Here is a 72,089-nt window from a genome sequence, read left to right as displayed (position 1 = left end):
CACAAAAAATTGCTCGTTTGGATAAACACGAAAAAGCAGCCTATCTTATTGGGCTCTTTATAAATGGAAAGCTTGTCAGTTTGTGGGGAATTATTTTATTTTAAAACTTCAAGATATTGATAAACACCTTCCAAACTAGGTAAACCTCAAGCTTCAAGTTTGTTCCAGGTTATTAGGTAGAAAATAGTTAATACCATGATGTTTGCTTTGAACACTGTTCTCCACTTTGAACTCAGTAATTTCATACTTTCAGAGAATAGATGGCTGAAACTTCCTTAGCAAAATGGACAAAGATTTCTAACATGTGGTGGAAGATAATGGCAGAAAAGTCAGCTCTTTCTGGTTTTCCTACTTATATAAACATGAGAAATTAAATTTGTCAAAAAGGAATATTTTGTTTATATTCCAAATTTGCATGATATGTTTTTCAGTTGATGTCATGGCACCCTCAAAGAAGGTGGAAAAGAATGTGTTTCGCAACAAGGGCTGATCTAGTTTATTACATGTAAACCATTCATAAAACATGGAGCTAGAAGAAACTTTTAACATTGTTGATTGTAACCAAGTCACATCTTCCCTCAAACTGTGGGATTATGCTGTGATTATGGGTCATTAAACCATTCATCAGATCTTATTTATTCTGTGCTATGCCTTTTTATATAGATTATCACATTTTTCCCAGGCAAAATTGCTCCAATTTCTTTGGGGTTTCTTCCTTCCCCCCTATTTCTTATCTCTTTAACCATTTAGGTAATCTGTTGAGAATTTCTTTACCAACATATTTTTAAAATATCAAGATTTGATATTTGCTCAACAACAATGTTCCTAACATATTTTCTTTGTTTTCTCATCGATAAAGTGGGATTAATAATAGCATCTATTTTATGGCACTATTAGGAGGAATACATTGACTGATTAATCTCTTTTGAAAGAGCATGGCACAGAATAAGTACTATGTAAGTCCTTAAAAATTAAAGGAATTTATTTACATAATCTAATAAATAACACCAAAGATGTGTGTAATCAATTTACTATATCTCTATCTTGCAGACATTTGTCTAGCTCAATCTCAAAACTTTGAGAAAGGCCCTGTCTTGTTATTAGTATGATCTATAGTTGTGAAAGTGAGACATAAATATTTATGATCAAACTCTGCCAGTCTTTATAACTGTATATGTGTCTCTCCGATAGAGATAATTAAATTGAAAAAATTATCTGAAGCATGGTTCAAAGAACAATAAAAGAACATATCAATTATTGACTTTTTAAGAACACAAAAAGGTACACTAAAATTAATTCTAAATTGATTATCTAAACTACCCTACACAAAGACATTGAGGATTCTGTGTTTTATTAAAAATGAATTATTACAGTAAGTTTAAATTTGTAAAGTAACACATTTGTGAACATTAAACTATTTTTTATTAAATTTACAGAAAAAATCACAAAACACATAGTATTAAGATGTAAGAAGAAATTTTATAAATCAAATTATGAAAATGTTGGGTGAAATAACTGGAGTAATCTAGTTTCTTGCTTCTCAAGGACTGCCAGATTCTACTTCTGCTTTTCTCTTTCATTGTTTTTTGCTGTCTTGTTATACACAAATAGAAAATAGAAAAGTCAACACAAGACTTTATAATATTAAAACTTATTGTGTAAAAATTTTAGTTATCTCAAAATAAATGTAAGCATACTGCCTTTACATTTATGTTGAAAGCATACTGCATTTACATTTATACACATATGTGTTTGTATACATATATGCCCATATAAGGATTTAGAGAGCATCATTTTAAAATTCCAATTTCTGGGTCCACTTTAGACCTACTGAAGGTATCAGAATTATTGGGACCACTCCAGGTAATTCTGATGATCAGGCCAGGTCTGAATAGCTAAGTTTGAGAACAGCCGTTCTAGCTTATGTAGTACTAGCTATTCGTGCAATTAGTTTAAGTCATGACTACATTTATCATCATTATAAAAATCCTGTGAACTGTGCTGCTCTGTTTATTATTAAAAATTTGTTTGCTACATTAAACGGTACATACTCTAAAAGAACTTTCGGAACATATTTTGAGGAATGGCATATTGATTCAAGAAATTATATCATGCGTGCTATATGATGGCTTCTGTGGTAGAAACGCAAAGGAGAACAAAATACAAAAGACCCTATCTCATGAAAATAATCCTCTCATAAGCAACTAGTCAACTTTTCTCTTATGGGTAATTCCATAATACAGTAGTTCTTAAATTTGAGCAGGTATCAGATAACCTGCAGGACTTGTTAAATCAGAGAGGACGAGCCCCCACATCCAGAGTTTCTAATTTAGTAGGTCTGGAGTGGAGCCACAACATGTGCATTTCTGACAAGTTCCAAAGTGATGCTGATACTATGGGTTGGGAACCATACTTTGGAGAACCACTGCTAAAAGGATATTTGGTTTTTTTCTTCCACTGGCTGGCACAAGGGTGAGATCCAGCCTCGGGGTTTTCCTCTAGCAGGAATATAAGACTTTGTATGATCAGTACTAGTTTCATAACCTCTATCTTTTTATCCTGATACCTAAATCATATTTTATCTGAAATTGTATGTATTCATTTAAGCATCTAAAATACTTTTTTGGAAAGTTGTCTGCTTAGATGTGGAAAGAAAGGTAATGCGGCAGAGACAGAAACTGAAGCTTATTAAACACCTGGAACAGGGCACCTAAAGTGAGTTTAACAATACTTTGCTTCCTCTGGGAATTATGCCCACCATATCTAATTATCAGAGTGGCTGAGATCAAATGCGTTAATATTTATGAAAACTTTAAATGTAAAGAGCTATAAAATGTAGATTAATTAGAGAATTCTTCATCTCATCTCTGATTCCTAGAAGAAAAACATAGAACATGTCTTCCTTGGCCAACCCAAAGAAAACTGCTCCCCTTTGCATTGGAAACATTCAGTTTGACCTCTTGCCTTTCAAACTGGTGCATATGTCTGACCTAGGACATGCTGTGTGTCACTCATTAAATGCCACTGTGGTGAGTGTCCCCTTTTGAACACAGCTGTGAGCCTCCACACTGTGGAGAGAAGCCAGACACAGGCTTTACATGCACCTCGAGATTCCTGGAGAACATGTGCCATGTGTTTGTCATCTTTTCAGGAAAGCACTTCTGAAGAGCCCTTTAATGAGCTTCCTGGAGAAATTCTGAAGGAATCGTAATGCAACTAATCATTTCCTACCTTCCCACTGAACCTCTTATTAATTAACATGTTAATGCTCTGTTTGATTTCTTAAATTTAGTTTGAGAGACAGTAAAACAGCTATTTTCAAATTAAATTAAATTGAGTTGTGAGAAGATTTTCAACCGATATAGGGCTTTTTGTACTCTACTAATTCCGGTACTCATTAAGGTAAAAAAAAAAAAAAATCAATGAGCTTGGAAATGAAAGTGTTGATATTATTGTAGGGTAAATCTACTTCTGAATAACTTACTCCCTCCATGACAATGTTTTACCATGTATGTGACATTAGAAAATGCAAATTTCAGTGTTTAAAGAGAGGGAAAATCTTCCAGAGTTACCATAAATGTCGACCAGGTATCTGTTTGGGGAATTAACATAGTCATAAACTATAAAAGTTAAGGTTTTTTTCTAGTACAGTAGACATTCTTACCGTTAATAGGCTGCAATAATCCTTTGGTTTTCAATGGTATATTGCTCTCAGTTCATTCTGCAGATTTCAGGTATAATTAATTGTCTTTTATCTTCCTCTAAGGCTTTTCTTTCTAGCAAAAGGGATTTTCTTTGACTTCTGCTCTAATGGAATCTCTTGGGAAGTGTCATATAAAATAGACCTTATCACTGAGCTATTGCAATATTATAGACCAATTGGTTTTCACTTACTCTTCCTCAGTAAACAATTTTCAAATACCTTTATTTATATTGATTTGGCTTTTTAAAATTTTTCTTCATTATTTTATGTTGAAACTCAGGATATCTTCTATGGCCAGTATTTGCAATTAACCATTTTTAGATTAGCATGCAGTAACAGATTCTTGAGTTGATGCCAGATTTCCATACAGGAACATTTCCAACAGGAAAATTTTCCTATAGATGATGGAAATCTGGCGTCAACTCAAGAATGATGTAAGTCTGTCAGTACTTCTGAAACTTGGATGATGTAAGTTCATCAGTACTTCTCAAACTTTAATGGGCATCTGAATAATGTTTTTGCTGTGTCCCCACCCAAATCTCATCTTGAATTGTAGCTCCCATAATTCTCATCTGTTGTGGGAGGGGCCAGGTGGGAAGTAATTGAATCATGGGGGCAGGTCTTTCCTGTGCTGTTCTTGTGATAGTGAATAAATCTCATGAGATCTGATGGTTTTATAAAGGGGAGTTCCCCTGCACACGCTCTCTCCTGCCTGCCGTCACGTAAGACGTCCCTTGCTCTTTCTTCATCTTCCACCATGATTGTGAGACCTCCCCAGCCATGTGTAACTGTGAGTCCATTAAACCTCTGTCTTTTATAAATTACCCAGTCTTAGGTATGTCTTTACTGGCAGCCTGAGAGTGAACTAATACACTGGCAGATCATGGTAATCCACAGATTGTGATTTAGTGGATGTGAGGTGGGGTCTGAGATTCTACATTTTTAACAAGCTTCCTGGTGATGCTGATGCTACTTTGAGTAGCAAGGGTTTAGATGACATTGATAATCCAAGAGTAACATGATGTCTTTAATAATTGCAACTCTCACAGATTTTCTAGACACCAGAGTTTTCTACTCATAAATTGCACCTTCGGTTGGACCAATGTACCATAGTAAAAACAGAAATCTCTCTCTCTTTCTACATTTCTAAAGTACAGATTTCCTAAAGTACAGCTTTCCAAGCTGGAAAGATATTTTCAGGAGTTTTCACTGTCTCCTCTATTTATAATTGTAAATTGTAAGATACTTGTAATTTTTTTTTTTTTGTCTTAGTTTGCCATTTGACCAAAGCATTTTGGAGGCTCAGTTCAGGGCACTGTGGTGATTCATTCTGTTCCACTGTGACAGAAGTTCTACAAATATGTTTGTTCTTTAATCCACATTGAGACTTTTGTGAAAGTGAGCACACACAAACATACTACAGCTTGGAAAAAACCTGTTTCATCTTAAAGACAGCAGTCCCGATCAATTTTTCCTAAACACCATTCGTATTTCCTAGGATCCTACAAGAAGTAAATGGATCACCAGACACCAACGAATTGTTATGTCCCTTCTTAGAAAATCTAAATATCTAAATGTCTTGATATCAAACTCTTTGTGCCTGCTAAGTGTTCAGTAAGGAATTTCATTTATATCTATAATTTTTTTTTGTTACTGAGAAAGAAACTCTTTAAAAGAAACTTCTCCCTTTCCTGAAAACCTCCTTCTGTTTGAAAGTGTGCATTTTAGTTCAGGGCAGTGGTTATCAAACCTTTCTGTGCATTAGAATCACCAGGAGGGCCTGCTAAAACACATCTTGCTAGGTTCCACCACTAGAACTTCTGATTCAGTAGGTGTGATGTAAGATCCAAGAATACACATTCCTAACAATTTTCCAGGTGAGGATGATGTTGCTGGTCCAGGGCCCACAGTATGAGAACTACTAATTTAAGAAAATATGCTCCTCTTTTGTTCACTTCTCTAAGATGTTTTAACTAATTGTGAGAATTCTATATTAATAAGGAAAAATGTGAGACTCTCAAAACTTAAAACATCCAACAGATATCGAGGAGCATTGATTTCCCTATATCCCACCTAGGGAGACGGATCTTTCCAGTAGCAGCTTACAGATCACTTTGCCAGGGCAGCTTTCTTGGGCCCTTTTATCAGGACAGTCTCCCTTGCAAAGACATAGCACCTGATAATTGATCTTCATGATGACCATCACAATTGTAATTATACGATTATTTGTGAAAATATTTAATGACTGTATTTCCTATGGAAGCTTAATCTTTTTAGGTGCCATCATTGCCTTTGCTACTGTTATATTTGTTCAGCATCTAGTTTGGAGTTTGGCACACAGTCAATGTAGTATCTGCCAAAATAAATGTTTGGAAAAACATTAGGATTCTTCCATTTACATAGAAATGGTGGGTTCTGAGGGCCTTAAATCAGAGATAGTATTCTCCTGCATCCATTGCCACAATTTTTTTGATTATGACATTCTTGCATGCTGAACTCAGACTGGGCCCAGGAATGATCTTCAATACAGGCAGCTTCTACCAGTTGTCATATATGGCCTATGAGATAAAATCTAATTGCCATTCTTACAATAAATTCTATTCAGGATGGCCTTCGCTTTGTTCACTCAATATTCCCTGAGATTTTGCCCCTATCTTTGTTCGTGCTGTTTCATTTATCTGAAATAGCTACTTTCCTCCAAACACACTCCATTTGTTGAAAACCTATTAATTCCTTAAGTCCTATCTTGAGCACCATCTTTTCTGCGAAGCCTTTTGAAATCCCCTTAATTAGATGAAATCTCTGATGACTCTAACCTTGCTCTACCTTACAACATAGTAATTTGTATGCTTGCCTTTACCTTCTTACTAAAATGGTCCTTCTTAAAGACTGGAAAAACATATTCAATCCCTTACCATAACTTCAGTTATTAAACACATATATATTTGTCTCCTATCATGTGCCAGGCCCTGTGCTAAGTACTGGGGGTATAAAGCTATAGGAGACAAAGCCTCTGTCTTAAGTAGGTCATCGTTTTCCAGGGCATTAAACAAACACTTAAAAGACATGGTTGTAGAATAACACAGCAGATGTTATACTGGAGGCATTTACAAGTCACAGTGATGGGTTGAAGAAATAAATGATCATCTCTGTTTGGGCCGGGTGTGGTGAGTAAAGATATTAGAATGATTAGAAACAATTAAGTAAAATGTTTAAGAGATGGGTAGGAGATTTTACAGACATGGTAAATATTTAGTTCCTTCCATTTAACCAACTTATTTGAATTGATCTTAATGCAGCCTGTAAAATTGAAGCTGGTAAAACAAACTCTATTTTATTTTCTTACTTCTCTTTAGTTTTCTGAATGCTGCATAAAGTTTTCACAGATCCTCTATCCGGATTCTCCTACTGTTGACTGTGTTTCCACATTACAGTTTACCCAATTCATTCACGTAGGCCTTGCCACTGTTCTATAGACTCACCCTGGTTGCCCTGTGCTCTGTAGTAGTTGCATTATTTCCAATAGGAAGTGCCATAGTAAGCCACATTAAACAGGTATTTGGACTGTGCTGAAGTAGATCCTCCTCTACCAACTTACATAGTTGCATGAGTTGAGGAAACGTGCCAGGAACCCAAATCCAGTTTGCTGCTATAGGATGTAAGGGCTGCTGAAAACAATGTTCTCAGCCAGGACAGAGGCAGTACAGTTATCAGAATCACTAGGAGATACATCGTCAAGTGGCACAAGGTCAACCCAACTTCCCTGTTTTAAAAAAATACCACCCAATCACCATTGAAACCTACTCCTGCTAAAATATTACATGTTTCAGAAAGTCAATGAATGCAGCTTGATAAACTTAAAATTGCTAACTGAACTTCAAAATAATGCTCAGGAAAAGGAAGATGCCATCAATTGAATAATTTGGGAAAGTTTCTGAGAAATTAAAGATTGTTTTTCATCAACTGGAAAATATTTGGTATGTTAATCACACTAAAAATGATGATAATTTCCACGTAAACATGAAGGTGCTGCAAGCTCTCTTAGCAAAGTGTCTCAAACTTTAGGGTACTCCAGAATTACCCAGGGATCTTGCTACAAACATTAGGTCACTGAGCTCCACTCCTAGAGATGTGTTTTGGAAAGTCTGGGTATGACTCCAGGACTTTGCAGTTTGAACAGGCATCATGGGGGGTAATGTTGCAGGCAGCCCACAGACCGTACTTTATCCCAGGTAAATTATCCTTGATCTTATGGGGATAAAACAAAGCCAACTGTATAGCTGACCCTTGAACAACACAAATTTGAACTTCGTGGGTCCACCTGCACACAGGTTTTCTTCACCCGCTGCCACTCCTGAGACAGCAAGGCCAACCCCTCAAGACCAACCCTTCCTCTTCCTCCTCCTTTTCAGCCTACTCAACGTTGAAGATGAGGTTGAAGACCTTTATGATAATCCACTTCTACTTAGTGAATAGTAAATATATTTTCTATTCTGACTTTTAAAATAATACTGATTTTCTTAATACCACTATCCTTTCTCTTGCTTTCTCAGTAGGCTATTAATAGTTAAATTTTGGAGGAGTTAAAAGTTATGCATAGATTTTTCAACTGCACGGAGGTCGGCACCCCTAACCCCTGAATTATTCAAAGATCAACTCTATAACATTCCTCCCACCACAACTTCTATATGCTAATGTGGGAAACAATATGCAAAGAGATTAAAACTTCTACCTTTGACCAGTGGCCTGCCCCAAACTTCTCTGTTATCTTTGATTCATTCTTTTTTTTTTTTTTTTTTTTTTTTTTACCAAGAAAGGGGAGTAATTGTCTTCCCCATCTCCACATGTAATACAAAAACAATTTTAGAAATCTATTTCTCTTATTGATCACGTGTGTGTGTGTATCATGATTTACTTAGGCAAGAAAGAGCTAAAGTCAATCTCCCAACCAATTATTAATTGAAGTTTTAGTATCTACTGATTACTGGCAACTAGGTCCAAGGAGGGTTGCTTATCTCACTTCTCCCTCACAATAGCTTTAGGAAAAAGGTGCAGTTGTCCCCACTTTACAGATGAGTAAACAAGATGAATAGTTAGGGAACTTGCAAAGTTTTAAAAAAAAAAAAGTGAAATCCAAGCTTCAAACCTAGGTGTCTGATTTGACAAACCACTTTGTCTTCACCACATCTAACAGTTGTTATTTCACTTCATTTTTTGGGGGGCTGTAAACTTTGAGTGAATTATGAGTTTGTACCAGCTGCAATTTACCGTTTAATGGTACAAGTGAAACTATATCCTTCCCTCATACCCTTCGGTCTCATTCCCATCTAAGGGTGGGATCTGTAATCATGTTCTCCAACAGCCAGCTTCTAGCTTCTGTGGTTTTTCTCTGCCTTTGACAACCATTTATTCCTCTTCGTTTAAGATTCTGTCTCATCTATCTTTGATCTAGGCACCTTTTCTTTCTTCTCCAGAGTGTTTCTTCCCAGCAGTCCCCTAGTTTTATTATTCGAGATTTCAGACCTTCCTTTCTCTTTTAGCTTTAAGCTTTGGGCTTCTCTCTCTCTCTATCTGTGGTGGTCATATGGCATGCTGTTTCTTTCATTTAGTTTTCTTTTTCGTGTTCAACCATATATTCTTTTTTGTTCCCCATTATTCTAGATTGCATCATACCACCTTAATCCTTACTAACCTGCTGGAAAGATTTTCTGTCTCTAGTATTTCTGATACCAGCCTGTTAACCATGGGGAAGAAGGGAACAATTGACATCCTCATAATTAATTTTATTGATCACATAGATATTTTTCCAGAATTTTGCATACCTTTTCATTTACTCAAGTGTGTGAGTATTCTATCTGTGGCCTAAACTGAATTGGCAAGTTTTGATAAAATTGCCATTGAGGCTCAAACTTAGCAGTGAAGTGAATTTATAGCAAGAGATAGGATAATATACTCACACCTGAAACCACAAGGACCTCGTCAGCCATGAAAAGTAACATTTCATGAAAATAGAAAACAGGCTAGTTTCTAGACATTTCAAATCAGTGGATTTCTTTTGTTCTAAGGCATTTTCATAATAACTACTAAATTTAATTTAAAAAAAATCAAACTCTTCTCTCTCAGGTTTACAATCCAGTACAAGGGCAGATATAAATTCTGTCATTGGAATGATTTACCTGTCACTATTGTATAATTTATAAATAACATAGAGAACAATGTAATTTTTTAATACCATGAGTCATACGCTTTATGTTGCAATAATTTTAGTTTAGTCTCTCTTTGCTCTTTAGCAAAATAAAAGTAAAAGAATTTCCAAAACAGAGGAATTGTGACAGGGAGAACAAGAAATGCAATGCATCAAAGCAACACAAGATGTCACTTTTACACAGGCCTGCATTTGCAGGTGAGGCTACATCTGCATTGTGCATAAAAGAGTATGTGAGGGGAAAAGCATCAAGATTTACAAATGCTTCAGAAATATGAAAAGGAGCAAGCAACCTTGGTTTTGTTTTCAATATTTGTAATAATATCGTGAAATGCATCAGGAAACTGGAATTATTCTCCTATACCTATATAAGTTCACAGAATACGTTGCTTTAACAATACATTGCATCTGCCCCAATCCCCAACTTTCTGGATAGCACAGACTCAGAAAACAAGCTTATTCTCACTGCATAGCATATTCTTTCTCTCGGCTTCCTTACTTCTGCTGCATTAGTTGCCTTCCAACATCTTATTGGAGGTCTAATCTGTTAAAAAATAGGTCTCTGACTATTTTTCTTTTTCTGGTCCTGCCCAATTAACCCATTTTGCACACTGCTCCCAGGTGGACCCTCTTGGGGGCAATTCTGATCCCAATATTCATCTGTTCTCCAAGATCAGGTTTAGCAAGAAGTATTAGTTTCCTATTGCTGTTACGATAAATAACCACAAACTGAGTGGCTTAAAGAATACAAATGTATTTTCTGTAGCTCAAAAGCCTGACTTGGATCTCACTGAGCTAAGATCAAAATGTTGGTAGGGTTGGATTATCTTCAGGAGCTCTGGGAGGAACCCGTTACCTTGCCTTTTTCAGTTTTTAGTGGCCACCTGCTTGCCTTGGTTCGTAGCCCCTTCCTCTGTGTTCAAAGCCAACACTATCAGGCCAACTCCTGTCCTGTTGCTATCTCTCTGGTTTTTCATAGTCACATCTTTCTCTAACCCTTTTAAAGACCCTTGTGATTACGTTGAGCCCACTAAAGTAATCCAAAATCGTCTCCCTATCTTAATGTCCTCAGGTCAGCTGATTAGCAACTGTAATTCCATCTGCAACCCTAATTCCCTTTGCCTTGTAGTCTATCATACTTACATCTTTAGGGAAGTCATTATTCTGCCTACTACACAAGGTATCCAAAGGGCTTCAAGATCTGGCCTAGTTTTACTTTCCATCCTTGAGCCCCTTCCAGGGTCTATTCTCATTTCTTTTGTGTCAAGTGTTTCGGCCAAACTAAATTTCCCATGAAGTGGCCAGTGTTCATTCTTTAATCCCTAAATTTTGTTCATGCAGTTCTCACTTCCTATGTTATTTTCCAACTTCTTTGAAAACATATCTTCATTCTTCAAGTTTCCTCCCCTGTGAATCTTTTAAACACTCTCTTAGGCAGAACTGATTACTCCTTCATGTGTGCCTTCATTGACTATATCTTCTACAGAATTATTGTGTTAAGCCATTTGTAATTTTTTTCTTTCCTTTTTTCTTTTTTTTCCCTGAGGCCCCAGGATACACTTTTCCCTAACCCTTTCAGGTGCAAAATTGTGAAAGGTGGTAGATATATTTTGTTAGATGTTTGAAAAGTATGTTATAAAGTAAGAGAAGCTGCCATTACAGACTCCTTTCTCCAAATACCAGTGGTTTACCATAATAGAAGGTTATCTCTTGATCATTTATAATACAAGGCTGCTGTTTCTGGTCTACTGGTAACTCTCATCCATATTGATTCAAGGACCCTGGTGCCTACCACCTCCTGGCTCTGTTATACTACCAGGCCCTTCTAATTCAAATCCAGACAGTAGAAGGAAAAAGAGAATGTTCAAGATACTCATTTGATTTTTAAAAAGTAGCTTGGAGGCTACTTCATTTTTATTTACATTCCCTTGGAGAAAACTCTGTTACATAGTCCCCCCAGTGCCCCCAGAAAACTGCAAGGGAGCCTGGGAAACGTAGTCTAACCAGGTATCCAGCAAAATCCTATTACCACAGGGAAGAAGGTAACGGGTTTTAGTAGAAAACTGTGATACGTGCTACAGAGCGTAGAGTCTGGTTCCTCCATGACTCCCCTGAGGGAAGTCATGCTTCCCTCCTGCCAACTCTTATTTGAACACGTATCTCTTATGTAAACTATAATATTCCACCTTGTATCCTATTTCTTTGTAATATATGTCTGACTTATTCCAAAGTACATAAATCAGATCAATGTAGTAGAGGAATTGTAAAAGTATGTGTAAATCCTACATTTTACATAAACTTTCCTACATTTATTAAGTATCATTCTGCTAGATTGAATTGTTCCTTATGACAAATATGACCTGGATAAATAAGGAAGACATAATTCTTTTTTTTTTTGCTGGGGGGGGGGTGGTTGGTGGGGGGAACGGAGTCTCCCTCTATCGCCCAGGCTGGAGTGCAGTGGCCTGATCTCGGCTCACTGCAAGCTCTGCCTCCCGGGTTCACACCATTCTCCTGCCTCAGCCTCTGAGAAGCTGGGACTACAGATGCCCGCCACCACGCCCAGCTAATTTTTTGTATTTTTAGTAGAGACGGGGTTTCACAGTGTTAGCCAGAATGGTCTCCATCTCCCGACCTCGTGGCCCGCCCGCCTCGGCCTCCCGAAGTGCTGGGATTACAGGCATGAGCCACCACACCCGGCCCAGGAAGATATAATTCTAAAATCTTTAGAAATAATTTTAAATGTTGAGAGAAAAGGTAGGCATTGTTCTGTGGCAATCGTAAGAATGATGGAAAGCAAGATGATAAGAAAAGAATACAGGACTTGACAGAAGGTGAGACTTTTGTCAAGAATGTTAGTTAAGAGCATGGGGTTTAAAATTAAATGGATTAGTTCTACATTTTTATGGCTATGTCACTAGAGCAAATTAAAGTCTCTGAGCCTCAATTTCAGTATCTGTCAAATGGAGGTAACTGTTCACAATTTTTAGAAGGTTTATATCAGGTACGTTTGTAAGACAGTTAGAATTTCTAATTCATAAATACTCTAAAATGCTAGGTTTTATTTTTCTTAAACATTGTTGAATAAGGAAATCTATATTAACCTTAGATTTTTTAAAGCATGCATATAAAGAACAAAGACAAATAGAAGTTTTGAGTTACGAATAAATTCAGGAAAGCTGAAATTCAAAGACCTGATGTTTATAAGGACACAAGGACAAACAAAAGATCTTTCAAGGTTTTTACATTTACAAGAAGAAAACAAAAAAGTGCTTGAGGTTAACAAGCTACGTTTTTTTATCCCTTCAAAAGCATAGCATCTCAAGAGTGGAACAAACACTTGACAGAAGTGGTTGAGGCACCATGCAGGTAAAGTGGTTGGGGAGAAACATTCTGCCCTGAATAAATGGCTTTGTGGCCAGGCTTTGGTTGTCTAAGTTCCAAAGTGAGAAAACTTACCAATGAGATTGAAAACTTGATATTGAATTAATCAAAGAGAATAAAGGACCAATAGGAGAGGCACAAGAAAGTTGAGAAGAAAAAGGTAGCTCTCATTTTCAAAAGAAGAATCTTGATAACTATAGACTGGAACATAACCTTTAGCATTCAAAAGATTCACAACAGGTTACCCTAGCTCCTCAATGGGACATCAGTCTTAGAAATGCTGTTGCATTAAATATATACATCAATTTTTAGAAGCAATCTGGTTTCAGAAATAAGACAGTGTGTGCAAGCAAGAGAAGTGTCTTAGGCTAAACACACATGAGTTGACTAGAACAAGATTGGAAACTATGAATAAACATGATCATTATGCTGAAGTCCAGGTGTGTTCATTCAAGCCTTTAATTATATCCTTTTGGACTAGGTTTTAGAAACAGGGTGGGTGAAATGTGTTTTTGTAAATTTAGTGGGTTGTTATCTTACTTGAGCTAAGTGAGAAGTGTGTGTGTTACTCAAGAATTGTGTTCTTAAAGCATTAGAACTTTGACGCAAGTCTTACTATAAATTTTAGCAATGGATAGAATGATCAGAAGAGACTATTTTCAAATTACAGATAAATAAAATCATAATGATTAGGCATATGGATTTTGAAATTGTTAGACTTGGAAGAGAGTTCTGGCTTCGCCATTTATCAGATGTGTAGCTTTAGTCAAGTGATTTAAACTATTCTAAACCTCAATTTCCTCATCTATAAAACTATAATTTGGAAAAGGCCATCTACCCATTGTATGGATGATGTGGGATAACTGACATAAATGAACCTAGCATATAGTATATGCCCATCAGGATGGAGATAGTTACAATGCTGGTGTTCCAAATAAAATTGCCTCTCACAACCAGAGAGCATTTCAATAAAGTTAAATAGCTTACAGAAATGGGTAAATCAAATCAAACAAGATTAAAATGAATCGCAATATGCCATTTGAGCAAAAGTGTAAGAGAACAAGTAATATTTTTATACAGGAATAGAATTAAAAAGGCAGATAATTAGAGGCAGATATGTAAGTGTTTGAACCATTTAAGTAACTATGTTCAATATGAATCTATTAAAAAACATAAATCACTGAAAACATGTAACAAAATACCTAGCATTTTCTTTGACTACATCTGTGAAAATATGGAAAGTAATATAAAGAAGAGACCAGCTTCACTGTGCTCTGTACTGTCTAACAACGCTGAAAATCTTACATTATGAATGGAAGGCAGACAAATGGAAAAATATTCAAAGGAGAGTAATCAAAGCGTGGGGAAGCATGCCATCTGAATAATGGCTGGAAGAGAAGTGGTAGTTGTTTCCAGTTTGGGGCTATTATGATAAAACAGCTGCTGTGAATTTTTTATATAAATCATTTTCATAGACATATGTTTCCATTTATCTAAGGTAAATATCTAGAAGTAGAATTGTCCTATGGTAGGTGTACATTTAACTTCATTAGAAAATGCCAATTTTCCAGAGTGGTTGTACTATTTTACACTACTTTTTAATTGGTTATATATTTATTTCAATCTCATTCCTTGATGGAATTATGTCAACCTTTCCAGATTTCTGTCTTAGAAAAATATTGGAAGACTTAACCACTCTGCACTCATATGCAGTGACCAAAAATAAGCAGAATTGAATATCCATTACCCTTTTAGATGGTACAGGAACAGTGCAATTTCCCTCACACTTCACTCATCACTCCTGACTCACTCACTCATTTGGTACCAACTGATACGTATTAGCATGAGTTTGCATACCTTCATGTAATGGGAGACTGAAACAACCCCAGCCATTTAACTTGCTGACAGTAGGCCATTGTTGATGCTTGCATTTGAGTAAGAACATAAACTTCAAGGTGTGTATTTGTATTTATACTTTGTCATTGTTGTTGCTTTTTGTAAGTGCCATCTTGGAGATATTTGTGTTTTTCCTTTTGACTGCCTCCTCCTTCAGTTGCACCCAGAGGGTCGGAACAGAAGCAGCAGCAGGAATGTTGCTAGGCAAAAAGGTTCCGATGACAATGATGGAGATTGCAAATTATGATTAGTGCAAACCCAGGATGTGTCATCAGCTTAGGATTCTGTTATTTACTTAATTTGAGCCTAATGATATGAAACATCGTTGTAATGTTGAAGTTTTCTTATCCTTTTCAAGGTGCTTCAATTCCCTGAGGAAAGAGGCAAGCAGATGGAATATTTCAGGCTGCAGACATAGAAGAACGAGATAGAAATATGCTCTCTGTCCTTGATGTGAAGATTCTGTCACTTTTAATTCTCCAGCTTATTTACTTTTCTACTACATAAGAACTGGGGCTTGTTTTAGCAGCATTGATTAAGTTGTCATTGATTTTCAAGATAGGAAATAGAACTTTCAAATTTCCCACATGAATTTTAAATAAGTCAGATATTAACAACAAGATAAAACATTTACCATGGCAATGACAGAATAGTCAAGTATCATTCAAAACCTTTCAAGGCTCACAAAGAGCATATGGATTCTAGATGTCAATACACACATGACTAGGTATTAATTTTATTATTTAATCTAAAGAAATGCTTCAATAAGCTTCTAGCCCCAAAAATAGAGAGTTCATTTATTTTTATACATGTTTGTGTTCACTCGAAATTTGCATAAAGGTATATTTTCTACCAGTCGATAGAAATCAGTCTTATTAACAGTTAAGATTTACTGAGCCTAGTATTCTGCTAAATCTTTAGAGCACTATGTGAATTAATCCTCACAAAAACGTTAGAGCAGAGTTTGCCCAACTTGGAACTATTGACATTTTGGGCTGGATAATTCTTTCAGGGTAGGGATTGTCCTGGGTATTGTAAGATATTAAGCACAATTTCTGGCCTCTACTTATTAGAAACCAGTAACGTCTCTCATCCCAAATGGTGAAAATGAGACAGAGTGCGGTGGCTCACACCTGTAATCCCAGCACTTTGGGAGGCTGAGGCAGGAGGATCACTTGAGCCCAGGAGTTGGAGACCAGCCTGGGCAAAATGACAAAAGCCCATCTCTACAAGAAATATAAGAATTAGCTGGGTGTGGTGGTGCACACCTGCAGTCCCAGTTACTTAGGAGGCTGAGGTGGGAGGATCTCTTGAGCCTGGGAGGCAGAGGTTGCAGTAAGCCGAGATTGCACACTTGCATTGCAGCCTGGGCAACAGGGCAAGACTCTGTCTCAAAAAAAAAAAAAAAAAAAAAAAAAAAATTGAAAATGTCTTCAGACATTACAAATGTGCCCTGGGGGAAAAACTGCACTCTGGCTGACAACCATTGCTTTAAGACAAATATTATTTCTGCCACATTACAGAACTTACCTGGAGACACACAGCCAGCAAGATGAGCATCTGGAGCAGAGAGGTAAGCTTCTTTGGATTGAAAGCCTAGGATCTTTGCATTAATTGATACTGTCTCCAGTTGATTTCAAAGATACATGAATAGAATTGTGTCTAGTTACATGTGAGGGTTTTCTTATTATTTACTTTAATGTACATGTGAATTGAGCACTTACTATTTGGAAAATACTACACCAGGGCAAAAAGTGATGACAAACTTAACTTACTCATGGCCACTGAAGAACTTAAACCTTGTCATTGGTAAATAGCGAATTCACAACTGAGGTTTCAAATTTCATGTACTGTATTCAAATGCCTTTAAAGATGGAAATATACATTCACATTTCTTAAACATTATGTTTTGGTCTTGTTTTTTAACAATGTTTAAAAAACATCATGTTTTTTAAACATTTCTGTTCATTTATGTTTTGGCATCATTGCACAAATATACAAATATAAAATTATTACCTATGGTAGAATTCTCTTGTGAGAGAAAGTGTATCCATATAGTACAATAATTGGCAAATCTAGCCCACTACCTGTTTTAGTAAATAATGTTTCATTGGGTCATAGCTATGCTCATTTGTGTATGTGCTGTCTCTGGCTACTTTTATGCTATGATGACAGAGTTCAATAATTGTGGCAGAAATCATATAGTTCACAGAGCCTGAAACTTTTACTATTTGGCCTTACAGAGGAAGTTTGTTAACCCTGACACAGTATTTCAAGGTGGTCAGATTTTTGTAGCTGTGTAATCAAAGGTATTCTACTTGTCTGTGTTTATTCTTTGTCTATTTTTAAATGTATATTCATCTGGAATACATCTGTGAAGCACAAGAAATAACATTTAGTCTTTTCTCCTATTAAATTGCCTTAATAAAGAATAATTGATTAAAATGATCTGAAGGCTCATTCTGTGCTAGTCAATTTGCCAGGAGTTCTACATGCATTACACCACTTAATTGTTACAACAACACTGTGAGGTAGTCAGTCAATTCTCACTTTTTTATGAGGTCACTGAGACTTATGAAGGCTATGGAACTTCCTCAAGGTCATGCAGAATCAGAACGCAGACATGTTTGATTGCAAAGCTCAAGTCTATTTAACCACTATATTACTCTCTGTGCACAGAACAAAATGTCAATAAGAAATTTTACTTGGTTTTACCTATGTTTTAAAGATCTAAGCAGATAATTTTTTCAAAATTTATCAAGATTTTCTGAATCTTCTTATAAAGGAAAAATATCTTATGCCTGCATAAATGAAAGGAGACCGAGATTATTGACTTATTCATTTAGCAAATACATAGCGAGCCCCTATCCTCCACTAGGCATTGTGCTAAATACTAAGGATATAGTAGTGATAAGATACATAATCCTTTACCTCATCAGGCTCTGCTCCTAGCGGGGAGACAAAAGAAAAGAAGAAAAAGATGACAACACAACGGGCTGAAATGACCATAATACCGGTATGTGCCAGGTACTGAGAGAGGACGAAGGCTTCACGAATGTGTTTGAAATCAAGACTTGATTGATAGGTGAATAGCGATCAGCCCTGATGGAGATTTGGACTCTGGCCATGACGTGTTTGGAACTGCCTTGGGATATAGAAGTGTTTTTGCACAATTCCTGACTCTGCAAGCTTGTGTTTTAGTTGGGGGATGCAAGCTAGAATGTGTAAAATATCCATTAATAATACAAGACATCTTATGAGTAAGTGGTAAATCGTGTGGAACAGCATAAAAGTACTATAGCAATTGAGAGTTGAAGCGAATGAACAGAGTGTGGTGGGTAGTCAGCAGGAAGGAGGGATGGAAGTTGAATGTTTAAAATAAGCAGAATCTGGCTAAATGAGGAAGAGGGGATGTTGAGGGGACTGAGTATTTTCGGTGACCAACTGAAACAGGGACAGTGTCTACAAGCTCTTGACTCCTAAAGAGACTGGCCTCGATAAAATCAGTGTTAAAAATAGCGGGAGAGAAAGGTCTATTGGAAGCTTTGGGCAAAAACGTAGATAGTTTTGAGAAGAGTGGAAGAAATAAGAATACATTTATCTGGGCTGGGTGCGGTGGCTCACGCCTGTAATCTCAGCACTTTGGGGGGCCGATGTGGTTGGATCACTTGAGGTCAGGAGTTAAGAGACCAACCTCGCCAACATGGCGAAACCCTGTCTCTACTAAAAATACAAAAATTAGCTGGGTATAGTGGCTCGCGCTTGTAGTCCCAGCTACTCGGGAGGCTGAGGCAGGAGAATTGCTTGAACCCAGGAAGTGAAGGTTGCAGTGAGCCGAGATCGTGTCACTTCACTGCAGCCTGGGTGACAGAGCGAGACTCCATCATCCTGATAATAGGTGGTTTGTGAAGAGCACAACATAATCTGAGGTGAATAAGTGAAAAAAGACCAAATGCATTAAATAAATCATTGCTGTAGACAATTTTTAAAAATTCTATTAATATAATTTGATATATAGTATAATTTGGTATTCATGCCACACTGAAGTGAAGAGGCTGCACAGTACTTTAAAAATGAATTGATATTTTCAAGTAAATAATTCCAGTTTATTATTTAATAAGGGTACCTACCTTACTGTGTATCTGACATTGTGAATAAAAGCATCTATGACTCATCATCACTTCTCTAGCTTTCAGTCTAATAGAGGAGGCAAGGAGTAAATGAAATTGTCACACAGTGACCCCCACATTTAACACCTAGATAAGAATTCCAAATCAGAAGCAATCACTAGGAGAGTTCATCATAAATGATGCTGGCCTAGGAGTAGAGGAAATTGAGGAAGGTTTTATTCTGATTAAGTGAGATTTAAAGGGAGCTGAAAAATAAATAAATGTTGCTGAGGCAAAAGGCAGGTATGTGTTGTGGACTGAGTAAGGAAGAAGCATCCAGGCTGAAGAAGTAGCATGTACAAATCCCTGGGCAGGAGGGAGAACAGAATATTCTAGCTTGTGAATTTGTTTGAAATGTGCAAGTACATTTGGAGTAGTCACTAATGGTCTCAAATTCCTACTGCTGAAGTAAAATTTCAGCTTCACAGACAAGGACACGTGGTTTTATTATTCAGATGTAAAATCTGTACATCTGGCACAAGCAATATAAGTTGGTAAGGTATAAATAATTTGAAAATGCTAGACCATTTTTAAAATTGTACATTTCTCTGCCTGAAAATAGCACTTCTTTTTTTCTTTCTACCTGGAGACAAAAGAAAGATAACTTACACATCTAAAGTCTTGGGTAGAAATAGATTGGGTCTCAAAATTCAACACACATAGTTATGATTATTTGATCTAGATCAAATAACCACTCCTATGTTGATTAATGTAGCTCTTAAGTAAAATTCATCTCCTTTTCCTTCCTCTGTTCCATTTATTTGCTTTTTTGGTAAACTTGCTTATTTTTGAATGTGATTTAAATACTGTTTTTAGCAATCATGAAAACAAATGTTAAAATTGTTTTTGATTAAAAACTTACATTTTGTTCTGCTGCTCATAAACTTATGAGATCAAAATTTTAATCTTCTATCTTGAACCTAGATGGCTGTTTTTTAGCAATATGAGAAGGAAATATTTATGGATACAAACTTTGTGCAAGGCACTGTGCCAGGCACCACTGTGGGGAATATCACCCCATTTTCATCAAGTTGCTCATAGTCTAGATGGGAAGCCTAAACTTAAATTATATATATAATTACATATCCTATAGAGATGAATATTATGTATGAAATAAAAATGAAAAGAGAAAAACTTATTTGGGGAAGAAGTTGGTCTGTAGTGTTCTGTATGAGAGCTTCATGGATAAGAAAGCACTAGAGTTGGATCTTGAATTAGACTGGGATACAAGAGACCTATTAAATTAGTAGATGGGGTATTTATCCATGTCTATTAAATGTCAGAGTCCATATTTCCATCTAGTGTGCCATATTTTCTCCCTAATGGCATTTTTAAAAATCATGATCAGTTTTGATAGAATTCTTCTATTATAAATACAATGTGTTTTTATTGTTTGTTTTTCAGGAATTTTACTTTAACAGAAGATAGCGGTGAGGGCTTGAATACTAAGGAATTAATGAGAGATCAGGTAACCATCAACCTAAAAGAGCTTAGAGATCAAGCTAAAAGAGCTTGGTTATTTTCATTCTTTCAAGTCTTATTTTCATGAGATAATTTCTTCCAAGGGGCATTAAGATTTGACTTTCGTAATCAGGTCATGATGTGGCCTGCTTGCTTATATGAGAGGTTTTTAGTGCAAAGTGAATTAAATTCATAGAAGAGCATGCTGCTGCTTGAACTTATGAAAAGTTTAGCTTTTAATTGGAGCAAGAGTATTTTACTAGAGACAATGGTGATTTTAGACTATGTTGATTATTTACATATTTAAGGAAAAGTGAGTAGATTGTAGTTTTTCCAAATTTGTGGCCATTTTGAGAAGACAGAAATGTATATGTAGTCTAGTTTCATAGAGAATTCCTTTAAGAAATAGTGAAAGAGAAATTGATACAGAAAATACAATTAAGGCCTAATTATATGTGTACTTAATGGATAGGTGAAGGCATTAAGGAAAGACAGAGGGCGAAACAGAGCGAGATCATGTGTATTTCAAGTGTAAGCTGGCTATTGTTTTAGGGATTTGTGAAAGGATATTTGGAAATCAATTTTATCACTTGAATATGAGAAAGGATGCCAACAGAAATATAATACTTCACAAAATTATTTTTGCACATGGTGATAATCATCAGTAAGATTTACTTTTGATCAAATAAAACAGCAGAATAGTGTATCTTACAAATATGCTATTTTCTTCATGACATGATAAATTCTGTGAATTTTCGCAGAGTATCTCTCTCAAAAAACTGTGAGGTTTTAAGATTAGATAAGGTAAGTAAGATAATACAAGGAAGAAAAGAAAGAAATGAGAACTAATAAAAATTAAATCATCAGTTTTCACACTCTAATATTGTTGGTCTTCAGATGGAATGCCACGAATGATTAAACACATGAACAAAAATGCTATTGTGATCATTTCTCAATATTCACAACAGATAGTTACAACAATCAAAATTTAATCTATGCTTAATACTAGAATATTATTAGTACTTAGATTTTGAATATGATTTTTAACATGTTGAATGTTTTAAGAAAGGGCTTTATCCCAAATGATGACAAAACTATTCATGACAGAATAATCTGAGATTACGGGAATTTCCTTATTTGTTCTTGTCTGTTAACTGTTATTCAATTAGTTTGTTAACCTGAGCCTGAACATTAACTCCATAGCTACTTGATAATAATGTTTAAAAATATGTAATAACAGAAATTGAACGCATGTTTACTAGACACTAGGAGCTACTTTAAACCTAGGCATTACTTTAATTCTCACTCTATTCATACAACATACATGTCTATTGTAGTATAATCAATAATTTCATAAATAAGAAACATAAAGCTTAAGAATTTAACACCTTTGAGGCAATTAAGATGGTAAGTCATTGAGCTAGAGTTCGAACCCAGGTCCCCCAAAATTTTAACCATCAGGTTATCCTGCCGTCCATAGAAAGGACCACAAATACCCTACTCAGTAACTACAGAGTTTCCAGTAACTGGGTTACAGAACTTCAGAGAAACACTTACTAACTGAGCTAGTCATTTATTCTCCCTAAACTTCATGCTAATTATCTGTAATGCAGCATTCATGTTAGTACTTACAATCTCTTAGGTCTGAAGTAATAATTTAATAATGTAATGCACAGAGGTAGTTTAATAGTTTAATTTCTATTATGCATGACCCTAAGTAAGTGAGCATTAAAATAGCTTTTATTATTGTTCTTAGATTCATATATCTATCTATGTTTATAAAACTGGGTACCTTAGATTTGTGTGGCATAGCAGAGCTTTCAAAATGTTTTCACACATAAAATATTCATACATATGTTATTTAACATTTTACGTCATGTTTAATTAAGATAGGCTTAACATCCACGATTTTAAGGCTTAAGAATGACATATAAAATTCAGGTGCTGCAACTCAACTAGCTTTTGGGAAAAAAAAAACACAGAATACACTTTTTTTTAGGTCTGAGATTCAGTTCTAAAGAGTTTGCTGCTTTACTTACTGAATTTACTCACTTGAAATATGGCTTTCTTTCTATGATTCTGTGGAATTGGCAACTTCTGTTTTTATTCTAACAACATAACACATTTCTAAATTAATATTATATGGATTTTTCCCCCATCAAAAATTGCCCCCATTCAGAATAAATACACATCTCCCATACTTTGCCTACAATTCTACTTATCCCATTTGAGGAATGTATCTATTTTAAGAAAAACAAGAAACAACCTGATTGTGTTTCTTGGGGTCAGAATCCCGTTTTTTGAGGATTCTCTGATCACAGTAGGTTCTCGATGAATTTTGCTAAAATTGTTGAACATAATTTGAGTAGCTACAAGCTTGGGAGCTAACTATATAAAATTATATCGATGCCGTCAAGTGACTTGCAATTTTATTAGTTAGAATTCTCTTTGAAACAGCTTTTTTTCCAAGACTTTGATAAATGTAATGAATCTTTTTAGAAAATATAGAGAAATGTAGATTATTGTAACAAATGCCAAGATACTCATCTTGATTTTCTTAATTGTCTTAATTGCCAAAAAATTATTGCTTCCATGAAGCTATGCATGTCCGTCTAATTCAAGTTTCTGTGTGTTTCCTAAAATGTATATATTTCTATTCAATGTATAATATTAAATTTGGATTTTATTCTTTACATAAAGAGTGTTATACTGTACCTATTAATTTTTTCCATTTTATTTTTGAGATTAGCCATGTTAATGGACATAGATTTATTTCACTTTAATTGTTGAATAGTATTACATGATTGTAAAATATTGTATTTTGTTTATTCCTCTGGTAATGGGAACAAAATGAACAATAATAAACAATGTTTAATAGTATATTCTTGTACAGATCTCCTTGCTGACATAAGTAGGAATAGTTCTAACAAATATACTTTTGAGTGAAATTGCTGGATTGAAGGGTATATGTGTTTTCAACTACTTTGTTGTCAGACTCCTTTTGCTCACATTCCATATTCATAGTCAGAAAATCCAAACCATTGTACCTGTGAAAAATGTCTAGGCATGACTCTTTTTATCATTCTACTTGTCACGGTGGTCTGGACATCCTCTTGATAAGTTACTGTACCAGTGAACTAACTGGCCTCTTTGCATCCACCCTTCCTCCTATAGACCATCTCCCACACAGCAGCCCAGGGGATACTTGTAGAACTTAATTCAGATCCTATTACTTTTCTGTCTCAAGCCCCATAAGGGCCACTAATTCACTGAGAGTAAAAGACGAAGATGTTATAATAATTTACAGCCCATAGCCACAACTCAAGATTGCTTTGTTTACTTGTTTTCCTTTTTTCTTCTTCTCTAGACGGTACATGGAGACTTTCCCTCCACCTTCATCCCCATTTCTGACAATGGGAATCATGAGTCCTTCCTCTCTTCCTGAGGGCGTGGTATTTTGTGGTCCCTATTTAATGTGGGTTTGGTTTCCCATGGGGTTCCCAGCCCCAGATGGCAGACACTGACTTTGATTTTCCTCCTTCTGCCCAGCGGAGCAACAAACCTCAAAGCTCGGTTTACTTAGATAAGCAGATACTCAGGGAAAAAACAGTTAAATGCTCCTGTGATCTTGATTTTGCTGGGTTTCCACTCTCTTTTGTAGTATAGATGGTTATTCCCACCAATCCTGTTAACACTTGGCCTCTTAAAGAGTTTTATTTTTAATTTTTAAAAATCACCCTTGCTTACTAAACTTACTTTTTAAAGACCAAAAAAAAAAAAAACCATCATGAACATATTCTTTATCAGTAAATGAATATAATAGTCCCAATAATTTTAAACAACCATAAACCATTTGCTTCTCCAGAAAATCAAGTGCTCTAGTCTCTGAGAGGGAGAGTGAATCTACTCTGGTTGAACACATCAAATACTGAATTATTATTATTTTAACTGTCATTTTAGTAGTTCCTAGATTTTCAGAAGCTTGTCAGAAATGAAAATGTTACGTGATTATTACATTATTTAGTGCCTTCTGTGAATAAATGTTTACATTTTCCCCTATTTGGACTATCTAAATAGTCTAGAACACTCATAGCATCTGTTTGAATTTTCGATAGCCTTGGAAAGACAGGACAGAGCACCAAAATGACATGTATGATGGCAACATAAATAAAGACACAAATAAGTATCTACTTTAGATAGCTTTCCTTTTAGATTTTTATTTAACTGGAAAGATATGAAAACAAAAATGTAAAAATCTCCCATAAATTTCTCACTAAAAATATATTAAACACAACAAGAAAAGTGGTGTTATTTCTTTTTTGGCCTTCCCATTCTAATACCAAGAGAAAACAGTTGCTAATAACATGATATATGTTTCTGGATTTCTTCATGCATGTTTACATATACTTTTTATAAAACTTAGATCATATTACATAAACTATCCTGCATACTGCTTTTTTTCACTTTAAGCGGTTATTACAGTAAATGCATACATTCAGTTAATATTTCAAATTATGAATAGTACAGTAATACTAGAAGGAGTATTAGACATATGTGGAATTAGAATAAGACATATGTCAGCACAAAAATAATTAATACACACAGATGGAATTACTACTTAAAAACCATTTTATAAATTATTTTCAGTTAAGATTATTTTTGTTTTATTCTCGGAAATATTTACTATGGAAAATACAGATGTCATTTTTTTTTTCAATTAACATAAGGGCTATATTTATATAGTTGTGTTTGTTTATAATATCATTTGGATAATTTGGTATTATCTTATGAATATACCCCTACTTACTTTAGTCCCTATAGTCAATTTTTTTCATTTCCTATCATAATTTAGTAATATGCATTTACATAAAAGATTTCCACATATCTTAACATATAAAACTACAGTATGTGAAAATGATCACTGTAAAGTTTTTCTATAATGTATTAATTGGTCATAGCAAAATCATTCCTACTCCTTTGCCTCAGAAAATGATTAGAAGTGAGAGTTTAGACCTGCAGCATCCAATATGGTCGCCAGGAGCCACCTGTGGTATTTGGGAATGTGAAATGGGGCAAGCTCAAACTGAACAGTGTTATAACAGTAAAATACACATGGATTTCAATGACTTAGTATGAAGGAAAGGAATATAAAATATTTCATTAATCATGTCATATTGATTTTATTTGAAATGAAAATATTTTTGAACACTAGGCAAATAAAATATATTTTAAAAATTATCTTAATCTTTAATTTAATTGGATTTATTTTTGAAATGTAGCTACTAGAAAATCGACAAATGCATTTGTGGCCCACATTATATTACTTTGGACACTGCTAGTACAATTTTTTAAATTAATATACCTCTTGTCTTTGAGACATAAAAATGGAAAGCCAACAAAGAAGGGTGTAACCTACTGAAGCAATTTACTGACCTAGATGTGGCCAAGAACTTTTCCAGGGACCCATGGAACCTACTGCAGATTCCAGAATCAGGAAAGTGAAAACTTGCACAGCTGATAGCACACACTTCTATATTCTTTCATTTTGTCCCCTGTGTGATCCTTAAGAACAAGCTCATTGAACAGACATACAGGGGCTATGCAACTGAAAATTTCTGCACTTCACTTGTATGCAAAAAGGATGAACGACAAGTAAGATAACTTAAGTATTTAAGTATTCACTGAAAACCAAAACTGCTTCTCGGTTATGCATAGATTGAATCCAGTTTTCTGGATTCAAAGATTGTCTTAGAACTGTTTGGGGTGCTACAACAAAATTCCTTAGACTGGGTAATTTACAAAAAAATAGATATTTATTACTTACAGTTCTGGAGGCTGGGAAGTCCAAGATCAAGTCACCAGCAGATTTAGTGTTTGGTGAGAGTCAGTTGCTCTAAACAGCACCTCACATGGCAGAAGGGCAAAAGGTCTCCCTCAATCCTCTTTTATTAGGGCAGAAGTCATATTCAGGAGGGAAGAGCCTTCCTGACCTAATCACCTCTTAAAAGCTTAATTTATTAATACTGTCACTTGAGGATTAAGTGTTAATCTATAAATTTTAGGGCACAAGCATTAAAATCACAGCATTCTGTCTCTGGTCCCCCAAAGTTAACTTCCTTCTTATTTGCAAAATACATTTACTTCATTCAAATACTCCAAAAGTCTTATCTTATTCCAGCATCGACTTTAAAGTCTAAGTCCAAAGATGCATCTAAATATCATCTAAATAAGATATGAGTGAAACTTAAGGTTGTGATTCATTCTGAAGCAAATTTCTTCCCAGCCGTGAGCTTTGGAAATCAAACAAGTGATATGTTTCTAAAATACAGTGGTGAAGCAGACATAAATAGACATTCCCATTTCAAAAGTGAGAAATAGTAAGAAAGCAAGAGGTACCTGGTCTCACGAAAGTCCAAAATCCAACAGGGCAAACAACAGGCCCAGGAGAACTGTGGAGGGAAGGATATTCCCAAGACAAGAGACCAGTAGAGCTACCAGTGTGCAACTCCTGCCTGGGAGAGATGCAGGAGTGTGACTTCCATGTATCAGAGCTGCTGCATGAGCTGTGCCCAGCAAAAGCATAGGGACATGGCTGCCAGGAGACTTGAGGGCCCATTTACCTCCCCAGTTTGTTTGGAAGGTTGACATCAAGTCAGAGATTATTCTTAAGCTTCAAGTCTCTCTGGAGTATTATTTGAAACCTAAGTGGAGATAATTATGTGCCTAGAGCTTGTGTACTCTGCATGCCAACAGAAATAGCACCTTTCAAACACTACCGAGGTACATTACCTATGCCCTCTGGAGGGGCAGCTGGAAGTGCACTTCTACCTGCTGGAGTCACAGGTGGGGGTAAGACCCTTCAAATCACTCTGCCTCTGAAGACCCTGGAATTCTGGGCCTGTGATGGGAAAGGTAGTCCTGAAGCTCTCTGAAATGCCTTCAGGGTCATTCTGGTTTTTGTTTTTTGTTTGTTTGTTTGTTTGTTTGTTTTTGTTTTTTGAGACAGAGTCTCACTCTGTAGCCCAGGCTGGAATGCAGTAGCACAATTCACAATCTTGGCGGTCTGTAACCTCTGCATCCCAGGTTCAAGTGATTCTCACGCTTCAGCCTCATGAGTAGCTGGGACCACAGGCATGTGCCACCACACCTGGCTAATTTTTTGTACTTTTAGTAGAGACAGGGTTTACCATGTTGGCCAGGCTGGTCTTGAACTCCTGGCCTCAAGTGATATGCCTGCCTCAGCCTCCCAAAGTGCTGGAATTAAAGGTGTGAGCCACCATGCCTGGCCCAGGGTCATTCTTTATTTTTCCTGATGAGCAGCACCTAGATTCTTTCTATTCATACAAATCTCCTTAATCAAGAGTTGCTCGCAAGGTTTGCTTGGCCAGGTCCTTGGTGTTCTCTCTGAAACTCCCTTTTTCATACTTTACAACATGGTCAGGCTAAGAATTTTTCAAATCTTAAATACTGATTCCTTTTCATTATAAATTCCACTTTTAATTTGTTCTCTCTTCTTCCCTTTTACTGTAAATAGTCAAGAGAGACCACGCCATACCCTCAACCTCTCAATACCTTGCTTAGATATTTATTCTGCTAACTATCCAATTTCATCACTTCCGCAAAGCGCTAGAGCACTAACACGATTCAACCAAGTTCTTTGCCACTTTATAAAAAGGATGGCCTTTCCTTCAGTTTCCAATAACATGTTCCTTAGTTGCAGCTGAAATTTCACCAGAATAGTCTTCCCTATCCATATGCCTACCAACATTCTGATCATTACCACTCAGGCAATCTCTTAAGAAGACCGAGAGTATCTCTATAGCTCTCTTCTGAGCCCTCACCCAAATCACCCTTAATGCTCCATTCATGATGATGTAGGCTTTTTCTAGTATGTACCTCCAGCCTCCACCAATTAACCAGTTCCAAGGCCACTCCACATTTTAAGGTATTTCTTACAGCAAATACAGTACCCCCATTTCTTTGTACCAATTTCTGTCTTAGTCCATTTTGGCTGTTATAGCAAAATACCTTCAACTTGGTAATTTATAAACAATAAAAACTTACTGCTCACAGTTCTGAAGACTGGAAAGTCCAAATCAAAGCACCAGCAGATTCAGAGTCTGGTAAGGGTCTGCTTCTCCTAGACAGTGCCTTTTAGCTGTGTTCACACATGGTGGAAGGGCAAAAGGTCTCACTCAAGCCTCTTTTATAAGGACACTGCCCCCTTTATGAGGGCAGAGACTTCATAATCTAATCACCTCCTAAAGGCCCTACCTCTTAACACTGCCACATCAGAAATTAGGTTTCAATTTAAAATTGTGGAAGAAGAAGCACTCTGAACACAGCAAAAATGTTTATAAAAGTGTCACTGGAGTTCCTTATGTGTCAAAGAAAGATTTCAAACTAGTTTTGGTTTTCATTATAATATAGCTTACTGTTTCCTCAATATTGAAAATTAATTACCCAAAGAGTTGATATATAAAATATTTTCAGAAATCAGAGTATTCGGTTAGTTCACTTTGTTTCCAAACAAATTGAATAATAGGTGTGTCCAATTATTTAGAATATTTTTAAATTTAGCTTTGGATAGAAGAAGGGTGGTTTAAGAAAAACTAACAGATCTGATAATGTGAGTATTTGAATTCATAGCTCTTCTTGGTTAGATGACCTTTTACAAACTGCTTACATTTCTCGATCTCTGCTCTTCAGATAAAAAAAGTCAAGTTTGTACTAGAACAGCAAAAATGCTGTGCTTATACTTTAAAGTGTTCTGTATACAAAATCTTAAAGAAATGCAACTAAGAAAATAAATTGTAGAAATGGAAGAAGATTTAGGTAACAGTCAAGTATCCTCATCCAGAGGTCCTCCCAGGGAATTTCCAGGAATTACAAAGGATTCCACTTTGAAAGTTTTCTGTACTGAGCTTATCTGAGTGGCAGTATAAGCTCTCAGTATCAAATAAAAATTGAGCCCTGAAAGAAGCATTTGCCATTTGTCATTCCTAGCAGTGCCGTGTCTTTTAATGCAGTTTATCATTTTAAAATATGACATTCCTGATTAAGTTTTATCATGATAAATATCAGAAAAATATTCACCCATCATCTGCTCACCTAACCCCCTCTTTCCCATTGGTTATTCCAGGCGTCCATGATCGTCCTATAGATACCTAGTGAAGGGGGTAAATTTTAGGTAACAATGCTTGCCACATGGTCCTCTATATTCAACCTAAGCTGACTGTACCAGAAACAAATGTAACTCAGAGGCAACAACAGAACAAATAGATCGACCAGTGCCATTATGTTCTGATATCACACCAAAATATGAATTTAGCCTATCAGCTTTCTTCTCTTGAGAATATGAACTCAGAATTAATAACAAAATGAACATATTTTAAGTGGGCAATGTACCTGGAAAACTATGATGTAGAGATGAGCCCTGAGATGGAGTAGAGAACATAGAAGGGTTTTTTAAAAAGTGAATAGATAAGATAAAAATAGAAGGAAGATCTCATAAGAGAAATATTAAGCTGTGATCAATTTTTTTGGAGTAACATTTTCTTCCACTATATTGAAAACAAAAAATACCATGAATAAAGTATGCATCACTAATTATGTTGCTCATTAATAATCACACAATTGTAAGATAAGCATATATTTTGGATTTGGCCCTACCTTTTACTGTATATGAATCTGCATTTCTTGTGAAGTGGGGACAATAATACAGTTGCTATGGGATTCCATTGGAAATCAAATGAAATAATGTAGGCAAAGAATCTTTTGACTACATTATTTCTACAATTCTAAATAGAGTTCTAAAAAGACTTTTAGAATATATTAATACTCAGTTATCAACAAACAATCTTATTAAATATCTTGCTTTTCATTGGAAAACATTTTGGCGTTACTCAAATTTGAACAAGAAGATGAATTCTGAGTCTACAGAATGTGTGTCATAATCTACAGAGATAGACCACGATATTTCAAAAGACAGTAAATTTTTAAGGAAATCAGATATTAGCTGAAAAATTTTTTGCCTCTTTTATGACATGACAGTTGAAATTCTCTAATTCTCTTAATGAATTTCACCTGCAACAAAATAGGTGGCAGTATACTAAGCACAATAATAAAACTGTTCTATGTCACCACTCTCAGTAGTGGACTTTTGACTATGTTTAATAAGTAATTTCTTGCCAAAAATCATGTTATAGTAATAGAATATAATAATCAGAAATGTGGCTTATACTACACAAAAAGCTACTTATCAGGTTTAAGCAGTTCTATTTTTCAAAATAAATACACTAATACGTGATATAAATCAAGCTTTTCTGATGTTCAAAAATAGTTTTTGACTGAAGGAGTGATAATATTCAGCCCTTATTACTGACGTAATTATAAACATCCTTGAAACATTCATATGAAGGTGATCACAGGAAAATAAGGCATAGTACAAAACTTGAGCTTGGGCAAGAAACATCACAATGTGAGACAGCTAGAGCCTCAAAAGTGATGCCACAGTGAATATTCTGGGGAATGAAACAGTTCAAATGTTCAAAAATTCAGAAAGGAAATTATGCCTCACCTATGTGAAGCCCTATGTGTCCTTTTTTACATAGCACAAGAAAATTCTAAGGGGATTGGGAATTGGTGCAGAAGGAAAGGAGGAATGAAATTATTGCATTTTCACCTTCTCCCACTTTATCACTGGGCTAGGGGATGACTCATGTACATCTTCGTGAAATATCCATTGTCATCAATAAAATGAAGTTGAAGTAAATGTAAAGTTTTATCAATAAAGCAATATTGAAATTACAATCACACTTATTTCCTGTCATTATTTCCAAGATGCTGAATAATCTAGATGAATGGAAGAAAAAAACGTCAATGAGTTCATCCTTAAATATATTCAGAGAGAAACTTTCAAGAGACCAGACTCAATAAAAAAAAGTAATGAAACATGAGAAACATAATACGGGATAACTAAAAACTCATCCAGTTCTCAAAAGGTTCACATATGAGGAATACTGTTCACCTGCCTGATGGTGCATTTCCTTTTTGCTTACTCTACGAGCATGAAATCAACCAAGCAAGACAAACGTGTCTTTTTTATATTGTGTGCTTAATAAGCAGTGATCCGTCCTAGTCACTTAAAAACTCTAGTTGAGCAGATCGGATCCCAGTCTTCCAAATGTTTACAAATGGTGATAACACTGGTAGGATTAAGCTCCACTGGATACATCACATCTTTTTGTATATAATACATGTTTCTGGATTTGTTTATGCATGTTTACATGTACTTTTTATAAAACTTATGTCATGTTGCATAAGCTATACTGGGTACTGCTTTTTTTTCACGTTTCAGGGCTATTACAGTAAATGCATATATTTAAGTAATTTTTCAAATTATGAATTGTACAGCAATACTAGAATAAGAATTAGACATATGTGGGATTAGAAGATGACATACATCAGCACAAAGAAAAAATAATACCCAAAGATGGAATTACAATTTAAAAACTGCTTTATAAATTATTTTCAGATAATATTATTTTTGTTTTCTTCTCAGAAATATTTACTGTGGAAAATGCAGATGGTGCAGGTTGGTGAAAGAGTAATTGCAGTTTTTGCATTGCTGAAATTTGCTGTTTGATATTGGAACACATTCTCAAATAAATGTGGTTATGTTTATATCATTTTAATGTGCATTTCTCACTTTATTTTGCTAATGACTTATTACTTGTTGTTTATTTTATATTTATTTTAGACTATGGAAATGATGTTAGACAAAAAGCAAATCTGAGTGTTTTTTTCTCTTTTTTTTTTTTTTTTTTGAGACAGAGTCTTGCTATGTCATCAGGCTGGAGTACAGTGGCATGATCTTGGCTCACTGCAACCTCTAACTCCCTGGTTCAAGCGATTCTCCTGCCTCAGCCTCCTGAGTAGCTGGACTACAGGCGCCCGCCACCACGCTCAGCTAATTTTTGTATTTTTAGTAGAGACAGGTTTCACCATGTTGGCCAGGATGGTCTCAATCTCCTGACCTCGTGATCTGCCAGCCTCAGCCTCCCAAAGTGCTGGGATTACAGGCATGAGCCACCGCGCCCAGCCGCGATTTTCTTATTCGACTCCAAAATGGGTCATAAAGCAGCGGAGACAACTCACAACATCAACAACACATTTAGCCCAGGAACTGCTAAGGAACGTAGAGTGCAGTGGTGGGTCAAGAAGTTTTGAAAAGGAGGAGAGCCTTGAAGATGAGGAGTGTAGTGGCAGGCCATTGGAAGTTGACAGCAACCAATTGAGAGCAATCGTTGAAGGGGATCCTCTTACAGTTACACAAGCAGTTGCTGAAGAATTCAACATCTACCATTCTATGGTCATTCAGCATTTGAAGCAAATTGGAAAGGTGAAAAAGCTCCATAATTGGGTGCCTCAAGAGCTGAGTGAAAATCAAAGAAATCATTGTCTTGAAGTGTTGTCTTCTCTTATTCTATGCAACAACAATGAACCATTTCTCGATAAGACGTGACATGAGTGGCTGGGCGTGGTGGCTCATGCCTGTAATCCCAACACTTTGGGAGGCCACGGTGGCTGGATCACCTGACGTCAGGAGTTCGAGACCAGTCTGACCAATATGGCGAAACCTCGTCTCTACTAAAAATACAAAAATTAGCCATGAGGGGTGGCGTGCGCCTGTAGCCCCTCCCAGCTACTCAGGAGGCTGAGACAGGAGAATTGCTTGAACCCAGGAGGTGGAGATTGCAATGAGCCAAGATCGTGCGTCTGCACTCCAGCCTGGGCGACAGAAGGAGACTCTGTCTCAAAAGAAAAAACAAACAAAAAAACAACTAAAAAAAAAAATTGTGACATGTGACAAAAAGTGGATTTTATACGGCAACCGGCAATGACCAGCTCAGTGTTTGGACCAACAAGAGGCTCCAAAGTACGTCTCAAAGCCAAACTTGCACCAAGAAAAGGTCATGGTCTCTGGTGGTCTGCTGCCAGTCTGATCCACTACAGTTTCTGAATCCCGGTGAAACCACTATATCTGAAAAGTATGCACAACAGATTGATGAAACACACTGAAAACTGCAATGCCCGCAGCCCGCGTTTGTCAACAGAAAGGGCCCAATTCTTCTCCATGACAATGCCTGACCACAGGTTCGTTGCACAACCAATGTTTCAAAAGTTGAATGAATTGGGTTACAAAGTTGTGCCTCATCCACCATGTTCACATGACTTCTCACCAACTGAATACCACTTCTTCAAGTATCGCGACAACTTTTGTCAGGAAAAATGCTTCCATAACCAGCAGGATGCCGAACATGCTTTCCAAGAGTTCGTCAAGTCCCAAAGCATGATTTTTACACTACAAGAATAAACAAACTTATTTCTCGCTGGCAAAAAGGTGTGGATTGTAATGGTTGCTATTTCGACTAATAAAGATGTGTTTGAGCCTAGTTATAATGATTTAAAATTCACAGTCCAACCGCAGTTACACTTGCACCAACCTAATAAACTGATGTCATGTATGGACAGTCTGTAAGGGAAGAATGCTCCTCTGAGGCGCCACACCACAAGTCATTTACATTAGAGCTCAGAGACATCTACTAAATACAATTAATGTTTGACTTATATTTCATAAGTTTTTAAAAAAATTACAAAACAAAAATATTACAAAATTAAATAAGTATGCAAGGCATACTTGAAGTCATGAAATAATCTCAGGAGAAAGAAAGAGTAAAGGCAACAACAGCATAGGTAATTTAAGGCACTTCTTTTTTCTAAACATGCTTGTCTTCCAATCTTTTAATCATTGTTCTGGCATGTAGCCCAAGCTAAAGCATAATCTTTTGAACAGTTCTCTGCAGCTGTCTGAGTGCTCTAGGTGGATGGTGAAGGGGTTAAAATGTGCTATTCCTGCATAATGACGACTTAAGTTAAAGACACTTGAAAAATAGCAGATGTGAAAAGATCACATTGACCTTGTGCTGTTTCTCAAAAGCAGAACAAGAAATTCCCATGTGAAAGGTGCTCTTCCTATATTAGAAACAGGCAACGTCCTTATCCTCAAGGACGGGAAGTCGAAACTGAGAGAATTCTATGCAGACATTGCTAATATAACTCTGAAGTCTCCACATATAATTTAGTTGCTTCTTCACTTTTACTACTCTTTGTCTTATTCACTATATATAAGTAATAGATTCTAACTGCTTCTTTAGGTCTTCCTTTTTTTTTATGAGGGCTCACATGCCATATAAAATTTACATTTTGCTTTTCTCTTGTTAATCTAATTTTTGTAAATTTTATTCTCAGACCCAATCAGAATGCTAAGAGGATAGAGGTGCAGTTGTTCTGACCCTACAAAAGAGAGATGTGATACTACTAGGTGTTAGGATTCACAGACCAGTTAAAATTAATACATGTCTGTGTCTCCATATCTTTAAAGTACATTCATTCTCATTAAAAGAGTAAACATATAGCCATATGGATTATTTAGCATCCTGAATGTGAGAAACAGAAAGACAAAAATTTGTACTTTTAAGGATGGAGAAATATTAGATTGTATTATTGAAGTAATATTTCTATTCTCTATTAACATGGCAACTTTTTGGGGAAGAGTAACTATTTTTCTTTTTATTTTTTTGGAAAGTCCTTGAAAAAGACTTACAGAGACTCAGGTAAACACTTAAATGTTATGTTTGAGGCTGGCATGAAAACCCTTTTGCACTGTGGTCATTTAAAGTAAGACTCTTTCTAAATATTAACCAGAGTCATTTTCCAGATTATTTAACTCTGTGGCTAAATGTGCTATGAGAAATGAAACTTCTGACTCTTAGGCTGCAGTGTTAATGGACTGATTCCTTTTCCTTACAGCATATTGTGGATATTCTGTTCACATGTGTTATGAAGAATAATGATAGCTTTATGCAATATATCTTTTTGTAATCTGGGAAAATGTATATTACTTTATATCACATTTGATTTCTCATATAAATTACTGTAGCCCTTTGAAAAAACTTTGAAAATCCATCTTTGGAGTTCACTATATTAGTCATGCCTTTTAGTGTTCTTTATTTGTATTTTTTGACAATAATGAAATTACTTAATGTCATTTCAACTTCATCCCATTACATATACACATGAACTCAGAGCTGGGGTAATTCACTTATGTAGTTCACATCTCCTTTGTTACAGATGGTAAACATGCAGATTTCTCCCTCCAGGAAAGAAACTCTTTCATAAGATAATTGCATATTCTGCTCATTTCTTTCTCTTACTGATGCTTTCATATTGTTATTACACCCTGTCAGATTAGTAATTAGCACGCAACCTCCGTATGACATAAATGCATTTCTCTTGCTTTCTTAAAAGCCCCTTTAGCGACTCAAAGCATATTATAACTCCAGCTGGTCAAAAAGAGAGGAAATGAATAATATAACAGGAACAACTGCAAGAGCAAGTGCAGCATCAGGTTGGTGCATTTCTTTTGATCAAAAGGTCGAATTGCAACTGGTCTTTGAAGAGTGTGCTGGTGACAGTGTGCAACCTCTGCAGTAAGTATTTTTTTCATTACTTTTTAATAAATAATTGAATTAACAGCCTCAATCACAATCTGAGGGAGGAAATTAGCTGAAGAAAGAGAGAACCCTGTGATAAACCTTCTGAAAAAGAGAAAAATAAAAGGGTTAATCCATAGGTCAACCTTAAGAGGGACTAAAGATCCCAAAAAAAAACTGACCAAAGAGTCTATGCCTAGTAGAGTCAGTTTGAAATTATGTAGATTAGAAATGGGATTACAAGAACAAATTGCTAATTCATACCCCTATACGGAGGAAAATTCAGTCTGCTTGGATTATCTTTTTCAAAAGGAAAATAATTCAATAAGCAATAATCAAGGTGAAAGTATTCTGTGAAATTTCTATACTGAATAGAATTGGTTATTTAATTTGCAAAGTTCAGTGTAAAACAAAAATGCAGGTTTGCTTATTCAAAGTTACTAAGAATTTCAAATGGTCAAAAGTGATAGCAGAGCCTTAAACTGGTTGGAGGAGGGGAATGCAGTGAGGATAGGAGAGGATATCGTGGAGGTTCTAAGTGGGACTATACAGGTTGCATGTCTATGAATCTGGTCTTGCTCCTGCAGGTAGCTCCTGGACTGGCCCTAGACTGCTGTCAAATTAAACCAGCACTGTAAAGAAGAGAGCAAGTTGAATGAAGTTGAATGAAGGGGCATCTTAATTCCAATCCTGGCTCTAATGCTGACTGTAAGCATGACCCCGGATGAGTTATTCACTCTCTCAGTCTCAGTCTCCTCATCCACAAAGCAGGGATCACAATAAATGAATAGCACCTTTCACAGAACCCAGCATATATACTGAGTGTTCAACAAATACTGTGTTCATCATCTAACATCATAACACATTGAGCATCCATCAAAGCAGAAGTAGTTCGCACCTGGATATTTCTGTTTCTTTTTTTTTGCTATCCTACTGGTGTTTTACTTAAATTTAGTGTGGTAATATGAAAGAAAATTACTGCTCTTCTGCTATTTAGTTAGCATTTTTATGCTTTTTAAAAAAATAAAAATATTGCAATAAAATTAATAAAATTTGAGTTCAGTCTTTCCTATTTAACTAATATTATCTAAAAATAACTACCTCCCAGGACCACATTATACAACAACATATAGTAGCTACCTAGGGGCAGCTATCTTAATTGTTGAGAAAATTCTACAAAGAAAGTACCTTCCTCTGGACATCATACCTATTCATATTGCCAGTGTCAGGGATGCTTACCATGGTTATGGTATGGTAATAACATGATATTGATCATCAGTACGCAGCAAATGAACATATTTTCTCAATTCTAATAAAGCATCAATTGGGACACACAGGCCATAAAATGACTAATAGCCTTTAGATGGGGAGAAAAACAATTAAAATGCCATCATATTATGTGTACAAATGAATTTAAAAATGCAGTCTGATTTCCAAAATACTAAGCTATTTTATACACGTTAGTACTGAGGAAGTATGTCAGGACATTCCATTGACCTATGATATGATTATTAAGTTTTGTTCATTTATTGACCTTGTGAAAGTCTGTTCTTTTATTTGCTTATATATATTTATACATATATATAATATATCGCATTTTTATATATATTTCACTATGTATCCTATATTATATATGTATTTCCTATATGTGCATCTCTGCATATGTATAATATAGATTACATCAATAACATTCTTCTGACTTGTTTTGAAAATAGGAATTATTCCTTCCTTTATTCATTCTACAGATATTTATTGAGTAGCTTCTATGTGCCAGGCACTTTTTTAGTAATTTGGGATAGGAGAAAAATCCCTGTCCCATGGAGCTTACATTCTATTAGGGAAGATTTCAATAAACAAAACGAGTAAATAAAGTAAGAATTGGTAATGATAAGCAATGTAGAGAACTTTTCTCTTTTAAAGGAAGAGAAACCTGTAATTCTGAAATTTGATTTTAAACAGGTGCTCAAAGATGATATGATATAGAATTCTTCCTTTGATATTTTAATATAAAGGGTGACTCCCCTGTACTATGACCTAGATTGTATATATCATGATCTTTCTGTTTGATTAGTGTCCACTGTCAGTCTTTTATCGTACTGGGCATTTAAAATAAATAAAAAAATACTAAATCATGGTTGCACATTACAAAACATGAATTGAGAATAAAGAACAATACATCTAGGCAATGGACATTTCATTAAGTGCTAAATTATAAGGTACAGTCATAAGTGTTGACCACATTGGGAGAAGAATATAGGCAATTCCTAGCAGATCCTGGGAGGTGCACCTCTTCTTAGAGTTGGGGGGAGAGACATGCTTTAATTAGGCGTGTGTATCCAGCTCACCTAGCAAACATTGAGAACCTCTAGGGATTGCTTATCTTTGATTCCCAACACCTTGTCTGGGATGTGGAGACATAAAAGATAATCAATAAAGAATTACAGAATGAAAGCATGACTCCTTCATTCCTTCAATCCATCTCTCATGGGGTGGGGAGAACTTTTATAAGGAGGAGGTTCTTATTTTTAAGCAGATTATAATTATTTCTGAAAATTTTGTTATTTCCATAAGATTCTGTTCATATATTGACAAATCTATATCTACATTCTCTCAGATTATTGGGGGATATTATTCAAATTCTTCTTTATTAAAAGGAGCTTTATCCTTAATGTTTTGTTAGAGCCTATACTGTTTTTGTTGAAATGTACTGTAATGAATATATTATAAAGAGATAGACCTGTACTTTAACCTTGGAGGAAATAAGTTTTAGGTAGTGCTAAGTTGTTCTACATTTCAGGCTGATTGCATATGCAGGACAGTAGAGAGTAATTGCTCTAATATTCATAGCTTAAGGTCACAAGTGTAGTACAAATTTCATTTTGTTTTACTGGTTTGTTCTCAAATACTATTTTAAGTTCACTTATACCGAATTTTCACGTTTGGATACTAGGATCTAATTATTTGCAGTATAGCTAGCAGTATTGCATCAAATACAAATTATTGTGTTTTTCGCCCCACATAACTCCATGTTCTGATTAAAATTCAGCTACACTAATAAGATATCATAGCCAAACTAGCTCACATGCTCACAACTGTGTTGTTTAAAAAACTCAGAGTAAAAATAATATTTTGGTGAAAGGAATGTCATTGACTTTTACTGAAATAGTAGTTCAGACTTTTGTTGTTATATAGCTGAATAATATAACCTTGAATGTATTTAAATGATTCATGGCTCTTAATTTTTCATCCAGCAGCATTTTAAACATCACATGATAAAATATACATTTTGGGTTAACTCATTAAATAGTGTTTGCATAATTAAATAGGTAAATTAGCATCAATAGAGTTGGTGCCATTCTTATGAAAATAAAAGCACAATAAACTACACAACAAAAAGTATGTTTAGGCTTTTAAATAATACATGTTGAGGTTACTCTCCTCTGCAATCAAGTGATATTTATGACTTACAAATACAAGGTAGGCTCTGTTTTAGATCATTCCTCTTCTTGACTGCCTACTTTCTCTGAGCTGCTTCTCTCACAGCTCTAGGCTCTGGGCTGGAGGGATGTAGCCATAAACAAAATGCTGGAAGTCTTTGCCTTTCTATAGATTGTGTTTTAACAGATGAAAATAGATGAATAAATACATTATTAAAATTGCAAATAGTGGTAAATACCATGAAAAGAAACAGGGCAATGGGGAGGAATGGGGAAACGGGAAGTATTCTAGAGACTGTGGTCAAGGAAGGTATTTCAAAAGAGATAAGGTAACGTATTGGCTGACATCTTGAGGACAAGACTTTGGAAGGTATTTGAAAATCTATAAAAAGCCTTCTAGGAGAAGGAACAAGTACAAAGATCCTGGGTAAGGCATGAACTTGGTATGTTTAAGAAGCAAGAAGATCAGGATGACTGAAACTTGGTGTTCAAGGAAAAAATACCAGGAGAGGAGATCAGAGAGTAGACAGAATGGCAAGGATCAACTTCCAGAAGGCCATGTAGGCTGTGGTAAGGAGTTTGGATTTTATCCTAAGTGTGATAAAAGGCTACTGATGAGTGTTGACTAAGTTAACAATATGGGTTCTTTTGTAGTTTAAGAAAAGAACACCCTAGTTTCTTCAGGGCACAGATGAAAAAGGGGAGACAAGGCTGTTGTTGGACTATAGGAAAGTGATGAAACAGAATGTCCCATGATGCCAGGGTGGAACTGTGACACACACCACATGATTGTGCCATTTAGATATCCCAGTGTTTGGTTGAGTGTGACAGTAAGATAGATGAAGTTGTCTGGTGATGTTGGCCATGTCCAAAAAACCCATTAACTGACACAAGTGAAAAGAAACAATCATATTTCAAGGTTAATCACTGGTCTACTTTTAGGCAGTTGTAAAACTCGTGATTATTTAAGCATAGTCTGTACATCCAAAAATAGGAAGAAATATTTTGACCTGTGGTCATTTTGAATTTTTGAGGAAAATAGATATACTATACAAATAAACAAAGATTAAGTCTAGATATATTATTTGAAAGAGATAATAAAAGCTTGCAATCACTGCTGCAGTGACTGCACGCTTACGAATACACTAAACAGCAGCTCTGAGTGATACTCATTGCATAAAATGATGGCTATATTTTTGAGTGTCAGTTACCAGACACTCTGTTAGGTGATGTGCTTTATCTCACTTATTCTTGGTCACTCTATGTCATATGGACATTATTATCACCTGTGTTTTTAAAGTTGAGGACATTTTAGGCACAGAATTTTAATTTACTTACCCTTAGTAAGTCACAGAGCCAATAACTGTTAAAGTTGGGACTCCAGCCTAGGTTTTTTTTTTTCTTTTTTTTTGAGACAGAGTCTCACGCTGTCACCCAGGCTGAGTGCAGTGGTGCGATCTCGGCTCACTGCAAGCTCTGCCTCGCGTGTTCACGCCATTCTCCTGCCTCAGCCTCCCAAGTAGCTGGGACTACAGGTGCCCGCCACCACACCTCACTAATTTTTTGTATTTTTAGTAGAGACGGGGTTTCACCGTGTCAGCCAGGATGGTCTCGATCTCCTGACCTCGTGATCCACCCGCCTCAGCCTCCCAAAGTGCTGGGATTACAGGAATGAGCCACTGCGCCCGGCCGGTTATTTTACTCTTAATTACTGTCCACCAGTGTATAATATTTATTTATTTATTTACTTACTTATTTAAGTTTTTTGAGACAGGGTCTCTCTCTTGCCCAGGCTGGAATGCAGTGACACAATCAAGGCTCATTGCAGCTTCAAATTCCAGGGATGAAGACATCCCCATGTCTCAGCCTCCCAAGTAGCTGCTACTATAGACGCACACCACCACACCTGGCTAATTTTTTTAAAAAGTTTTTGTAAAGGTGGGGTCTCCCAATGTTGCCTGGGCTGTTCTTGAACTCCTGGATTAAAACAATCCTCCCTGCTGGCCTTCCAAGGTGCTGGGATTACAGGCGTGAGCCACGGCACCCCACCAGCACCAGTGGTTAATTTAGTGAAAAACACACCAATCCAGTTTCTCTTAAGAGTTAAAAATAACCAGCTGATGAAGACTTTTCCTATTCCATTGGTTGTTTTGAAATACAGACACAGCACCTGTGCAGTAGCAAGAAGCGGCAAGAAGGCAGTTTATAAAACAGATATGTCCCTCTGCAGGACGTAGACTGGCCCTTTTAAAGTCAGCAAGCCAATACAACCACCAAGGATGTAAATACACTAAGTGACAGCATAATTAATCCTCCGTTACACAATCAATGAGGAATAATAACGTTTCTTGGGAAATGGAACATAGTAGACGGAGCCTGAATTTTCCCTGAGCACAGATGTTGAGTTGTCATATGATGAATCCTCCCTGGAGGGGAACCGTAACAAATATGCAGAGCCTCTCAAGGACAGTCAGAGTTGTAAATTGTGGGCTGTAAAAATAATAATATAACTATTGTGCCAGCATTTATAATTTATTTGTTGGACTCACAGGTGAGAAATGAGGTTTAGCTGGCAGGTCTAATGTGAACTAGTGTTGGCAAACCCATGCTGTATACTAAACCATTGCTTTCTGTATTTCATTTAGTTTAAAAACATAAAATAAAGCTCAGAAAAAGGAAATTCCTTTGGAAAAATGGAGTTATGGACACAGATTTTTGTAATGTGACATTATAAAGTTATTGGAGTGTTAGTAAATTTAGTTTTTCTTGACGTGTAATGGGGAAATTTAGGCACTTAGAGCACTGAGGGAAATCATAACATCGAGAAACAATTCTGTTTAAAAACATGCAAAATTGCACAGGTGTGTTTTTTTTGGTTGGTTGGTTTTTTACTGTAACTTAACATTGGAAAGTCAAAATCATTAACTGAAGAAGGACATCATTGTGAGACAGTGAGGGGCTGTGAAAAGAATATAGTTGTTCAGTTTCAAAAGCTGTTTCCTAATCTCAGCTATGCCTTAAACCCCAGTGATCTTGGGCAAGTTCCATAGTGCCCCAGGGCCTATAGATAGTTGTGGCAGTCCTTGCTAAATAAGACTCATGAACATAAAGTGAGGTATGTGTAAGAGAAGGCAGTATTGCTTTGAGCTTTAAGATGCCCGCCATTCCCAGCTGGGCTGCACTAGCAAACTCTTTTGTTTCCATGTACCTCAGTTTCCCCATCTTGTCAATGGGGATAATACCACTTACCTTTGTGAGTTTTTGAGGATTAATGGAAATGTGATACATGTCAAGTTCTGGGTACTGTGTCTTAGAGAAATAAGAGCTCAATAATTGTTAGCTTGTAAATTTACTGTATTTCCTCAAGGTAGTCAACTATCAGTAAATGTTTTTCGAATAAAAAATAAATATGGTCTGAAGTTCTATTGAATATTTATTAGATTCCTATTTAGGACTATAGTATGCTATAGTCTATAGATTCATACCAACTGATGAGATGATGAATAAGCCATGATATGACAAGTAGCTATTTCTGTCTGAGAATATCAGACAAACATACATGGAAATATTTGAAGGCCACCCTATCAGATGCACAGGCTTTTGCAAAGCAAAAAAAAAAAAAAAAAAAAATGTGGAGACACAACTCCATCAACAGATGGACAGAGTGGTAGAAGTATGATGTCTATTTGGAGAACTATCAAAATTAAAGGAAAGAGTGTTAGTGAACAGAGTGCTACGAGGAGCAGAAGAAATAAGAAGTGAGGCTTAACTATTATTGTTAGGAATAAAATGTCCTGGTGTTAAATAAATTAAGATTTTTTTGGAGGAAGAGTTCAGTAAGTCTAAATGTAAAATAAAAGTTGCTAAGGAAATATATTTCTCCTCGGACTATCAATAACCATCTCTTTAATGTTTCAATCCGTCCTGGGCAGGTTTAGTCCCTCCTCTCTTACTTAACATGCATATTTTTCTCTTCTAGATTCTAGATACAAAGTTCATGGAGGGCAGACCACCTTGTTCCGATAACATGATGAAAGAGAGCCTTTTTAAGAATATCAACCTGGCAGAGATATGTTAGATGAAGTAAATGGATTGGAGGGAAAAGGGGAGACCCCCAAGAAAACAACTTAATTAGCCTAGTGGTTAGGTGGCAAAGTCCCAGCAAATGTTGTGACCCCACTGGAAATAAAACAAAACAGACGGTGTGCATGTTGGGGAGGGAGTAAATACCTCACAAGTTTAGTAGGAGCATACTTCTTTATTTTGCTTTTATGATTATTGCAATGCATGTGATGCCTTGAAGTAATGGATGGTGTGTTTCGCCATCTCTGATGGTGATTATTATGGTAGCGGGGGGTAAGATTGCTGAATTTCTGGAAGAAAATATTTAAAGTTTAACATCTAAAATTGTTCTTAGTAATTTTAACATGCCAGAAGTCTTTCAATAATTAAATAACAACATGTGTCTCTAATTTGGGGGGAAAAGTTGGTCCTGAGTATTCTCATAACTCATACTGTAATGCTAGAAAAATGGCCCCCTAGAAATAATATATTTCTCATGCATGTATGTTGACATCAAAACTAATCTCTAAAATCATTGAGAGACTGTAGTAAAAGACAAGGTCTTTTCTTGTCAAATAACTGTACATGGTGTATAAATTTTGGTGAGAAGATATATTTTAGGAAACATATCTATTTATCTCCAGATGTCTTCCATTCTCTGAGTAGAGAACCCTGCCGGCACATTAACAATAGAATGTTAGAGATGGTTGCAATAGTTTAAACGTCAGTTTGTCTGCGTTTATCCAACTCTGTAATCTCTCCTGTGGATATATTAGATTTGTTTGCATTTTAAAAATCTCATTACAAGTTTTTGAAAACAGGAAATTGCTTCTACTATAAGAGATCAATGCGCTCTTGACTCTAGCATTTTCAACAACGGTTTATCAGTGCTGATGTAATGGAGATTAGGGGCTATGAGAATGAGTTTGGGTTCTCTAATAGGCTTGGGAAAAAAGTCACTGAGCAGAAATACCACAATAATTATGAATTCTTAAACTTAATGATGCTGATTCAATTAGATCATTCAATTGCCCAAAGAAGCAAAACTCTCAAGTTCATACCTACTTTTGTTGCAAAATTGTATTTTTGAGGAGGAGGAGGAGGAGAAAAGAGTGTTTGTAATATCAGGGTTAATAGATTTAATTTAGAGAAAATTGTATTACATTTTTCCCTGTAATTAGAAATGGGGAAAAAAATCTCTTTGAGATTTGGCTCAAAACATAAGCCAAAGCATTTCAAATTGGAAATGGTTCCAGAAATGTAAGCCTAGGATTTTTCATTTTATTTCATCTTGGTCAGAAACAGCATGAGATCAATTGGGTAAAATTTTACTTCTCATTAAACAGAACCTGCTAATTTGTTCCAAAATAAATACCATGATGTGGCCAAGTTTGGTACAGATTGTTGTCTGCCTGAACCACTCAGGGTCACTTTAGTTCGCATTCAATGCCTAGATAACTATCCTAAATCCTTTACCTCCCTCTGAAAAATTTCATCCATTTCCTGGATTCCATGCTAAGCCCTAAAGCTCTAATTCAAGCTCTCTATTGAATTCTACCCAGAAGTTTCATAGGCAGCTCAAAAGTCATTTATTTAAAACCTAACAAAGCATATACCTGTCTTTTAATAAGAATATTCTTGTACTTTTAGCTTGATTTCTACAACTTTTCATTAGATTTAAATTTATTGGAATCTCTATCTAATTATACACCTTCAAGTGATCCTCAAATGAATTTTCTTCAGAAATCTTCTTCCAAATTTGGACACCACCCCCCTCCATTTAGGTTTTCATTGACTTTCAGTAAAATTACATACGTTCTAAATGCCTAATTGTTACTCTTTGCCTTGAATCCTCCATTTTTCTGCCAAAGTGGTCTTGACAAATCCCATATATACTAATATATTAGCCCATTAGTAATTCAATCCCTAAAGTCCTTCAGTGATTCCTTTTGCCATCAGGATAAAATATCAAGCTATTAGAATGACTGCCAGGCACTTCATGAACTGGTCCTCATTTTAAGCTGCCACATCGCCCATTTCCCTCCTCCTTCAGACATACTTCTCATTTTGCAGAAAATGTTTTTGGTGGAAATGGTGGTGATTTTTTAATTTTTTTTGTAGTTACATTCTGTATACTTCAAGATATTTAACATTATCTCAATATAACAAAATCTAAATTTCCTTATTTTTTTCTTCTATAACTTTAGGTGTATTAAGCAGCATTAAGAAAATAATAAAGCAAGACATTTGCATAAATACCCCCAAATGCCATTATTTCTAATCTCTTCTTACTCCCATCTATGATCCAAAGCACTTCTTAAAGACAGCTGTAGTTAGAAAATGGGTAAAACTTTGTAATTTTATCTAGCTAACATTTAATGTACATACATTTTACTCTAGGATATCCTTTGTGTAGTTAACATTCTGTTGCATTCTTATTCACATTTTGAAAGACCCAACTTCTTGTTTTTAACTCTAGGATATTCTTTCTGTAGTTAACATCCTGTTAAATTCTTATTCACATCTTGAAGAGCCAATTTTTTTTCTGTCCTGTCCAATGAGAAGATTTCCTTTCTTGGGAATTATTGTACAAAATTTCAACCCATCTGTTTTGGTAACTGATATAAAAGTAGACAGAAAATCAGTTAGGATAGTTGATCCTTGAATAACATGAGTCTGAACCATGTAGATCCACTTATACTCAGATGTTTTTCAATCAAATTTACACCGTGTGCCTTCATCTCCTGCATCCTCTTCTACCTCCTCCACCTCTTCTTCCTCTGTCACCTCTGAGACAGGAAGACCAACTACCCCTCTTCCTCAGCCTACTTAACACAAAGAAAATGAAGATGAAGACTTCTATGATACATTTCAACTTAATGAATAGTAGATACTTTTTTCTTCCTTATGATTTTAAATTACATTTTGTTTTATCTAGCTAACTTTATAAAATACACATAACATACCAAATAGGTGCTAATCAACTGTTTATGTTACCAGCAAGGCTTATGGTCAACAGCAGGTTATACTAGTTAAGATTTTGGAAAGTTGAAAGTTACACAAAGATTTTTTGACCACACAGGAGGTTGGCACTTTTAACTCTCAAGGGTTGTTCAAGGATAAACTGTGTATGAAAGACTTAAACTACACTATCAATCATCTTGACCCAATGAACTCTCCACTCAACAACAGCAAAATACACATTATTTCTATGTGTGCACAGAATATTTGCCAAAATACACCATATTCTGGGCTATAAAACAAATCTCAATATACTTAAAAAAACTGAAATCCCAGAAAATCATGCCCTCTGATCACAACGGAGTTAAATTAGAATTCAATAACCAAAAAGTATCTGGAAAATCCCTGAAATATTTGGAAATTAAACAACACTTCCTAAATACCTCATGGGAGAAAGAACAAAGTGAAATGAGAAATGTCTTTACCAGATGAAAATAAAAATAAAATAAAAGTAAACCAGGTAAAAACATAACAATATCAGAATTTTCAGAGTAGAGCAAAAGCGGTGCACAGAGGAAAATGCATAGCATCAAATACTTCTGGTAGAACAGATGAAAGGGCTCAATTAATAATTTAAGAATTCAACTTTAAAAACTTAAGACAAAGGGGAATATCAGGCAAAAGAGCTAATTAAATCCAGTAAGCAGAAGGAAAATAAGTAAAATAAACACAAGAAACAATAAGAAGAAAATAACAGCAGCAATCAATGAAATAAAAACAGTGAAGACAACAAAGAAACTCAGTGAAACCAAAAGCTGGTTAACTGAAAAGTCAATCTGTTTTTTTTTTTTTCTATTATTCTGTTTCTTTGTTCCCACTTCACAAAACCTACCATTCTGCCATTATCCAGTGGGAGCTCTTATTCTAACTGCCCTGATTCATGAATTACAGATAAAAGCGTGTTAGATGTACCAATAAATTTGTAGTACACTCTCTACAAAAAGAGCACAAGGGAGTTTCTAGGCGCAATGAAAATATTCTATATCATGATTTTGGTGTGACTTACAACACTATATTATATATTTGTTAAAACACATCAAATTATACAATTAAAATTGGTGAATTTGTTGCACACAAATTATAGGTCAAAAGTATTATCTCAAGGGTTATAAATTTTCTACAGAAAATTAGATTTATTAAATGATCAGTATGCTACAGGGTACTATTAAGATAGTATTGGGAGGGAGACATTTACTTGTAAAGTTTGTCTCACTTGTTTTAGACAATTTGAGTCAAAAAATATGTATATAGGTGATATAGATGAAAAGAAAGGTACTGGCTGTTTTATTAGTGAAAGTGTTTTTACTTTTAATATGAATATTTATTTTAATGAATATTATTCATTTAAATGCTGCTATTCTCCAACTTGCCCAACTAAAATAATTCTAATATCCCAGCTAATAGAATTTTTAAGCAGTTGTATCATTCTACCTCTATCATATGAACATTAGCTCCACAGATAAGAATATAAATTATTTTCTTACCTAGGACATGGATGTAGTGTAAAATGGCAACTTCTGTAAGGGACTATGTTTCACACCATTTGTGATTAGGAACTAGGTACTCTCCAGGCTGTGGTGAGCTATTTTATTGGTTGTTACAGCCAGTGCAATAGATCCTAACTTATCTTTCATCTGACCTTAAATATAAATGAAAAACAATAAATTTATTTCAAGGTTGCACTGAGAATAAGCAAGGCCAATTGAAATTGAAGCTTTAAGCCTCTTCCAAATTATATTCTGAGCCAAGCTATAGTAAGAAAAGAATTAGACTTAACTTTTCTGTTGTTAAATTATATTTTAATATTGGAAGCTGTGATTATATTCTTTTTCTTGTTTGTTTGTTTGTTAGGGGAAAAAAGAAAAAGAACAGCATTCAGCATGAATAAAGGACTAACCATTATTAATGAATATCGATGAATGCTTTAATGTAGCAAATCGTAAGCATATGGAAATACTGGCACTGATTAATATTTCGCATAAAGTTGAATTATTTCTTTATTGAAGAAAGTTTTTAAGCGTCTTTTCTTATGGGGGTAATATGAAAAACATAGGCATGTATCTTTTCCAAATACTCTTTTAAGGATCATGGGATTAGAGTAAAACTCTAAGATCTTAAGATTAAAAGCAGGAAATAATCAAACTTGGAATAAGGTATAACTTTCAATGAATATCAAGTAAATGGCATAGATACATAGCTACGGAATTAACTTGAAGAGCAACACATTGAAAATGAGCCAAAGTCTCACACACACAGGAGTTGAGAAAGATTGCTGTGTAATATACTGTCGGGTCTGTTTATTAGACAAGGCTTGGATAGGAAACTTCTTTTGGTGCATTTGCTCCCAGTGAAATTTGAATCCAAAAAATCCACGACACAAGTGTTCCATTTCATTACTGTGTATTGATTACTCATGTGTATCCTTCTAAGAAACCAGAGAAACATGGCTGTTATAAATCCTCTTATTTCACACTGATACTCTAATTTAAAAAGTGGAGTGGTAAAACACAAAAGACTGTTAAAAATCATCCTGAATTTTAATTTCCATAATCAGGAAGGTAAACTTAAGGTAGCCAAGCAAGAAAGGAGAATTATTTCTGTGCCAGCCATCTCTGGTTCTTACCTACCAGGCTCACAACCATTTGAATGGTAGTAACATTGGGTCCAGGAGAAAGAAAATATGTTTAGGACTTACATGAGGGTAAAACCATCTTGAAACAGGTCAACTTATCTACAGAAATGGAAAGCCTACAATAGCAAGAGTAGATGTCAAGATGTTTGTGTACTGCTATTTTTACTTCCACGTTTTTCTTATGTAAATTTTTAGCCCTTTTCTCCCAAGGTAACAAGTCTCCCCTCTGATACTAGGCAAAATACTTTAAGTCACAAGTTATGAGATTGCATGCATCTTCAAAGCCAGCTTCCCTTGGAAATGGTAAATTGGAATACTGATTACTTGACCACTTTCTAGGAACTCTACTTCTTCCTTCTCTAATTGGAAGCTGTGTTGACTTCGGTTCAATAATTTAACTTCCATAATTTTACTTTGGAAAATTGGGCTTATGTGACTGTCAATGGCTTTCCAAATTTAAATGTATCATTTTATTAAGTACATCAAGCAATACAGTGTTAATGTAAAAATAAGTTTTGTCACTTTGGGAGGCCAAGGAGAGTGGATCAATTGAAGTCAGGAGTTCCAGACCAGCCTGACCAACATGGCAAAACCCCGTCTCTGTTAAAAATACAAAAGTTAGTCAGGTGTGGTGGCGGACACCTGTAGTCCCAGCTACTCAGGAGGCTGAGGCAGAAGAATCGCTTGAACCCTGGGAGGTGGAGGTTGCAGTGAGCCAAGATCGTGCCACCACACTCCAGCCTGGGCAACAGAGCTGGACTCCATCTCAAAAATGAAATAAGTTTTGCAATGATGGTTTTACGTTCCTTGATCTAAAGCAGTTTCATACATTTTCCCAAAAATGTGAAATAAATTAAAAAGTTATGATTTTAAAACCATGTTTATGAAAACCACAGTTCATTTGTCTCATCTTTTTTTTGTTCCTTCCACTACCCTCTTTAGTGGCATCAATTTGTCTCTAGAATAGTGGCTTTATCCTCCTTTCTGGCCTTTCTGCATCTGTTCTCTTCCACATTTGTTTTTTATACCACCCCTAGATTAACCTTCAGAAATTGTGTTTAATGCTTTTATGTGCAATACATTACTTAGAAGAGAACATCTAAATTGGTTTTCCAGTAGTTCAAGGACTAGTAAAATCTGGCTACAGGTTTTCCTTTTCAAAATTTCTCCCAGTCTTCTGAGCCTCTAGCAAATGTCCGTTATGATCCTCAAATTGCACCTTTGCTTATATTCTGAGCCTTGCCTGAGAAACACGCAATTTGATGGCTCAGCAGCAAATAACAAGCTTGTATAACTTTAATACAAACTCCAAACACCAAATTTTGGTAATGACACTATCACTTGATTGGTATTTACTATCCACTGTAGCATATTTGAATTTAGATATGTGAATACCTAGTCATGTGATATACATATATAAAGGGTAAATAGTCACACACACACATGTAAATGATAAATACATACATATGTATGTATACACACATATATACACAAAATGAAAATCTATGGGGTTGTTGACCCCGCACTCCTTTTCCAGCAACTGTGGCCCCATCAGCACCATCACCATAGGAGTTAGCATTTTATTCAAAGTGACCCTTTCCACTGACAAGAGGTGGTTATCAGATGAGGAAAAGGTGAATTATTGTGCCTTGGGAATTTTAAAACTTGCAAGAGCATTGACTCAATCTCTTTCTAATGGTTGAATTTCTAAACTGGAAACTCAGAACATACCAGGCATATTTCATGCCCAGGAAGTGTATTATGCATTGACTCAATATCTCTTATCTCTTCCAATCTCCTTCTAGAGTGCCTTCTTGCACTGCTGAAGCTGAAGGGCTAAAACCACCTAAAACTACCTCTTCCAGACTTCCTTTCAGTGAGGGTTCTAGGTGAACTTTAGACTCTACCAATTAAGTGCACATGGATGAGACATGAATTCAAAACTCAATTTCCAGTGAAAAAGGCAGAGGTTTTACTAGTGTAGAGTGGGGCAGAGGCAGAAAGTTTAGCAATGAACAGCTGCAGTGGCGACTTCCAGTTTTGTTGACAGTTTTCAGTTAGGTTAGAGGCAGCAGTGCTCTTGGCTATGCAGTACTGCAATGAGCCTTTGGAAGCTGTTCCTGGAAATTCAGCCTAGGTTCTATATTTTTAGCTTTCCCAATAATTCATAATCTATTTAATAAACGTAATAAATCTTTCGGTTGAAATAAGCTAGAGTGGATTCTTTTCCTACATTGTCTTTTGGACAAAGCTGGTCTGCAGTGAGAGAGAAAAGCTACGGAACACCAGGGGTATCTGGTTTCCTGGCCCCACATGCACCTAGCACCAAGCAGCATCCTGGCATTTTCTCTTGGTTTGGTTGTGAAACATTTTTCTGGACTTTGCCAGCCAATAAATTCTACTTGTTGCTCTTAAATTGGTTTGAATTTGTTTCCTCATCTTGTTCCCACAAGAATTGTACTGATATACTATGTTTCATCTACCCCATCTCACTCCCTGTCATAAGGAGAAATATGTGTACCTTAATGTCTATCCTTTGCATATCAAGCCTATTTCAAGACTAAAACTTACTGACTGGAGCAGTTTTTATTGTTGATGCCTCTATAAATACATAAACCAAAATATTTTATGAGTTTCTTTTCTCATATATATGAGAAAATATATAATTGTATACATATTATACATAATACATAATAAATATTATATATTATATATATTAATTCATCAATTATATATATAGATGAATTATCTGCAATTGGCTTCAATAGACATTTTAAATGAAAAACTCTCTGAAATGTTTTCAACTTTTTTGAAGAAATCCCAATCATTTTCTGATTCCATTTAGCCATACTCAAGGATAATCCTGATAATTACATTGATTATTTCGCAAGTGGAAATGTCAACAATGAAAGATTAAGCATATTTTGCAGAGGCCAGCAAAGATTCCTTTCTTTGATGAAGAAAATTAGCCACCTCAAATTGATAATAGCAGTCAAACAGATCCAGACATAACTTTAATACCTTAGAGGCCTATTAAATATTTGAAGATAATTTAACTACTGATTCATCCACTAACCTTTTAAAAAGTCCCTCCTCCCATTTCCTTGGGGAAGGTGCAAAAATTTCTCCAAGGACAAATAACTGAAGGAAAGAAGTCACCTGCTGTAGGAAAACCATTTAACACATCCAGGAACCAGCTGCAATCTTGACCTCATTTAAATGAGCTTGGACTTGGCATGAGGTAAAAAACAGTTTGAACAAAAAATAAATAAATAATCTGCTAACAATCACATGCCTTAACTCACAATCTAGCAATAAATCACTTCTATTGGAATGAGAAGGAGGAGGTTCAGCAGCACTACTTAAATCAAACTCCATTTTTTTGTGCTTATTTTTACTTCGGTCGTAGGATTTAACCTTTAAATGCAACATAAATGGAAAGCATTTTTTCCAGTTTAAATTTGGACATGAAAAATTAAAGTGAATAAGAGATTGTTTATCTTCTCCAGCATGTGATGGTAGCATTTATAATTTCATATAACAATAGATATCTCTCACTTGGTGAATCTCTGCCTGGAATAAATCAAATTTGTCATGTCCATTTTGCATTTTGTTTGTCCGTGCTGTTACTAATGTGCCAGGTTTAAAAATCTCAGTGACCCTGTATCTGAGCCGTGAATTCCTGAGAAAGGCAGAGATATTACTTGATCTCGCCAAATTCTCTTCTTCTCTTTATTTTCTATTTCATTTTCTTCTTGTTGATTTTTTTAAACTGTGGAGAATTCATGATGTGAGTGACACCATCAAAAAGGTTTAGTGGTTTTGAGTTAGGATGTATCTTACATTAGAACAGAGGGAAGATTGTCTATCTGGGGCAATTTGATAAATGTTATAAAAGATTCCTTCCTTTCATAATATATCTCTCTCCTAGGCCTCATAAATTTCTACCAATCATGATTTAATCTATGGTATTGTCTTCAAGTCTCTAGGAGTTCCCTTTTGAATAACAAATACTCCCAGGAGACAATTTTTTAAAATGAGAAAACAAACAAAATCCTAAGTCATTAAAACATTTATGTGAGCTAATTAATTAGAGATGCAATAACATGTTTTCTTGCAAGTTTTTTAGAGAAAGAAACAAGTGATAACTAGGTTATGACAGGGAACAAAAAAGATGTTTAAAGCTGGAGTATGAGGCACTACTTTTTGGTGCTTACTAAAGGTCAGGCTCAGCATGTGGACCCTGGTGGCAGGCAGGAGGGAAGTTTAAAAGGATAATAAAAAATAAGAGAGAGAGAAACACACACAGACAGAGACAGAGATAGAAAGGGAAAGATAGAGAGATGTCTCATTCAAACAATTTCCTGTTATTCCCACATATTTATTCTAAGTGCCACTGGGAAAATTTTTAGTATTAATTACTAATTTACTAAATCCTAGTCTGACCACCTTTAAGCCTTTTTTTAATCGGAATGTGGTAATGTGCCAGTGTGCATTTTTAATTCAAAGTTCAGTATTTTTAAGTGAAAAATATATGATGGGAATAAAGGTATAAAATAGCTTGTTTAATTGGGGTTAATATATACAATAAATTGTTGATAGCAATGAGATGAAAATTTTATGTATCTATATACATGCACACACGCACAGACCAGAGTGTTTTGGACTTAGGATCTTTTCAGATGTTTTAATATTTGCATATATATAATTAGATATCTTGGGAATGGAAAGCCAAGTCTAAATATGAAATGTTTTTGTTTTATATATGCCTTTTATAGATTGCCTGAAGAAAATTTTATGCAATATTTTTAACAATTTTGTGCATGAAACAAAGTGTTGGCAGCATTTTGACTGTGACCTATGTCTTTGTCCAGTTTGTGTTGCTGCATAGGAATACCTCAGGCTAGGTAACTTATGAAGAAATGAGATTTGTTTGGCTCATAGTTCTGCGGATTGTACAAGAAGCATGGCACCAGCATCTTCATCTGGTGAGGGTGTCAGTCAGCTTCCTCTCATGGTAGAAGGCAAAGGGGAGCCAGCAATGTGCAGAGGCCATGTGGCACAAAAAGAAGCAAGAGAAATGGGGGAGATGCTGGGCTCTTTTTAACAACGAGATCTAGAGAAAACTAAGAAGTGAGAACTCACCAACCTCCAAAGGATGGCATTAATTTTTTCATGAGGGTTCCAGATCTATGACCCCAATATTAGGCCCCACTTCCAATAATAGGGATCAATTTCAACTTGAAGTTCAGTGAGGACAAACACCCAAACCATAGCAGCCCATTACATGAAGTCAGGTGTGGAATTTTCCACTTGAGGCCTCACATCAGTGCTCAAAAAGTTCAGGATCTTGGAGCATTTCAGAATTCAGTTTTTTTAGATTAGGAATCCTCGACTTGTATATTTAAACAGCTATTTTAAGGAAAGACTATTAGCTTAGAAATATTAACCTGATCCCAAAATTGTAAACAGACCTTTGGTATTGCAAGATGAAAGTGAACCATGGAATTCCATTACTCAGATTCATAATGGCTTCTCTAAACATTTCTTGTTTTGGAGACAAAGGAAGATAGGACCATAGATTTAAAAGTATTCCAAAATGTTAAAAGATTTTTAACATGTATTAATAGGAAAAAAACACATTTAAAATTATTTTTATAAGACTAGAAGTAAACATGCCTACAAGTATTATTTATATATAAATACCACAACTTTTTATAGTGATAGTTTTAATAAGTATTTACAAGTGTTGTCAATAATTATTTGAAACCTATGAAGATTTAGCCAAAACCACAAAATAATTATTGAGTTACACAATACCAAGGAAGTATTGGTTAAAGCTTATTTATTTAAATATAAACACACTGCCCCTTTTCTATTGGACATTGGGATTGGAACTAGACCTTGTTAAGAAAAGTGAGAAACATAATGCTCCATAGCCAGTTAAGATTTTGCTTAAGGGTAGATCCCATTCCCATCAGTTCTGTAGATTATCTGTTATCACAAGAGGTATGAAATCCATAAGCACACCAGGGCACGAGGAAGCAGAACTGTAAGTTTCTCAGCTACAGGAACTTTGCTGTTATGTGGTCTAGTCTCGTCTTTCCACATTCAGGAGACCACGTTTACACGGCTGCATTGGGACTGGCTATACTAGAGAATCCTCAGCTTGTTTCTCAGCTGTTGGTCCCCAGGCAACAAGGAGGAAGAAGAGTGCCGCAGGAGCTTTGTGAGAAATGTATTATCACATATCTTCTACTCCATTTAATTAATAATCTTCTGGCTCTAAAGATTATATTTGAAATGATAATGGTATTAAAATGGATAACAAAAGCGTCCCATTGTTATTTTTTTTCTATTTTTATCAGTTTACTAAGTGTTGTTATATGTCTCTCATTTCTTTCATTAAGAAACAGCCCTGCACCTTATGTTGTATCAGTTAAGAAACTGTAGTTTGCAAGTAAAAGAAAATTCAACTTAAACTAGTAGTGGCAGGGAAAATGTTGGTTCATCAAAGTGAAAAGCCTAATTTCTTTCAAGTGTGGCTTAATCCGGAGATTCAGATGACATTCAACACTCACTACTACTTTCCACTGGCTTCATTCTCAGACTCATCCTCCCATATCCTAGTTGATTTTGAATGAATAATTTGCTCCTCTTAATATTGTAGTTTGGTGCCTGAGATATACATCTATCCCCTGTGGCCAGGGGCATTTTGGTGTATTAATTGAGTCATATTTGGTAGTATATGAACCAAAATATTCTACCCTGAAGGTCAGTTTGAACCCCACTTAAACCACAGGGACAAGAGAAAGTCATGGCACCTAAAATTCCAGATGCTGATTCCAAAGAAGAAAGACCTGGTGGCCAAAATACTCTTTCCTGCAAAGAAGTATAAGCATGTATTTGGTCCATTGTTTGAAAACAAAAGGTAAGGCATCCCCCCAAAATGGAAATAGATTGCTTTTTAATAATAAAACAGGATACAATTTATTGAGTGTTTAAGTGATGTCAGAAACTGAGCTATGCGCTTTATTTGCATAATTTCTTTCAACTTTTATAACAGCTAATACAAAATAGTCATTGCTACTCTAACCATTTAATGGCAAGGAAACTGAGGCCTAGAATGTTGAACCAAGTGCTTAAGGTCAAATAAATAAAAGAGCCAAGTGCTGGAGAAGTGGAGCCAAGATTTGAACTCAAATAGTCAAATAGAGGAACATGTACTTAAAACACAACTCCTGTAAATTTGTTTCAGTTCTTTGTAGATTCTGGATATTAGCCCTTTGTCAATGTGGGCGAAGGATATGAACAGCTAAAAGAAGACATTTATGCAGCCAACAGACACATGAAAAAATGCTCATCATCACTGGCCATCAGAGAAATGCAAATCAAAACCACAATGAGATACCATCTCACACCAGTTAGAATGGCGATCATTAAAAAGTCAGGAAACAATAGGTGCTGGAGAGGATGTGGAGAAATAGGAACACTTTTACACTGTTGATGGGACTGTAAACTAGTCCAACCATCGTGGAAGTCAGTGTGGCAATTCCTCAGGGATCTAGAACTAGAAATACCATTTGACCCAGCCATCCCATTACTGGGTATATACCCAAAGGACTATAAAACATGCTGCTATAAAGACACATGCACATGTATGTTTATTGTGGCACTATTCACAATAGCAAAGACTTGGAACCAACCCAAATGTCCATCATTGATAGACTGGATTAAGAAAATGTGGCACATATACACCATGGAATACTATGCAGCCATAAAAAATGATGAGTTCATGTCCTCTGTGGGGACATGGATGAAGCTGGAAACCATCATTCTCAGCAAACTATTGCAAGGACAGAAAACCAAACACCGCATGTTCTCACTCATAGGTGGGAATTGAACAATGAGAACACTTGGACACAGGAAGGGGAACATCACACACTGGGGCCTGTTGTGGGGTGGGGGAACGGGGGAGGGATAGCATTAGGAGATATACCTAATGTAAATGACGAGTTAATGGGTGCAGCACACCAACATGGCACATGTATACATATGTAACAAACCTGCACGTTGTGCATATGTACCCTAGAACTTAAAGTATAATAAATATATACATATATTAAAAAAAAAACACAACTCTATCAGCACAGAGTCTTCCAGAGCCTATGTACACAAAAGCTCCTTTAGTAAGCCAGGCTCTTCTTCCTTGTTGAAGATATGGTCATCAACCTAAAGAAATTAGATATTACTTAAAAGAAGTCTTGGAGAGTATGCCAGTGTGGAATAAGATTACTGCAGAGCAAACACATACATGCCCATTCATTAATGGAGTCCGCCCTCTTAGCTAATTGGCCTTGAGAATCCAGTCCCATGGAAAGACCATCTCTAATGTGAAGTGGATGAGTTAGAGTATTCTTTCCTGACACTGTTAACTTTTCAATTCGTTGAACTCTCTTTGTTCTGGTTAAGCTGATATCCTCTAAAGAAACTTCTGATAATGATTTAATTTTCTATAGGTTCACTAATGATTTAGTAAAAACTAATGATTCGGTTTCCTATAAGGAGAAAATAAGCTAGCATGGGACTTTGAATGTTCCAAACTCTAAATGGTTATTTCCTTCTCTGTATGACTTAAAGGGTTATCTGCATTGGTACCTCACTCTCAGTGAAGCCATTGTTCACATCTTCACTTTTCTGTGCCTGTAAGGCAAGTTCCTAAGCTGGGCAAATTTGCCCAAGGAATCTTCGGAAGCTGCCTGCTGGCCATTTTCTTCTGAACCAACCTCTCTGCATTGCTATGTATATTTTTGTAATGCTATTACTACATGCAATATTATTTAATTTTAATGGATCTGGAAAATAAAGCTTAGGGAGATAAATAGACTTAACTTATTTAAAAGGCTAATAAGGTACAGAGATAGAGTGAAAGCTCCAGTTTCGGCCTCTAATTTGTTGGAATTTCTACTATACCATAACGCCTGTGATATATCTTTTCTCTTTCATACATTTTCAATGCTTAAAAGTATAATTTCTAGAAAATGTAACAGTATGTCCACTAAAATTCATGATGATTAGTCTAAATATTCAATCTGAAAATACAGCCTTTCTTAGAAGACTGCCATAACCATTTTTAAAAAGCATTAATAGCTTTTACTTTACAGAGCAGTTTTAGGTTTACAGAAAAATTCAGTAGAAAGTACAGAGAGTTCCCACATGTGCCCTCTCTCTCACCATCCCCTACCCTCTGCACTCACCCATTTTCCCCTATTATTATACTTTATTTGTGTGCTACATTTGTTACAATTGGTGAACCAAAAATTATGTATTATTGTTAACTAAAGTCCATAGTTTACACTAGGTTTAATTCTTGGTGTTGCACATTCTGTGGATTTTGTCAAATGCATAATGTCATGTATGTACAATTATGGTATTATGCAAAATAATTTCATTTATCTAAAAATCCTCTGGGTTCCCGCCATTCATTCTTCTCCCCTTCCACCTGAACCCTAATGACCATGGATCTTTTTACTGTCTTTATAGTTCTGCCTTTGTTAGAATGCCTTTGTTAGAATGCCTTATAGTCAGAATCATATAGTATGTAGCCCTTTCAGACTGGCCCTTTTCACCTAGCAATATGCATTTAAGGCTGTTCCATGTCTTTTTGTGGCTTTATCCAGAAATCATGGCTGATTTATTTTTCATTTTTTTCTTAATTCTTAATTTAATTGACAACAATTAAACAATTGTTTAACAATTACAGAGATAATTGTTATCTCTATATCATGTCATATCATGGACAGCATGACATTTTGAAATATGCATACATTGTGGAACAGTTAAATTGAGCTAATCAACATATGCATCACTTCATATATTTATCATTTTTTGTGATGAAAACTTAAAATTTATTCTCTTAGCAATTTGCAAGAATACAATACATTGTTATTAACTATAGTCATCAGGTTATGCAATAGATCTCTTCAACTTATTCCTCCTAACTGAAATTTTGTATCCTTTGACTAACATCTCTCCAGCAGTCCTGCCTCCTCTCCCCCAGCACCTGGTAACCACCATTCTACTCTCTGATTCTATGAGTTCAACTTTATGTTAGATTCCACATATGAGTGAGAGCATGCAGTATTTGTCTTTCTGTGCCTATCATTGAATTGTGTTCAATTGTATGGATATACCAGTGTTTATCTATTTACATATTGAAGGACATCGTGGTTGCTTCCAATTTGGGGCAATTATGAATAACAATGTTATAATCCTTTATGTACAAGTTTTTACATGACATAAGTTTTCAACACAGTCTTATCTTATAATACAAAAATCATGCTCCTAGGTGTGGGTAAATACCTAGGAGCATAATTTTTGTATTGTAAGACTGTGTTTACCTTTGGAAGAAACTGCAAAACCATCTTCCATAGTGGCTATATCATGTTTCATTCCCACCAGTAATAAATGAGAGTTCCTGTTGCTCCACATACTTGTCAGCATTTGGTGTTGTCAGTTTTGGGTTTTAGCTGATCTAATAGGTGTGTGGGGTATCTCATTGTTGCTTTAATTGGTAGTTGTCTAATAACATATAATATTGATCATCCTTTCATACGGTTGTTTGCCATCTCCATAGCTCTTTCAGGGAGGTCTCCTTGGAGATTTTTGCTCACTTTTAATTGGTTTGTTCGCTTTCTATTTGTTGTTGTTGTTGTTGTTGTTACTTTTCAGACAGAGAGTTGCTTTGTCACCCAGGCTGGAGTGCAGTGGCACAATCTCAGCACACTGCAAACTCCACCTCCTGGGTTCAAACAATTCTTTTGCCTTAGTCTCCTGAAGAGTTGGGACTACAAGCATGCACCGCCATGCCAGACAATTTTAATTTTTTTTCAGCGGAGTCAGGGTTTTGCCATGTTGGCTAGGCTGGTTGTTTGCTTTCTTTTTATTGAGTTTTAAGAATTCTTTGTATATTTTGGATACAAGTTCTTTACCAGATGTTTTTTGCAAATATTTTCTCCCAGTCTGTGGCTTGTCTTTACATTTTCTTAAATGTGTATTTCACAGAACAGATTTATATTTTAGTGAAGTCCAACTCATAATTCTTTCCCTTCATTGATTGTGCTTTGAAAATGCTTTACCAACCTAGGGTGACCTAGATTTTCTCCTATGCTATCTTCTAGGAGTTTTATACTTTTGTGTTTTACATTTAGGTCTATGACCCTTCTGGAGTTAGTTTTTATGAAAGATGTAAAATCAACATCTAAATTCATTTTTGTAATGTGTTGATGTCCATTTTTTGTAGCACCTTTTGTTGAAAGAATATCCTTTCTCAATAGAGTTGTCTTTGCTTCTTTGTCAAAGATGAGTCAACTAGAAATGATTGCTTTTTTGACAAGAAACAGTCCAGGTTTTTTGTCATGTCACTGTGTGAATAATTATCTGTCTGAATGTACTATGTATTGTGATATTATGACTGAGAACACTTATTTGAAGTTAATGCAAACTACCAAAATAATCTAAATTTTAAAACATGCTTCAGTAGAACAACGACTCTGACACAATCATACTGGTCAATTCTTACTAAAATGAGCAATATCTTGCCCTTGTCCATGTACAGATAGCATGCCCTATCCGCTTATTACTTCTTCACTGTTCCACATTTGTGTATAAGATACATAGGAGCAGAATAGATTTTGACTGTGGATATTATTTACATGATGCCAGTTTGACTATTCACAATACTAATAAACACTTAGAAGCCTGGTTAATAACATCGAAGGTATTTCCTTGGACAATCAGAATGTCACAAGGTTATGTGGGTAGAATATGAGAGAAGAGAGCTACAGCAAGTAATCACACCAGGGCTTTGTTAGTGTTTCTTCTCCTTCTCCCTTTCTTTTCCTGAGTCATTTTATTTCATTTGCATAACTAGTTCACAATAAAATAAATCCTGAGTCCTCAAGACATTAGCATTGCAGCATTGATCAAGCTGTGTAAATCAGAATCCAGTAATTAAAATACAGATAGATAGATAGAAGTAGATGTTATAAATTACAGCTTTGCAAACTCAATATTATTTTAAGACTAACGGGTTAGCACCTGGAAAGACAGGTGGCAGATGAGAATGAAGAGATATGAGTTGCCCCATGCTGTTGGGGTTCATGTCTAATATCCTTCCTTTCCTTTTGAAAAACAGTCTTGCCTTTCTATGAAATTTTCACTCTAATAAAATTGAACTCCCTGCCCCCATTATAATCCTTTGCTTGTGTTATTTTCTTTTTTGCAACAATCCTTCTAACAATGATTTGTCCTCAAAACTGGGTATATAATTAGCTTGGTCCAGTGCAAAAGAAAATGCAAGCCTTCTTGTACAAGTATTATTAAGAATTTCAAGATGGCAATAATAAAGCATTAATCCAAGCATAGGGCCTAAGTGTCAGGCATTGTACAACTGCATGACCCCTATCTGTCCTAAACAAAGTTTAGATTGTATCATTCATATTTTTTCTACCTCAGTCAACATTAGTATCTCATTTCTCTGAAGCTTCCTGGCATTTTATTACAGTAGATTTCTTGCTTTCATAAGTTCTTCTACCTCTATCTCCTCCTGCACCCCCTAAAACACGATTTTGTCAACAGTCAAAATGGGGAATTTTAGGAGTTAGTGATTTTCCTATTAAAAATGGATGCTTTGTAACCCTTTAAATGGTCAGATTTTACCACCTGGGTGACTATGGTATCATTATTACCCTATTTACAAAAAGAGCAGTGCTTCAGTCAAGTACAGGTCTGATTTTTAAAGTCTATGTGTCTGTTGTTTCATTAAGTCGTTTTAGCTAAAGCAGACCCCCAGCAGAGGGCAGTCACTTTATGGAGAGCAGCCAGACTGTTTTCCACAAGAGTCTCCAATCCTGCTACTCCTCACTGGGCAGGGCCTCTTGACCTGGGACTCCAGTCACCACTGACCTGCTCTTGGGCCAGTAGCAGCTCTGCACTTTTGTGGGACAGAGCTCCCAGAGGGAGCAGGCAGGACACCATTTTGCTACTCTGCATCCCTCGCTCCTGTTGCCCTTAGGCTCCACAGGGCATGTAGTGATGAGGGACTAATGCAGACCCCCAACACAGTGCAACTGCCTTATGGAAAAGTGGCCAGACTGTTTTCCATGTGAGTGTTCAGCCTCAGCACCTCTGGCTGAACATTCCCTGTAGCAGTTTCTCTGAGGTGCAGCTCCCTGGGGCAACTGAAAGCCCCTGTGCCCCTGCTGCTGCAGTGGTACTGCCCTTATTGCCCTTGGACTGGGGAAGGAATGAAGACTCTGAGTACTTTAATCACACCTCCAGCACACCACAGCTGCCCTAAGGAGGAGAGGCAAGTTGGTCTGCCTAACAAGCCTCCTGCCCTCCCTGCTTGTCACTAGGTGGGGCCCTAGGCTTGGGCCCACAATGCAACCACCCCACACTGGGCCAACTGCACTGATTGGTAGCAGCTCTGCATTTCCATGGGGTGGATCCCCAAGAGACAAGTGAAAGGCATCTGCCACAGCAACTGTCAAATTCCCTTCCCCTGCTCCCTCCAGCTGGGAAGGAACATAAAGCCTGAGCTCACCCTATAACTGTGGTATGTAACTCCAGAATGTCAAGCTGAGACCTGCAGCCAGCACTTGAGTAGGAAAGGAGCTCACCCTTTCAGAGCACTGAGAGGGAACATGGCTGCAATCTTGAGGAAATATAGAGGGGCCACCTGGCTGAGCAAGAGAGTACCTACTACCATTTTACTTAAGCATCACATACTAGATCACAGCCCAGATGTCAACACCAAAAATACTTTGTTGATATACCCCCCTGTAAAACTAAGGACAAGAATTCAGCTACAAAGATAGACCCTGGACAAAGCCTTGGACAACTGAAAACATCCACAAAAGTAGTCTACCAACTGTACTCAAATCACACCACAGTTAGAGGATCATCAGTCCACACAGATGAGAAAGAACGAGCCCAAGAAACTGACAATTCAAAAAGCCAGAGTGTCCTCTTTCATCCAAATGACCTCACTAGTTCCCCAACAAGGGTTCTTAACCAAGCTTAAATGGCTGAAATGACATAAATTGGATTCAAAATATAAATAAGAACAAAGATTATCAGGATTCAGGGGAATGTTGAAACTCAATCGAAGGAATCTAAAGATTACAATAAAATGATAGAGAAGCTTATAGACTAAATGGCCATTATCAGAAAGAACAAAACGACCTGGTAAAACTGAAAAACACAGTATAAGAATTTCATAATGCAATCACAAATATTAACAGTAGAACAGATCAACCTGAGCAAAGAATCTCAGAGCTTGAAATTGGTTCTCCAAACTAACTCAGACAAAAATAATAAAAATAGTAAAAAAGAAAGAACAAAGTCTCTGAGAAATATGGAATTATGTCAGCAGACCAAATCTATGGCTCACTGGCATCCCTGAAAGAGATAGGAACAAAACATGGGAAACATATTTCAGGATATTGTCCATGAAAATTTCTACAAAATCGCTTGAGAGGCCTATATTTTAACTCAAGAAATGCGGATAACTCCTGCGACATACTATGCAAGAATGCCATTCCCAAGACATGTAGTCATCAGAGTCTCCAAGGTCTAAATTAAAGAAAAATCACAAAGGCAGTTAGAGAGAAGGGGAAAGCCACCTACAAAGGGAACCCCATCAAGCTAACAGCAGACAGTTCACCAGAAACCCTAACAAGCCAGAAGAGAATGGGGACCTATATTCAACATTCTTAAAGAAAATAATTTCCAAGCAAGAATTTTATGTTCAGCCAACTAAGCTTCATAAGTGAAGGAGAAATAAGATCATTTTCAGACAAGAAAATGCTAAAGGATTTTGTTACCACCAGACTTACCTTATAAGAAGTCCTGAAGGGAGTGCTAAACATGGAAAGGAAAGACTGTTACTGGCCACTACAAAAACACACTTAACTACATAGACCAGCGACACTATAAAGCAACCATATAAACAAGCCTGCATGATAACCAGCTAACAACATGATGACAGAAACAAATCCATACATATCAATACTAAATTTGAATGTAAATGGGTTAAATGGCCCAATTAAAAGGCACAGAGTGGTAGGCTGGACAAAGGATCAAGACCCAGTGGTATGCTGTCTTCAAGAGACTAAGACCCATCCCACATGCAATGACACCCATAAGCTCAAAGAAAAGGAATAGAGAAAAATCTCCCAAGCAAATGGAAAACAGAAATAAGCAGGTGTTACTATTCTAATTTCAGACAAAGCAGAGTTTAAACCAGCAAAGATCAGAGAAGAAAAAGAAAGGCGTTGCATAATGGTAAAGGGCTCAATCCAACAAGAAGACCTAAATATCCTAAATATATATATACACCCAACAGAGGAGCACCAATATTTACAAAACAAGTTCTTAGAGACCTGTGAAGAGAATTAGATAAATACAAAATACTTGCAGGAGATTTAAATACCCTAATGGTAGTATTAGACAGATCATTAAAGCAGAAAACTAATGAAGATATTCAGGAACCAAATTCACCACTTGACCAAATGGACCTAATGGAGATCTACAGAATATTCCACCCAAAAAGAATAGAATATACATTCTTCTCATCTATATACAGCAGAAACTCTAAAATCAACCACACAATTGGACACAAAATAATTCTCACCAAATTTAAAGAAAATCAAAATCATACTAACTATGCTCTTGGACCATAGCACAGCAAAAATAGAAGTCAGTATTAATAAAATTGCTCAAAACCATATAATTACATGGAAATTAAACAACCTGCTCCTGAATGACTATTGGGTAAATAATGAAATTAAGAAAGAAATCAAGAAATACATTGAATATAATATGGACAAAGATACAACACACCAGAATCTTGGAAACACCTAATGCAGGGTTAAGAGGGAAGTTTATAGCACTAAATGCCCACATCAAAAATTTTAAAAAGATCTTAAATTAACAACCTAACATTGCAACTAGAGGAACTAGAAAAACAAAAGCAAACCAACCCCAAAGCTAGCATAAGACAAGAAATAACTTAACCCAAACCTGAATTGAAGTCAATTGAGATGCGAAAAATTATACAAAAGATTAACAAATACAGCAGCTGGTTTATTGAAATAAATAATAAGATATATAGAGTGCAAGCTAGATGAATAAGGAAAAAAGAGAAGATTCAAATAAGCATAATCAGACATATCAAAAGAGACATTACCACTGACCTGACAGAAACACAAAAAGACCCTCAGAGAGGACTTTGAGCCCCAATGCTCAGGCCCGCTCCCAGACTGTGGAGTATACTTTCACGTTCAATAAAACCGTTCATTCCTTCCTTGCTTTGTTTGTGCATTTTGTCCAATTCTTTGTTCAACATGCCAAGAACTTGGACACCTTCCACCGTTAACATATTTTGGTGAGCCAGCCAGGAGGAAGAGTAATGCAGGTTCACTAGGGCCACTCACTCAGGGAGAGAGAACCCAGAAGCCTGGCATGCTGGCAAAAGGGTAAAGAAAGCTATTTATGATTTGAATCTTCTGGAAACATCAGAGAAAGACTGTCCTTGGCATCCACACTACAACAAAACTTTGGGACCTTGAACTTTGGGTTCATGGTCTCCCAACTGAGAAGGGTCCCTCCACACTTTGGAACTGTACACCCATTGGAACCCCTGAGAGACCATCAAGCTTCAGATGATCATGCAACAAAGGCTCCAGCCAGTTCCTGGTGGACACCACCCCTGGCCATCAAGAAACTACCCTGCCTCCACTAGATAGAGCAAGGCTAGAGTCCTGTGATCCCCAGTAGGTAGAGACTATGCCCCAAGTCAGCATGAAGCAGTTGCAGAAAAAAAAGACCATTGGTCCCTTTGCCTCCCGTAACGATTTATGAGGATCACATCTCTAAGTGGGGAGATGAGGCAGGAAAGTAGAGTCTGGAAGCAGGGAACATAAGGCCAATTCACATTTCAGCTATAACAGGAAATATCCTCTCCATAGGGCAGACACTGAGTAAATGACTTTGTAATTTTACTTCATTCTCTTCATCTACATAGGGCATACCCCAAGTAGAGGGTATTTAAACTCACAAAAAACTCTGTAACAGGGCCTTTGACCCTCTATGTTCAGGCCCACACTGTGAAGTATATTTTCATTTTCAATAAAACCCTTCATTCCTTAAACAAACAAACAAACAAAAAAACCCTAAGAGACCATTAGAAAAATCTCTATGCACACAGTCTAGAAAACCTACAATAAATGGGTAAATTACTGGACACATACAGTCTCCTAAAACTGAAGCAGGAAGAAACTGAATCCTTGAACAGATTGATAATGAGTTCCAAAATTGAATCAGTAATAAAAAGTCTACCAACCAAAAAAAGCCCAGGACCAGACAGATTGACAGTAAATTCTACCAGATGTATAAAGAAAAGCTGGTACAATTCTTAGTGAAACTATTCCTGAAAATGGAGGTGCAAGGGCTACTCTCTAACTCATTCTATGAGGTCAACATCATCCTGATACCAAAGCTTGGGAGACACACACACACACACACACACACACACACACACAAACTTCAGGCCAATATCCTTGATGAACATAGATGTAAAAATCCTCAACAAAATACTAGCCAACTGAAGCCAGCAGCACATGAAAAAGCTAATCCACCATGATCAAGTAAGCATTATCCCTAGGATGCAAGGTTGGTTCAACCTACATAAATCAGTACATGTGATTCATCACATAAACAGAACTAAAAACACAACCACATGATTATCTCAATAGATGCAGAAAAAAGCTTTCTATAAAATCCAACATCGCTTTATCTTAAAAAAACCCCAACAAACTAGGCATTGAATGAACATACTTCAAAATAATAAAAGCTATCCATATCAAACCCACATCCAGCATCACACTGAATGGGCAGAAACTGGAAGCATTCTTTTTGAGAACCGGAACAAGACAAGAGTGCCCCCTCAAACCACTCTTATTCAACACAGTACTAGAATCCCTCACCAGAGCAATCAGGCAGGAGAAAAAAAAAGGCATCCATATAGGAAGAAAGGAAGTCAAACTATCCCTATTTGCAGATTATATGATTCTATACCTAGAAAATCCCGCAGTCTCTGCCCCAAAGCCTCTTGATCTGATAAACAGCTTTAGCAAAGTCTCAGGGTACAAAATCAACATACAAAAGTCAGTAACATTCCTATACACCAACAACATCCAAGCTGAGAGCCAAGTCAGGAATGTAATCCCATTCACAATAGCCACAAAAATAATAAAATATCTAGGAATACAGCTAATCAGGGAGGCAAAATATCTCTACAATGCAAATTAGAAAACACTGCTCAAAGAAGTGAGAGATGACACAAACAAATGTAAAAATATTTCATGCTCATAGATAAGAAGAATCAATATTTTTAAAATGGCCATACTGCCCAAAGCAATTTACAGATTCAGTGCTATTCCTACCAAACTCCTAATGACATTCTTCACAGAGTTAGAAGAAAACTACCTAAAAATTCATATGGAATCAAAAACAAAGAGCTTTAATAGCTAAAGCAATCCTAAGCAAAAAGAAAAAAGCTAGAGGCATGATGTTACCTGACTTCAAATTGCACAAGGCAACACTCACCAAAACAGCATGGTACTGGTAGAAAGACAGACATGTAGCTCAATGGAGCAGAATATAGAGCCAAGAAATAATGCTTCACACCTACAACAATCTGAAATCTGACAAAGTTGACCAAAACAAGCAATGGGGAATAGACTCCCTGTTCAATAAATGGTGCTGGGATAACTGGTTAGTAATATGAAGAAGATTAAAACTAGACCACTTCCTTACACCATATATAAAAATAAACTCAAGATGGATTGAAAACTTCAGTAGAAAACCTAAAACTATAAAAACCCTGGAGGATAATCTAGGAAATACTGTTCTGAACATAAGACCTGGCAAAGATTTCATGACGACGATACCAAAAGCAATCGCAACAAAAACAAAAATTGACAAATGGGACCTAATTAAACTAAAGAGCTTCTGCACAGCAAAGAAACTATCAACAGAGCAAACAGATAACCTACGGAATGGGCGACAGTATTTGCAAACTATGCATCTGACAAAGGTGTATTATCCAGAATCTATAAGGAACTTAAACAAATCTACAAACAAAAAACAAACATGAAAAAGTGGGCAAAGGACATAAGCAGACACTTTTCAAAAGAAGACATACGCCCAGCCAAGAAGCATATGAAAAAATGCTCAACATCACTAATTATTAGAGAAATGCAAACCAAAACCACAATAAGATACCACATTACACTACTCAGAATGGCTATTATTAAGAAGTCAAAAAATTATAGATGCTGGTGAAGTTACGAAGAAACTGATGGTGGGAATGTAAATTAGTTCAGCCACTGTTAAAAACACTTTGGGGATTTCTCAAAGAACTCAAAGCAGAATCACCATTTGACCCAGCAATCCCATTAATGGACATATAACCAAAAGAATAGAAATTGTTCTCTATAAAGACACACGCATGTGTATGTTCACTGCAGCACTAGTCACAATAGCAAAGATGTGGAATCAATCTAAATTCCCATGAACAGTAGACTGAATAAAGAAAATGTGGTACATATATACCATGAAATACTATGCAGCCGTAAATATGAACAAAATTGTCTCTTTTGCAGCAACATGGATGGAGTCGGAATTCATTACCTTAAGTGAACTAACACAGGGACAGAAAAACAAATACCACATCTTCTCACTTACAAGTGAGAGCTAAATATTGAGTACATATGGACATAATGAAGGTAACAAGAGATACCAGGGCATACTTGAGAGTGGAGGCTGGGAGGAGGGTGAGGATCAAAAAACTGCCTATCAGATATTATGTTTATTAGCTGGGTGGTAAAATAATCTGTACACCAAACCACCATTACATGCAATTTACCTATATAACAAACCTGCATATGTACACTTGAATCTAAAATAAAAATTAAAAAATTTTTAAATGAATAAATAAAATATAAAAATTAATCAATTTAATAAGATACATTACATAAAAATTATAAAATAAAAAACTATTTTAAAGTAAATAAAATTAATAAAAAATCATTTTAGAATATGGAACCAATTTTATTTTCTGCAGAGATTTATATGGATTTTTCTTAGAAAGATGCTTTTTATACTCAAAATGAACTGTGTACAGATTTACCCTTATTTTCTAACAACTTTTTTATTTATGAAATCATCATTTTCCTTCTGTGTTATCTAGCTACCAATATCTCATATTGAAAGCTACCCCTCCAATAGCATCCTATTGCTATCCTTAAAATATCTGGTTTATGTAATTTTTATTTATAAAAATTGGTCTTGAAAGTACTAAAGAAATATCAAAGTGGGCACTTAAATAACTTACACATGTGTGGATGGCATAGAAAGGGACTCATAGGTATAATGGCATATAAAATGCCAATATTTATTCTTTCACTTCTTCAACAAATCTTTGTTGTGCACTTTCTAGCTGCAAAGTCACCTTGTAATCCATTAACAAAGAAGATAAGTATGGTTCCTTTCCTCAGGGAGCTTATATTTCAGAACAAGCAAAACATATAGTGCTTCAAGAAAGATAAGTAAATTATGTAAGGGAAAATTCTGAGGAAAAAGAGAGCAAATGACAGGGCCACATACTTGTCTGGGAGTCTAGAGAAAGTTTTGCTGTGCAAATAAGTGTTACAGATGGTGAAGAGCCAGCTAGAAAAAAAATGAGAGTGAAGGAAATCAGTTCTGAATTGAGGCTCTGGTGTGAATTCCAGGAGTACAGACCTTTCGACTTGTCAGCAGCCACCATCCTCCCATCAGGTCACATGCTTGATACAGCATGGGTACTCAGTAATAAGCTGACTGACCAGAAGGAACAGAAACAGCATTACCTATGGTTTGCTTAAAGTTCAAATACTTTTTGATCCGAAATTATTTGTAAAAGTGCTAAGACAATCATCTTAATGGTAACAATAACATTTTATTAATAGCGTCACAATTATTTATCTGGTAATGTTCAAAATTCTCTTGTTTTTGGAAGCCTTTCTTCTCCTTGCAGAAGCAGAAAATAATTTAGCCTAAAGTGCTAAAATGATCTCTTTCCCTTAATGTATTCATAGAAAGTATAATGATTATCTATACAATTTATTTGCTAGTTATTCATGTACTATTTTGTAAACTGTTCCCACTGAAATATTTAGGGGTTGTTTACAGTTGTAATTCTTTAAATTTATACTTTTTAATATTTTTACCAATATAAGTTATAATTTTCTGTTTGGTTTTTTGTTGTTGTTTTTTTGTTTTTTGAGATGGAGTCTGGCTCTGTTGTCCAGGCTGGAGTGCAGTGGCACGATCTCGGCTCCCTGCAAGCTCCACCTCCCGGGTCCACGCCATTCTCCTGCCTCAGCCTCCAGAGTAGCTGGGACTACAGGTGCCCACAACCACGCCTGGCTAATTTTTGTATTTTTAGTAGAGACGAGGTTTCACTGTGTTAGCCAGGATTGTCTGGATCTCCTGACCTCGTGATCCGCGCGCCTCGGCCTCCCAAAGTGCTGGGATTACAGGCGTGAGCCACCACGACTGGCCCCTGTAAGTTATAATTTTCTCGAAGAAGGGATTATTATTGTTGTTTGGAACTTTCTAAAACGTGGCTATATAGCAAATACTAGACTTTAACTGAAGGGGAGAGAAAAACGAATATTATATTACATTTCTATAAAGAAGCATTTTGCATAGGTTCAAGGGGGATTTATTACTGACATACAATGAGGATGATTTCCTGTTGCAATCAACTTCTGGTTGCCATCTCTAAATTCAAGGATTATTTAATTTGCTTTCCAGTCTGACAAAATCATCAGATTTTATAGCTTTCCCCTCTATCAAACTGTTGCCTTCCAAGGCCATTAAATTTAAAATTGAGTAATAAATAAGTAAATATCACAACTTAACATAAAAGCTAAATTACTGTCCTCATCTTCCTGAACTTATTACCAGTCTTGGTCGTGTATTTCTCTTCTATACAGATTCTTTACCTGCCTTCAGGATGCCTTATTCTCTTGATTTCCTTCTACCTTACTGGTGGTGTACTGGAGTTTCTTTTCTCTCTAACCTTTAATATCAAAAGATTCAGGGCTCAATCCTTGGTTTTCTTCTCCTCTCTACCCACACTCACTTTGTGACCTCATTAGTCTCATGGTATTCACTCACATCTCTATGCAATGAATCCTAACTTTCCATCTCTAGTACAGACTTCTCTACCACATCTAGACTCATATCCTGATACCTCTCTTTTTATTTGGATATTTAATAGACAGCATTAACTCAACAATGTCCAAACCTGAACTCTTGATCCCTTGATCTGATAATCTGAAAGCTGCCTTAACCACACCTTTCCTCATCCCACTTAAAGGTAGCTTAATCTTTCCAGTTGCGGAATACAAAGACGTTGATTATACTCGATTTATCTATTTTCTCAAACA

The 72,089-nt window shown here is 36.0% G+C and overlaps 1 long non-coding RNA gene across 1 annotated transcript; it reads left to right on the top strand.

Annotated features, from left to right (window-relative positions):
• The first annotated feature begins 15,505 nt into the window (after positions 1-15,505).
• Positions 15,506-37,294, top strand: LOC109026710 (uncharacterized). Its single transcript, XR_002005793.3, has 6 exons — positions 15,506-15,915; positions 16,712-16,761; positions 18,128-18,204; positions 20,762-20,825; positions 36,191-36,372; positions 36,963-37,294. It is a non-coding gene; the product is annotated as an uncharacterized lncRNA (long non-coding RNA).
• Positions 37,295-72,089: the final 34,795 nt, after the last annotated feature.

Source organism: Gorilla gorilla, chromosome 4 (genome assembly GCF_029281585.2).
Source record: "Gorilla gorilla gorilla isolate KB3781 chromosome 4, NHGRI_mGorGor1-v2.1_pri, whole genome shotgun sequence".
In the NCBI taxonomy this organism is placed as follows: Eukaryota; Metazoa; Chordata; class Mammalia; order Primates; family Hominidae; genus Gorilla; species Gorilla gorilla.
This window is presented reverse-complemented; position numbering and strand designations above follow the sequence as displayed.